At 42.4% G+C, this 72,089-nt stretch overlaps 2 protein-coding genes across 3 annotated transcripts; one reads left to right on the top strand and one right to left on the bottom strand.

Annotated features, from left to right (window-relative positions):
• The first annotated feature begins 41,430 nt into the window (after positions 1 to 41,430).
• On the top strand, positions 41,431 to 45,027 carry LOC125537751 (stearoyl-[acyl-carrier-protein] 9-desaturase 5, chloroplastic). The gene is made up of 3 exons (XM_048701069.2): positions 41,431 to 41,739; positions 43,385 to 43,886; positions 44,189 to 45,027. The coding sequence occupies exons 1-3, from the start codon at positions 41,624 to 41,626 to the stop codon at positions 44,747 to 44,749; spliced, it is 1,179 nt and encodes a 392-aa protein (XP_048557026.1). The 5' UTR covers positions 41,431 to 41,623; the 3' UTR covers positions 44,750 to 45,027.
• Positions 45,028 to 45,304: 277 nt separating this feature from the next.
• On the bottom strand, positions 45,305 to 51,172 carry LOC125537750 (reverse transcriptase-like protein). Of its 2 annotated transcripts, none has more exons than XM_087544084.1 (12): positions 50,944 to 51,172; positions 50,773 to 50,866; positions 50,597 to 50,660; positions 50,388 to 50,489; positions 50,209 to 50,273; positions 49,861 to 49,944; positions 49,340 to 49,467; positions 48,114 to 48,330; positions 47,131 to 47,186; positions 46,727 to 46,834; positions 45,969 to 46,152; positions 45,305 to 45,764 (listed from the first exon to the last, which is right to left on the bottom strand). In XM_087544084.1, exons 1-12 carry the CDS (start codon positions 51,024 to 51,026, stop codon positions 45,642 to 45,644), a joined length of 1,308 nt encoding a protein of 435 aa, XP_087400210.1. In that variant the 5' UTR covers positions 51,027 to 51,172; the 3' UTR covers positions 45,305 to 45,641. The 2 variants fall into 2 exon arrangements, with proteins under 2 accessions (XP_087400210.1, XP_048557025.1); XM_048701068.2 differs by having other exon boundaries at positions 49,340 to 49,419; positions 50,944 to 51,171.
• Between the last annotated feature and the right edge of the window lie 20,917 nt (positions 51,173 to 72,089).

Below are 72,089 nucleotides of genomic sequence, written 5' to 3'. Positions count from 1 at the left end.
CACCGGCGTCGCCCCGTCGCCGGCGTCGCCCGTCACCCCCCCCCCCCCTCGCGGGACGCCTCCTCACCTCACCCCGAGTCGCCCCGTCGCCCGTCCACGCGTCGCCCTCGATCTGGAGCTGGGACATGGCCCCGACGCCACAACCGCTTGGAGTCCTCCTCGCCGGAGCCACGACGCCGCCGGACCCCGTCCTCGTCTCCCCCTCGACGGCTCCACCAAGCCACGCCGTTCCCCTGCCCGCCAACGCCGGTGAGGGCCATGCCCTCCCCTCTCTCCCCTATCCCGCACGCGCATCGGCGTCGTCCTTGCCACGCCAACCCATGCTCACCGCGTCATTCGCGGCGCCCGGTGACCCCCTCCCCCCAGCGACTCTCTGCACCCGCGCGCACCCCTCCCCTTCTCCTCCCTGTCGTTGCTTGCCTCTGTTGCCGTCGTCGTAGCCTGCAGTCTGCCCGCGCGTTCCGCCATGCCCAGCGTCCTGTGCCCCGCGGGCACCGGCCGAGCCCGCGTCGCCAGCGCTCCCCCCCCCCCCCGAGACGAGCTCGACCGCCGCCGACCCGGCCTGCGGTCGCCCGCTGCACCACCCACGCATGCGCTCGCGGCCACGCAGCTCTGCCCGCGTCGTGGCCTCGCTGCCCCTACGCCATAGCCGCCCCATGCCGCTTCTCCACCTGCTCGCCGGCCTTGCATCTAGCTGCTGTCGCCGCCTCCGCAGCTGCTTGCCGCGTCCGCCGCTGCGGCGCACGTCTCCGGCTGCCTCCGCTCAGGGCCGTGCCCCCTCGCTCCTCGCATCCACCTCGCCGGTCGTCGCCGCTACCCCCTCCCGCAGCCGCGCCGTAGCTTGCCCTCCCCTGGCCGGTGCCGTGCCCACCGACGCCTCGCCGTGGCCTCGGGTGCTCGCCGGGCGCCGGCCCCGTTCGTTGCGCCCACTACACGCCCGCCCCGCTATGCCCCTTGGGCCTATGGCAAGCGGGGCCCAGGCCTCAGGAAATGTAAAAAAAAGAGAATTAAAATTTTAAAAAATAAGTAAAAAATAATAAAATAAATAAATAATAAAATTTTAAAGAATTAATTAATTAATTAATTAAAGAATTAATTAACTTAAATAAACCGGATTTGATTAACCTAATAATTTAGTTAAAGCTAATTAACCCTGTTTAATTACTATGAGTCAATGACATACGGGACCCACCGTCAGATTGACCCAGTCAACACCTGTTGACTGCTGACGTCAGCATGACATCATGCTGATGTCATGAATCCTATTTCGAATTAAAATAATTAGATAAATGCTAAAAATGATTTAATTCTTTTAGAATTAATATAAAATAAACCGTAGTTCGGATGGAAAAACTTTGTACATGAAAGTTGCTCAAAACAACGAGACGAATCCGGTTACGCAACTCGTTCGTCCGCCACGCATCCCTAGCATAGCGAACACATAACTTTCCACCTCCGGTTCATTTGTCCGAAAACGCGAAACACCGGGGATATTTTCCCGGATGTTCCCCCTTCACCGGTACCACCTCATACCGCGTTAGGGCGCCCCTAGCACCACGTATTGTCCTGTTATGCCTTGTGATGCTTTGATTGCACTGTTATTTATTGTGTTCCCCTTTGTTACTTCTTTCCGGTAGACCCAGAGACCACTGCCGGAATCTCTGTTGTCGACTACGGTGTTGACGACCCTTCTTGCCAGAGCAACCAGGCAAGCCCCCCCCCCTTGATCACCAGATATCGCCTACTCTCCTCTATACTACTTGCATTAGAGTAGTGTAGCATGTTACTGCTTTTCGTTAATCCTATTCTGTTGCATAGCCTGTCATTGTTGCTACAACTGTTGATACCTTACATGCAATCCTAAATGCTTAGTATAGGATGCTAGTTTACCATCAGTGGACCTACATTCTTGTCTGTCTGCCATGCTATACTACTGGGACGTGATCACTTCGGGAGGTGATCACGGGCATATGATATATACTTATATTGTTACATTACTTATGATACTGTTCGGAGATGGGGGGCTGAAGGGGCAGGTGGCTCCATCCCGGTAGAGGTGGGCCTGGGTTCCCGACGGCCCTCGACTTTTACTTTGTGGCGGAGCGACAGGGCAGGTTGAGACCACCTAGGAGAGAGGTGGGCCTGGCCCTGGTCGGTGTTCGCGGATACATAACACGCTTAACAAGATCTTGGTATTTGATCTGAGTCTGGCTACTGGCCTATACGCACTAACCATCTACGTGGGGACAGTTATGGGCACTCGACGTCGTGGTATCAGCCGAAGCCTTCGTGACGTCAGCGACTGAGCGGGGCGCGCCGGATTGGACTGGAATGCCTGCTAGGCTAAGTCTGCTTCCGGCCGCCCTCGCAACGTGCAGGTGTGCAATGGGCGATGGGCCCAGACCCCTGCGCCATAGGATTTAGACCGGCGTGCTGACCTCTCTGTTGTGCCTAGGTAGGGCTGCGACGTGTTGATCTTCCGAGGCCGGGCATGACCCAGGAAAGTGTGTCCGGCCAAATGGGATCGAGCGTGTTGGGAAATGTGGTGCACCCATGCAGCGAAGTTAATCTATTTGAATAGCCGTGATCTTCGGTAACAGGACGACTTGGAGTTGTACCTTGACCTTATGACAACTAGAACCAGATACTTAATAAAACACACCCTTCCAAGTGCCAGATACAACCGGTGGTCGCTCTCTCACAGGGCGACGAGGGGAGGATCATCGGTTAGGATTATGCTACACGATGCTACTTGGTGAACTTACCATCTACTCTCTTCTCCTGCTGCAAGATGGAGGTTACCAGAAGCGTAGTCTTCGATAGGACTAGCTATCCCCCCCTTATTCCGGCATTCTGCAGTTCAGTCCACACATGATACCCTTATTCCATTTGATACCAATGCATACATATGTAGTGTAGCTCCTTGCTTGCGAGTACTTTGGATGAGTACTCACGGTTGCTTTGCTCCCTCTTTTCCCCTTTCTATACTCGATTGCTGCGACCAGGTGTTGGAGCCCAGGAGCCAGACGCCACCGTCGACGATGACTTCTACTACTCGGGAGGTGCCTACTACTACGTGAAGCCCGCTGACGACGACCAGGAGTAGTTTAGGAGGATCCCAGGCAGGAGGCCTGCACCTCTTTCGATCTGTATCCCAGTTTGTGCTAGCCATCTTATGGCATCTTGTTTAACTTATGTCTATACTCAGATATTGTTGCTTCCGCTGACTCGTCTATGATCGAGTTCTTGTATTCGAGCCCTCGAGGCCCCTGGCTTGTAATATGATGCTTGTAAGACTTATTTTATTTGTAGAGTTGTGTTGTGATATCTTCCCGTGAGTCCCTGATCTTGATCGTACACGTTTGCGTGTATGGTTAGTGTACGGTCGAATCGGGGGCGTCACACAAGACTAAGGAAATATTTCTCGGTTATGGAGGTGATAAAAGAGTTCGTCGTAAAGAGTTACGTCGATGCAAGCTTTTGACACCGATCTAGATGACTCTAAGTCTCGATCTAGATACATATTGAAAGTGGGAGCAATTATCTAGAGTAGCTCTGTGCAGAGTATTGTAGACATAGAAATTTGCAAAATACATACGGATATGAATGTTGCAGACCCGTAGACTAAACTTCTCTCACAAGCAAAACATGATCACTCTTTGGGTGTTAATCACATAGCGATGTGAACTAGATTATTGACTCTAGTAAACCCTTTGGGTATTAGTCACATGAATATGTGAACTAATCACGTAAAGATGTGAACTATTGGTGTGAAATCACATGATGATGTGAACTAGATTATTGACTCTAGTGCAAGTGGGAGACTGAAGGAAATATGCCCTAGAGGCAATAATAAAGTTGTTATTTATATTTCCTTATATCAGGATAAATGTTTGTTATTCATGCTAGAATTGTATTAACCGGAAACTTAGTACAGGTGTGAATACATAGACAAACAAAGTGTCCCTAGTATGCCTCTACTTGACTAGCTCGTTAATCAACGATGGTTAAGTTTCCTAGCCATAGACATGTGTTGTCATTTTATGAATGGGATCACATCATTAGAGAATGATGTGATGGACTAGAACCATCCGTTAGCTTAGCACTATGATCGTTTAGTTTATTGTTATTGCTTTCTTCATGACTTATACATGTTCCTATGACTATGAGATTATGCAACTCCCGAATACCGAAGGAACACTTAGTGTGCTATCAAATGTCACAACGTAACTGGGTGATTATAAAATGCTCTACAGGTGTCTCCATTGGTGTTTGTTGAGTTGGCATAGATCGAGATTAGGATTTGTCACTCCATGTATCGGAGAGGTATCTCTGGGCCCTCTCGGTAATGCACATCACTATAAGCCTTGCAAGCAATGTGACTAATGAGTTAGTTGAGGGATGATGCATTACGAACGAGTAAAGAGACTTGCCGGTGACGAGATTGAACTAGGTATGATGATACTGACAATCTAATCTCGGGCAAGTAACATACCGATGACAAAGGGAACAACATATGTTGTTATGCGGTTTGACCGATAAAGATCTTCGTAGAATGTGTAGGAACCAATATGAGCACCTAGGTTCCGCTATTGGTTATTGATCGGAGATGTGTCTCGGTCATGTCTACATAGTTCTCAAACCCGTAGGGTCCGCACGCTTAACGTTCGATGACGATATGTATTATGAGTTATGTGATTTGATGTACCGAAGGTTGTTCGGAGTACCAGATGTGATCATGGACATGAAGAGGAGTCTCGAAATGGTCGAGACATAAAGATTCATATATTGGAAGGCTACATTCGGACACCGGAATGGTTCGGGTCGTTTCGGATAAGTTTCGGAGTACCTGGGGTTACCTGAACCTCCTCCGAGAAGTTATTGGGCCTCATGGGCCTAATGGTGGAAGAGAGGAGGCGGGCGAAGGTGTGGCGCCCCCCTAGCCCAAACCGAATTGGACTAGGGCTAGCCCCCCCCCCCCGCCCCTTTCTTTCTCTTCTTCCTCTCCTTCCTTCTTCTCCTACTAGGACTAGGAAAGGGGGGAACCTACTCCTACTAGGAGTAGGATTCTCCCCCTTGGGCGCGCTCCTTGTGGCCGGCCCTCCTCCCCTACTTTATATACGGGGGAGGGGGCACCTCATAGACACACAAGTTGATCTTTAGCCGTGTGCGGTGCCCCCTTCCACAGTTTTACACCTTGGTCATATTATCCTAGTGCTTAGGCGAAGCCCTGTGTCAGTAACTTCATCATCACTGTCAACACACCGTCGTGCTGACGAAACTCACCCTCGGCCTCAGCTGGATCAAGAGTACGAGGGACGTCATCGAGCTGACCGTGTGCAGATCACGGAGGTGCCATGCATTCGGTACTTGATCGGTTGGATCGCGAAGACGTTTGACTACATCAACCACGTTATTTAACGCTTCCGCTTTCGGTCTACGAGGGTACGTAGACACACTCTCCCCTCTCGTTGCTATGCATCTCCTAGATAGATCTTGCGTGATCGTAGGAATTTTTTTGAAATACTGCGTTCCCCAACAGTATCAAATGTGGACTCGGCAGAGATCAACGCCATTCGCAATGGACTGATCCTAGCGGCTAACATCGGTTGCACTCAAGTTGCCATCGAATTGGACAGTAATAGTGCCTTGGATGCAATTTCGAATCTGGAGGGATATACAGATACGGACACGCCGATCATTGGAGATGCTTATCTGAGTTCATTGTTGTAGGGAAGAAAATCTAGTTGTCGATGGTCTAGCAAAACATTGTTTTAGAGTTAGCTTATCTGAGTCTTGGGACTCTAATACCCCCGACTTTATTTTGCCTCAAATTTTAAACGATATGGCCATTGTTTGAGAAATAAAATTTTGATGATAAAAAAACTACATGTTACTAGTACTTCTGATTTTGCAGTGAACAAGTGTTTTTTACATATGACGTCGACATTTTATTAATCACTTAGACAACACAAGGATAATGCCCGTCCGTTGCTACAGGCAGAAGATGAAAAATGTTTCCAACATGTTACCACAACCACTAAAGTTTCTCATCTAGAATCTCAATTTTTCATCGACCATTGTGATTCCCTAGCAGGCTTAAGTTTTAAAGATCAAATAGGAAGGTCAAATTGAAACATCTAAAAAATAGAAGTGAATGATATGATCCAAGAGTTAGCTATATTTTATGTTTATTATAAAAATTCATTATAATTGGGTCGATGAATCCCTAGCTTTCTGTGATATAATTTGATAAAGAATGTAATTATTATTTGATATCAATAAACAAAGCCATGATGGGCTTCCCTACAAAAAAAAGTACAACACTATGCACATCCCACTCCAATGCATACCACAACATCGTATGATGGAAATTGACCTTAATCATCCTAACTAAAAAGTGTAGGACAAAAATAGATCCTAATCAGCCTTAAAACGTGCACATATCTCAACAGTATTATAAATTTCATCTCGCCACTCAAGGAAGCACATGGTGTGATAAAAACAACAGAAAAGGACATTGCAGTAAATGAATATGAGCTGGGAGAAAGGAGATGTAGAGAATTATTTTATTTTACACACTATGAACATTTGAATATCTCGTGACAAAAATGGCATATCCAACTGTTCCCCGGCTCACATTATGAGAATAATATTCTTTTAATGTGCATCAATCAAGATTTAGTATAGCTTCTTCTCAATAAACATGGGCTCTATTTCCAGTGACCCTCTACACTTCTTAATGAAACCACTTGGCCTTGTTTGAACTTCACAGTATTTGAAGTGTGATTTCTTTTAATATGTTCACAAAAACATGAAGTGATAATTGTCTCTCAAGTTAGCTAATGGACATCCAATAAATATATGATAAATATGCATACTCCTAATTTTTGAAGGATTGGAACATAAACATATTATTCTCTACACGGTGACATACAAACAACATTGTGTATAATTAGAAGAATAGATGCTTTTCAAGAGTCATTTCATAAGAGTAAATACGAACAAAGATTAAGCATTAAACAATTCCCCTAACAATAATCAAGCCATTCCACCTTTTCAAAAGAAATCGCACCTCAATATTTTTGCACACTTTTGTTCTTTGGATCAAAGTATCATAAACTGCATCTGGTGATAGTCATGGAAAAAATCTTAGTTAATGCTGCAAAGAGAGTCTTGTTGCTAAAGCATAAAAAGGGATTTTAATATGCCGTGAACATTGGATTTTTAGTGGTGGAAAATTAAACATTTTTAGGGTAAATTATGTTGTCGCAAGGATGGTAATTCCCTTTAGCAAGCACAACAAAATCCACATTTATTAAGTCTTTTGTCATGATTTGCCGTGATTGCCAAAAGAAATTGCCATCCTCGTTACAACATAAATTGCCATAAAAATGTTCAATTTGACACTCCATAGAAAATTGATGTTGGATTTTTAATATTACCGATAAAAAATCTTGAATGATCATCGTAATGTGTTGAGCGTCTAACTGGTCCCAGCCCCTGCAGAATCAACAACTACACCAGACATACAAAACTCGTAAAATGCAAACTAACAAATTTCTGTGGCACCAAAAAGCTTGGTTCTGTCGGGTCTCTTGGACTACGATTCGAGTTACAACCTCTACAACATATCAGTGGCTTGCAAACCAAATCAAAATCATTGAATTAAGTTGTCACATGGTGTCAAACTCTGCACTAATTTAAAGTTTTATTTCTGGACTGCAGCCATTCACAAACAACACATGAAGCTTTACTACGGTAGAAATCATTAGCTGAACAACATGTGCAATCACAGCCTGAAGGAGGGACAAACATGCAGCACATGTGTGGCTGGTTGGCCTCCCGTTGCTGTAGCACTGCCACCACAAACGCTTAGCGAAGCGAACCCAACCCAACCCAGCAAAGAAATTATAAGAACCACGACAAGGGCAAGGGTAGCAACATAAGAAGCAGTGGCCTCCGGCATGGCGTCCGGGGCGGGAGTTGGCCCTACGGCGACAACGAGTCAAGATCCTAGCGGAGTAACATGGAGGAAATATCGGACGAAACCAACCCAAGAGTCCAACCCTTCTTTGTGACCAGTGTGCGGGGCCAAACGGAAGGGGGCAAAGCTCGTACGGGCGATAGTGGAACTCACACCGCCGGTGGCAAACATCGGGCACGAACAACCCGCCAAAGCTCTAGCATTGATGGGACATCAAAGGTCAGGTGTAGATGAGTTTACAAGGTGTAGCTGATAGGAGGCGGTGGAGCTTCTGTGGGTGATGCCCGAGAGAGGATGGCCAGTGGTGGTCGAAGATGCATTGTGGCTATGATCCAGGATTCTTTTGCTCGCTATGTTCGCTGGTACGGGCCCGATAGAACAGGAGAAATGTAATCGTGGTTATGTAAATTTAGTCATGGGCAATTTATTGTATTACCAAATAATTATCGATTGTGATTGATTATTTTCAGCAAATTTATTGTGTCACCAACTATTTCTTGCCAAAAAGAGATTTGGTACATAATGTGAATTTATTATGTTGCCAAAAATCATCTCAATAATAGATCAATGTGGGAACATAGTGGGATTGTGGCACCGGTCGACAAGCATTCTGCCAACAAGAAAAGGAACAAGACTTATATTTTATGTTGTATAGAGAAAAAACATCCGAGGGAGGCATACTGGCGGAAGAAACTAAGGCAGAGTGGGTAGGAACAGGAACGCTACGTCTTTTTTAAGCAGTAGAGATTCCTTTAGATAAATATTGCATTGTGTTACCATATAATTGTAGAATGATATGCCTGATTTGAGTAGATTTGGTCTTTAGGGATTGATTGTGATTGATTCCTTCGCATAAAGGCATTACCAAATATACTGAAGATTGATCTGATTTGGCAGATAAAAAATGGTTTAAATAGATCAGTTAGCTAAAACCTGGTGAAATAAATTGGTGAGATTAAAATGATGGGGAGGGTGGAGGTGACAATGTCGCAAATTTTTACCATAGTGATGACCCATAAGTATAGGGGATCAATCATAGTACTTTTGATAAGAGTATCAAATCCAATGAGGATCAGAAGGAATTAATAAGTGGTTTTCAACAAGGTATTCTGTGCCAGTGTTGTAGAACAATTGTGATAGATAGTTTGATAGCAAGATATTCATAATAAGTAACAAGTAACCAAACTAGCAAGGTGCGGCAAAGTGTTCCGTTCCTTTTTTATTGCAAAGGATAAGCTGAAAGTACTTCTTATAGTGATTAAAATGTTCTCGAGAACACGTGGAATTTCATCTAGTTACATTCATCACGATTCATTGACTCGTGTTCAATGCTTTGATAAGTTGTTATGTGGGTGGAGTGAAGCTAATGTGTTGTTCTTAATTGAACAAACAACCTACTTATGATTACCCCCTCTCGCAAGCATTCACAAATACAAGAGAAGAATTAAGATAAATCTAACCATAGCATGAAACATATGGATCCAAAATTGCCCCTTACAGAACAACTCATAAATTGGGGTTTAGGTTTCTCTCACTCCCGCAGCCCACCATCTACAAACTAATTTCACAATGTATTCCCCTAGGCCTAAACATGGTGAAGTGTCGTGCATTCGACGTTCACACAACACCACTAGAGGAATAACAACATAAACACATCATCAAAACATTGAATGAGAACCAACTTCACATGATTACTTATAACAATACTTCTACGATGTTCTCAAGAACAAACGAAACTACTCACAAATAATATTCATGCTCATGATGAGAGGAGATAAATAAGTGATTAACAATCTGAACATATAATCTTCCACCAACTAGCATCAACTACAATATGTTATCAACACTATTAGCAACCCATAGGTACCAATTTGAGACAAAGATTGGATACAAGAGATGAACTAAGGTTTTGGAGATGAGATGGTGCTAGTGAAGATATAGATAGATATGAGTACTCCCATGATGAGAGGAGTGTTGGTGATGAAGATTGCTTCGATTTCCCCCACCTGGAGGGAAGTATCCCTAGCGGAATTGCTCCGCTGGAGAGCAAAAGTGCTTCCACCTAGGTTCCGCCTCAAGATGGCGGTGCTTCATCTCGAAAGTCTTCTTGTAGTTGTTTCTAGGGTAAATGGCTTCATATAGCAGGAGATGGGCATCGGTGGACCTCCGTGGGCCCCACAAGCTTAAATGGCATGCCATAGGGGGTGGGCGCGCCCCCTGAGCCTGTGGGCCCATGGAGGGTCCTCTCTGGTATCTTTTTCTTCCAGTATTCTTATATAGTCCAAAATAAATCTTCGTAAATTTTTAGGTTATTTGGAGCTCCGGAGAATAGCTATATCTGTTGTAGCTCTTTTTAGGCTCAGAATTCCAAATACCGACAATTTCCCTCTTGTGATGTAACTTGCAATTTAAGATAGAAAAGGCATTAGAATTGCATCAAAAAGTTAGACATAACTTTGAAACAATAAAAATAATAGTAGGAAAACATGATGCAAAATGGACGTAGCAACTCTCAAGCTTAGACTCCGCTTGTCCTCAAGCCAATACTGACCTCGATAATCATGGCCACAGGTTTAGAGAGAGGTGTTGATAAAAGAAATTATGGACATAGTAGCATCATGATCGTTATTAGAACAACAATTATCAATCATAAAACTTCTCATGATCGAGCAACAATCCATTCACAAGCTAAAGTACAGATAATAAACTTTCTTGAAAACAAACAAACTAAGTTGTCAGTCATCTAGGCAGTTGCAATTCTTCATCCGGGAAGGGTCTATGTAAGAGCTTTTGATTTAGCAAACTTCACATACTCAAAAAACATATAGTATTCCATGATTGCTAGCACTCAAAGCATATTTTTAGAACAAATTGTTTCAATCAGACACAAAGGAAGATGGGGGTTTAATGTTTCACCTCCCAACTTACTTATCTCGGGTATAATGTCAACAATAATAACTCATGATTACATATATTTAGCTGGATATATATGTCTGGATCATTCCCTACCACATGATGCTTGCCAAGTGGAGAATAATTGAGATTGGAATAGGGGCAAATATTTTTTTACTCTTGCATGAAAGTAAAGATTAAACATTGAAATATAGGCCCTTCTTAGAGGGAAGCAGATATTGTCACGTTCTTTTAATTTAGATGTACAAACTCTTATTACAAAGGAATGCCACTTTATATTGCCCCTTATCTCATGAGATTAAACATTCAAATATAGGCCCTTCTTAGAGGGAAGCAGAGATTGTCACATTCTTTTAATTTAGATGTACAAACTCTTATTACAAAGGAATGCCACTTTATATTGCCCCTTATCTCATGAGATTAAACATTTAAATATAGGCCCTTCTTAGAGGGAAGCAGGGATTGTCACGTTCTTTTAATTTAGATGTACAAACTCTTATTACAAAGGAATGCCACTTTATATTGCCCCTTATCTCATGTAATCTAGATTATTGACTCTAGTGCAAGTGGGAGACTGAAGGAAATATGCCCTAGAGGCAATAATAAAGTTGTTATTTATATTTCCTTATATCATGATAAATGTTTATTATTCATGCTAGAATTGTATTAACCGGAAACTTAGGACATGTGTGAATACATAGACAAACAAAGTGTCCCTAGTATGCCTCTACTAGACTAGCTCGTTAATCAAAGATGGTTAAGTTTCCTAGCCATAGACATGTGTTGTCATTTGATGAATGGGGTCACAACATTAGAGAATGATGTGATGGACTAGACCATCTGTTTGCTTAGCACTATGATCGTTTAGTTTATTATTATTGCTTCCTTCAAGACTTATACATGTTCCTATGACTATGATATTATGCAACTCACGAATACCGGAGGAACCCCTTGTGTGCTATCAAACATCACAACGTAACTGGGTGATTATAAAGATGCTCTACATGTCTCTCCAATGGTGTTTGTTGAGTTGGCATAGATCGAGATTAGGATTTGTCACTCTGTGTATCGGAGAGGTATCTCTGGGCCCTCTCGGTAATGCACATCACTATGAGCCTTGCAAGCAATGTGACTAAAGAGTAAGTTGCGGGATGATGCATTATAGAACGAGTAAAGAGACTTGTCGGTAACGAGATTGAACTAGGTATGATAATACCAACGATCGAATCTCGGGCAAGTAACATACCGATGACAAAGGGAACAACATATGTTGTTATGCGGTTTGACCGATAAAGATCTTTGTAGAATATGTAGGAGCCAATATCAGCATCCAGGTTCCGCTATTGGTTATTGACCGGAGATGAGTCTCGGTCATGTCTACATAGTTCTCGAACCCGTAGGGTCCGCATGCTTAACGTTCGATGACGATCGGTATTATGAGTTTATGTGTTTTGATAACCGAAGGTAGTTCAGAGTCCCGGATGAGATCACAGACATGATGAGCAGTCTCAAAATGGTCGAGACATAAAGATTGATATATTGGAAGACTATATTCAGACACCGGAACAGTTCCGAGGTGTATCGTGTATTTTTCGGAGTACCGGGGGGTTACCGGAACCCCGCGGGGGGTTATTGGGCCTCATGGGCCTATTGGTGAAAGAGAGGAGCCAGGCCAAGGCATGGCGCGCACCCCCCCTAGTCCAAACCGAATTGGACTAGGGGGGACAGCCCCCCTTTCCTTCTCTCCTCCCTCACCTTCCCCCTTCTCCTTGTTGGAATAGGAAAGGGGGGGCGAATCCAACTTGGAGTAGGATTGCCCCCCATGGCATGCCTCCTCCCCTTGGCCGGACTCCTCCTCCCTCCCCCCTTTATGTACGTGGGAGGGGGCCACCCCGAAGGCACACAAAAGTTTATCTTTGTCGTGTGTGGTGCCCCCCTCCACAGAAACACACCTCGGTCATATCATTGCAGTGCTTAGGCGAAGCCCTGCGCCGGTAACTTCAGCATCACCGTCACCAGGCCGTGGTGCTGACAAAACTCTCTACTCCGTGCGGACCATACCAAACCTACAACCCACTACCTGCTGATCCACCTCTTCAAGAGCTTCACGTAACTTACTCAACTATGCTAGAGCCCATAATAGCTTGTGGCTGCACACGAAAGTTTCTAGCATGAATCATCTCAGTTCCCTTTGAGCCTGGGTGGCGGTCCATAGGAAGATCACACGGGTACTCCGGGATTTCCAAAAATACAGGCAACACTGGGTACTCTAGGTGCCTCAATCCACCCAGATGTGTATTCAAGTTGCCACCTTAAGTTGAACCATTAATTAACAATCTCATATCTGTCATGGATTTTACTCACCCAAACCACGTCTACGAGCATAGCATAGCAATATAAGCAACGCGTAGAAGTAACTCCCAAGGGTTTGAATGTAACAGTGCAATAGGTTCTACCTCATCAACTACTTCCCAACCCACATGTTAATGACATCCTAACCATGCAATGTTTGAGGATTGGAACTAATGCATAAAAACTGGGTGATAAAGGGGTATGATCAAAGTGTTACTTGCCTTGCTGACGATCCGCGAAACCTAGGGACTCCAAATAACATGCTTCACACTCCGGGAATTTTGTCGCAAACAAACAATAGCATACATAAGCAATCAAGCAAAGAAACATGGGTAAAACTCAAATAAGAAGATCTAACCAGAAAGTTCAACTTAAGAACTCCGGTTTGCAAAAAGAATCAAATCGAACGGAGCAACGAAACTCAAACGGCAAAGAAAACAAGATCCATTTACTAATCTGGACCTAGGTCAAATTTTACAGTAGCAAAAGGTTGTTTAACTTGGTTAAGCGGAAAGAGGGTCTTGAGACGAAGATCTAGGCGCTTGAATCGTCTGATTCCGACAAAAGAGCGAAAAGATAAACTAGAAGGAATATCGGATCAGAAATCGTGATCAGAAATAACCGCGAAAAAATCTGATAAAAGAAAACTGACGAACAGGCTAACGAACGAGCGTTCGTTGTCTGTAACTAACGAGCGAAAACCGTTCGTTAAAACGAACGTACGGACGAACGTCCGCTAAAAAGAAAAACCGGGAAAAAACCGGCGAACCGAAAAAAACGAACTAGGGTTTTCTAAAAAACGGATCGGTTTCTTTTAAAAAAACCGGTGGCTACCTCGTCGGTCCGGCGAGACGCGGTGGCGGCGGCGGGGCGAGGCGTGGTGGCGCGGCGAGGCAGCGGCAGCGGGCGGCGGCGGCTGCGGCTGCAGGACGAGGCGGCGGTGGTGGGTGGTGGTGGCGGTGGGGGGCGGGTATATAAAGGGGAGGGGGTGCCTTGGGGAGGGGGCAAAGGGGCGGCAGGGCGGAGTCCTAGCCGGACTCCGGTCTGGGGCGGCATGGCGGCGTCGGTCTCCTGAGGGAGACGGCGTCGCGGGGGAGGTGGGCCGAGGTGGGCCGGCGGCTGGGCTTCGGCCCAGTTAGCCTCTGCGCACTTTTTTTAAAATAATTCCGCCGAAACTAAAAAAAACCTAGAAAATAAAATAAAATTCTAAAAATGCCAAAACAAATTTTTACCATCTAAATAAAATATTTAGAACGAGATGAACATTTTCTTGGCTGTAAAATGCAATTTTGAAAACGTGCAGTTTTTATAATGCAAACAAAATTGCAATAAAACCCTAATAAAAACAAATATTTGATTTTAATATTTTTTCATCCAATATTTCAATTATCTTAGAGAAGTCATATTATCTCCTCTCGTATATGTTAATATGAAATATTTTCAGAGAGAAAAATAATTAAAACCAAAATCCTCGTTTCAAAATTTGATAAAATCAAATTTGAAAACCAGGGAAATCCCCAACTCTCTTCGAGGGTCCTTGAGTTGCTTAGGAGTTTCAAGGATCGCGAGATGAAATGCAATAAAATATGATATGCAAGAATGATCTATGTATAACATTCCAAATTGAAAATTTGGGATGTTACAAACCTACCCCCCTTAAGATGAATCTCGCCCTCGAGATTCGGGTTGGCTAGAAAATAGGTGTCGGTGGTCTTTGCGAAGATCATCCTCTCGTTCCCATGTGGCTTCGTCCTCGGTATGGTGGCTCCACTGAACTTTGCAAAACTTGATAACCTTGTTGCAGGTGACTCGACTGGCAAACTCCAAAATCTTGACAGGCTTTTCCTCATAAGTCAAATCATTGTCCAACTGAATCGCCTCCAAGGGTACGGTATCTCTTAGCGGTATGTCAGCCATCTCAGCATGGCACTTCTTCAACTGGGAAACGTGAAACACATCGTGAACCCCTGACAGTCCTTCAGGTAACTCCAACATGTAGGCAACTTCTCCCATGCGTTCCAAAACACGATACGGTCCTACAAATCTCGGGGCTAACTTTCCCTCAACTCCAAAACGTTTCACTCCTCGCAAAGGTGATACTCGCAGATATGCTCTATCTCCAATTTCATAGGTTACCTCCTTGCGTTTCGAATCTGCATAACTCTTCTGTCTGGACTGAGCTATCTTCAGTCTATCTCGAATCAGTTTAACTTTCTCATCAGACTCTATGATCAAGTCTGGTCCGGACAATTGTCGGTCTCCAACTTCATCCCACATCAACGGTGTTCTGCACCTTTGTCCATACAGGGCTTCGAACGGTGCCATCTTCAAACTAGCTTGGTAACTATTGTTGTATGAGAACTCTGCATAAGGCAAATTATCATCCCAACTAGATCCATAATCTAGCGCACAGGCTCTCAACATATCCTCCAGAATCTGGTTGACTCTCTCGGTCTATCCATCCGTCTGCGGGTGAAATGCTGTACTGAACTCCAATCTCGTTCCCAAAGTCTGGTGCAGCTGATGCCAAAACTTTGAGGTAAAGTGTGTCTCTCTATCTGATACGATGGTCCTCGGAACTCCATGTAGACATACGATCCTGGTCATATATATCTTGGCCAACTTCGCACTGGTATAAGTTGTTTTCACTGGGATAAAGTGTGCCACTTTGGTCAAGCGGTCAACTACTACCCATATAGGATCGTAACCTAATTTGGTCCTGGGCAGTCCGGTGATAAAATCCATGCCAAGTTTATCCCACTTCCATTCGGGTATTGGCATAGGCTGTAGAAATCTTGCTTGCTTTTGATGCTCTATCTTCACTCTCCAACATACATCACATACGGCTACATACTCGGCGATATCCTTCTTCATCCCTGTCCACCAGAAATGTTCCTTCAAATCCAAATACATCTTGGTGTTTCCGGTGTGTATCGAGTATGGTGAGTCATGAGCCTCCTAAAGTATTAACTTCCTGATCTCTGTGTTATTGGGCACATAAATACGGTCCTTAAACCATAAGGTGTCATGCTCATCCTCACGAAAACCTTTGGCCTTTCCTTCGCTCATTTTCTCTTTTATCTCCGCAATCTCTTTGTCATCCTTCTGGGCTTCTTGAATCTTTCCCAACAATGTACATTGAACCTCCATTGTTGCAACAAAACCTCTAGGAACAATCTCCAATCGAAGTTCCCGGAGATCCTCTGCTAACTCCTTCGGCAATCCCGTGCTCTCTAGGGTATTAACATAACTCTTCCGGCTCAAAGCGTCTGCTACGACACTGGCCTTTCCTGGGTGATAGTGAAGCTTCATGTCATAATCCTTTATGAGCTCCAACCATCTCCTCTGCCTAAGGTTCAGTTCCGTCTGGGTGAAAATGTACTTCAAACTCTAATGATCCGTGTACACATCACAATGGTTTCCAATAAGGTAATGCCTCCAAGTCTTCAACGCATGCACTACGTCTACTAGTTCCAAATCATGCGTGGCATAATTTAACTCTTGTGGTTTTAGTTGTCGTGAGGCATATGAAACAAATCTTCCATCCCGCATAAGCACACTTCCAAGTCCTAAGCGAGAGGCATCGCAATACACTTGGAAATCCTTACGTATATCATCATCTTGGGGCCTGTTCTGGAGCTCCGCCAGAGAGGGCCGTCATCACGGAGGGCTTCTACATCATCATAGCCTCTCCGATGAAGTGTGAGTAGTTTACCTCAGACCTTCGGGTCCATAGTTAGTAGCTAGATGGCTTCTTCTCTCTTTTTGGATCTCAATACAAAGTTCTCCCCCTCTCTTGTGGAGATCTATTCGATGTAATCTTCTTTTTGCGGTGTGTTTGTTGAGATCGATGAATTGTGGGTTTATGATCAAGTCTACCTATGAATAATATTTGAATCTTCTCTGAATTCTTTTATGTATGATTGGTTATCTTTGCAAGTCTCTTCGAATTATCTGTTTGGTTTGGCCAACTAGATTGGTAGTTCTTGCCATGGGAGAAGTGCTTAGCTTTGGGTTCGATCTTGCGGTGTCCTTTCCCAGTGACAGAAGGGGCAGCATGGCACGTATTGTATCGTTGCCGTCGAGGATAACAAGATGGGGTTTATTTCATATTGCATGAATTTATCTCTCTACAACATGTCATCTTGCTTAAGGTGTTACTCTGTTTTTAACTTAATACTCTAGATGCATGCTGGATAGCGGTCGACGAGTGGAGTAATAGTAGTAGATGCAGAATCGTTTAGGTTTACTTGTCACGGACGTGATGCCTATATACATGATCATGCCTAGATATTCTCATAACTATGCTCAATTCTGTCAATTGCTCAACAGTAATTTGTTCACCCACCGTAGAATACTTATGCTCTTGAGAGAAGCCACTAGTGAAACCTATGGCCCCGGGTCTATTCTCATCATATTAAATCTTGTTTTGCTTTTTACTTTGCCTTTACTTTTCACTTTGCATCTTTATACCAAAAATACCAAAAATATTATATCTATCAGATCTCACTCTCGTAAGTGACCGTGAAGGGATTGACAACCCCTAATCGCGTTGGTTGCGAGTAGCTATCGTTTTGTGCAAGTACGAGGGACTTGAGCGTGGCCTCCTACTGGATTGATACCTTGGTTCTCAAAAACTGAGGGAAATACTTACGCTACTCTGCTACATCATCCCTTCCTCTTCGGGGAAAACCAACGCAAGCTCAAGACGTAGCACATAATTCAACTCATGCGGTCGAAGTTGTCGTGAGGCATATGAAACAACTCTTCCGTCTTGCATAAGCACACTTCCAAGTCCTAAGCGAGAGGCATCGCAATACACTTGGAAATCCTTACGTGTATCTGGCGGTGTCAGCATTGGGGCTGTAGTCAAACGTTTCTTCAACTCCTGGAAACTTGCCTCGCAATCTTCCGTCCATTTAAACTTGGTATCCTTCTTCAATAACTCTGTCATTGGCTTCGCAATCTTGGAAAAATTCTCAATGAATCTCCGATAGTATCCTGCAAGTCCAAGAAAACTACGGATCTCGCTAACTGAAGTGGGTGCCAACCATTCAGTGACTGACTGAACCTTGGTGGGGTCTACTGCTATACCTTCTCCTGATATAACATGTCCAAGGAATCCGACTTCCTTCAACCAAAACTCGCATTTGCTGAACTTGGCATACAACTGATGCTCCCGGAGTTTATCGAGAACGAAACACAAATGCTCCTTGTGTTCCTCTTCATTCTTCGAATATAACATTATATCATCAATGAACACCACAACAAACTTATCCAAATATTCCATGAACACCTTGTTCATCATGCTCATGAAATAGGCAGGGGCGTTAGTCAGTCCAAACGACATGACCGTATATTCCTATAACCCGTACCGTGTGGTGAAGGCTGTCTTTGGTATATCCTTCTTGTGAATCTTCAGCTGATGGTATCCTGATCGTAGATCGATCTTCGAAAACACCTTAGCTCCTTGCAGCTAGTCAAACAGATCATTGATCATCGGCAATGGGTACTTGTTCTTGATCGTCACTTCATTCAAGGCTCAATAATCAATAACCATTCTTAGGGACTTATCCTTCTTCTCGACCAAAAGCACTAGGGCTCCCCACGGTGATGAACTCCGTCGAATGTAACCTTTCTCCAATAACTCCTTGATCTGTTTCTTAATCTCCTCCAGATCATTCGCGGGCATCCGATAGGGTCTCTTGGATATTGGCCCTGTGCCTGGCAATAGCTCTATGAAAAACTCGATGTCTTGATCCGGTGGCATGCCTGGTAACTCTTCTGGAAAAACATCCGGGTAATCCTTTACTACAGGCACTTCCTCCTGAACAACTCCCATGAGGGTATTTACTTGGCTACTTCTAGGTGCATGCCTAGATATATACTTGATCCTTTTTCCCTCTGGGGTGGTGAGACAAATTGACTTACTAACACAGTCAATGCTTCCTCCATACTTTGACATCCAGTCCATTCCTAATATCACATCCAATCCTTGTGACTCCAAGATTATTAGGTCAGACGGAAAAACATGGTTGCCAATGGTTAAGGGTATTTGGTCGCACCATCGATTAGCCATATACTCTGCTCTAGGTGAACTTACTAACAGAGGGGTCCTAAGGGTTTGGGTCGGTAGTTTAAACTTATCCACGAATTCCCTTGATATGTATGAATGCGATGCACCAGTATCAAAAAGAACAAGAGCGGTAAATGAATTAACCAAAAACTTACCTATAACCGCGTCTGGCTGCTCTTCAACCTCCTCCACGTTAACGTGGTTCACTTGTCCTTTGTTGAATGGATTGGGCTTCTTCCCAGCGCTCCCATTTCCGTTTCCATTCTTCCCTTCAGGGCACTCCATGGCATAGTGTCCAGTCTTCCCGCACTTGAAACAAGTAACGTGGCTTAGGTCTCTCTTGGTGGGTGTGGCTGGATTGGGGCGGTTCTGATTGTTGCTTGCTCCATTCCCATTCCCATTCCTTGGGCCAGTATGATTATGGTTACTTCCTCCATTATGGTTGTGGCCTCCATGGTTATGAACAAGTCCTCCCGAGTTCGGGGTTAGGCGAGGCTTCTGCTGAGCTCCTGAGTTATACCTCCCTTGTCCATACTTCCTCTTACGGCTCTCAATCTGCTGCTGCTTCCCTTCAATCATAAGAGCCTTATCTACCAACTCCTGGTAGTTGTTGAAGGTTGCTACCATCAACTGCATGCTCATCTCATCATTCAGCCCTTCCATAAACTTCTCCTGCTTTGCGGCATCTGTGGCCACATCATCAGGGGCATAGCGAGATAACTTGCTAAACTCATCCGTGTACTGAGCCACAGTACGGTTCCCCTGGCGTAAGTTGCGAAACTCACGCTTCTTCATACTCATAGCTCCAGTCGAGACATGGGTTGTACGGAAGGCTTGCTGAAACTGGTCCCATGTCACCGTGGCCATAGGGTAGGTGACAGTGTAATTCTCCCACCATGAGGCTGCTGGTCCATCCAACTGATGTGCGGCAAAACGCACCTTCTCAGCATCAGTACATCCTGCAGTGGTTAACTCCCTTCCAGTCCTGCGGAGCCAATCATCTGCTACTATAGGCTCGGTGCTATTGGAAAACACCGGCGGCTGCAACCTCAGAAAATGGGCTAAGTTGTCAGCTGGTGGTGGTGGTGGATTGTTGTTGTTGTTGCCTTGGTTCTGAACTAACAACTGCATCAGGGTATTCTGTTGCTGGATCAACTGAGTGAGCTCCGATGGGAAAGCAAATCTGGGGTCATGTATCGGACGAATCTGATGGGTTTAGAGGGGAGAGATTAGAATAGAATGAGGTCTAATGAGAAAGCACTACCCATATGCACATGAGAAAAACACAATCATTTCACTCAATCAATCAAGCAAGGCATACAATCGATCTAGAACTATCGCAATAGTGCTCGGACTACTCTATTTACATGGTGGAGTACTACTACTGATGTGGTGGTCTACTAAAAATATTCCTCGGTTGAAGACTCCATGATATCTGCTCCAGCTTCGTCTTCAAAGTCATCATCACTAAGGTCGGAGTCGGTGTCGTCGATGATGATGTAGTCCTCCGGACTAATCTCCTTGGGTTCTTCGTCTTCTTCTACTGGTGTGGGGTCTCCCATGAATATTCCGATCTTCTTAATCAGGTCGTCATTCTTCTCCACTAGTACGACGATTTCCTCCTCATAATCTTCACGTGTAGCCTTGAGTTCTTCCTCCAGTTCCGTGATCCTAGTCATTGCCTTCTTCAGATCTATCATGCCTGCGCACATCTGATTCTCCTGGCGTTGAATGTGCTGGTTTAGTTCCTGGATGAAAGCTGCAATTGATCTATCCTTCCTGGTGCTGATCATCTCCCATTGCTCGTCTCAGCGTCCACAAATCTGGTTGATAGTATCCTTAAGTTCATTTTGGTAAACTTCTCCAATGCGTCCCATGGTGATGTGAGCCGCCATACTCTTTCCTAGACTCCAGGTTGGTGCATCGAATGAAAACTCTATGGGTTTAGTGACTGGCGTGAAGGTTCTTCCTGGAACATGAACTTGAATCATCCATCGCTCCTCTTCTGGTAAAGTGGCGTTGTAAGTCCCGGTGAAGCTTGGTATTCCTATGTTCAGGTACCTAGTGACTTCCTTCAAGTGTCGTCCAAAAGGTGCTTCTTCATCCGGTTGTGCAAACTTGTTCCTTGCATCCGCCATCCTAAAGAGTGGAAAAGGGAGAGGAGTCAGAAATGAGAAGAGAACAGTGATCTATGGCTTTAGCTTGCTGTTCGTGTCCTACACTCAGCCTGTGCTCTGATACCATCTTGTAGCGACCCGACCTCAAACGGTCAAGTCTCTGTGCTTCAGTGTCATCCCTGGATCGGTAATGCTGACACACACAGTACTCGAGGATTTATAACAGAGTAGCAATCACACACTTATTACATCGAATGTCTCCAAAGAGAACTTATTACAATAAATATGGCTTAAGGCCATCTAACACGATAACAACGGAAGGCTTGGAAGATAAGATAAACTGAGTCCATCAACTCCAACGGCATAGCTGAGCTGCACGGCAATGACCTAATGAACCTTACTCCTCGTCTGAAAAGTCTGCAACATAATATGTTGTAGCTCAAAAATGGGTCAGCACATGGAATATGCTGGCAAAGTAACACACTAGAGCAAGAATAGAATAATGCTATCACTACATGCATATTTGGCTGGTGGAAAGCTCTATGGTTATAGTTTTTGCGAAAAGCCAATTTTTCCCTAGAACAAAGGAATAGATTTTATTTAACTATCATGGTAGTTGAAACATCATTGAGAAGGTTCCTCCAACTCAATCCCAATTAAGGTAATTAACAACCCAACAATATTAAGTTAAAAGTGATGAGATACTTAAGATACTCCAAGTACTAGATACTCAAGATGTCCATAACCGGGGACACGGCTAACCATGATTAGTTTGTACACTCTGCAGAGGTTTGCGCACTTTTCCCCACAAGACTCGATCGCCTCCGTTGAATTTCTCGCACTACATGATGTTTGAGAAACGGATGACCGACACCGTCTTTCAGAAACATTAACTCTCTACTCCGTGCGGACCATACCAAACCTACAACCCACTACCTGCTGATCCACCTCTTCAAGAGCTTCACGTAACTTACTCAACTATGCTAGAGCCCATAATAGCTTGTGGCTGCACACGAAAGTTTCTAGCATGAATCATCTCAGTTCCCTTTGAGCCTGGGTGGCGGTCCATAGGAAGATCACACGGGTACTCCGGGATTTCCAAAAATACAGGCAACACTGGGTACTCTAGGTGCCTCAATCCACCCAGATGTGTATTCAAGTTGCCACCTTAAGTTGAACCATTAATTAACAATCTCATATCTGTCATGGATTTTACTCACCCAAACCACGTCTACGAGCATAGCATAGCAATATAAGCAACGCGTAGAAGTAACTCCCAAGGGTTTGAATGTAACAGTGCAATAGGTTCTACCTCATCAACTACTTCCCAACCCACATGTTAATGACATCCTAACCATGCAATGTTTGAGGATTGGAACTAATGCATAAAAACTGGGTGATAAAGGGGTATGATCAAAGTGTTACTTGCCTTGCTGACGATCCGCGAAACCTAGGGACTCCAAATAACATGCTTCACACTCCGGGAATTTTGTCGCAAACAAACAATAGCATACATAAGCAATCAAGCAAAGAAACATGGGTAAAACTCAAATAAGAAGATCTAACCAGAAAGTTCAACTTAAGAACTCCGGTTTGCAAAAAGAATCAAATCGAACGGAGCAACGAAACTCAAACGGCAAAGAAAACAAGATCCGTTTACTAATCTGGACCTAGGTCAAATTTTACAGTAGCAAAAGGTTGTTTAACTTGGTTAAGCAGAAAGAGGGTCTTGAGACGAAGATCTAGGCGCTTGAATCGCCTGATTCCAACAAACGAGCAAAAAGATAAACTAGAACGATATTGGATCAGAAATCGCGATCAGAAATAACCGCGGAAAAATCCGATAAAAGAAAGCTGACGAACAGGCTAACGAACGAGCGTTCATTGTCTGTAACTAACGAGTGAAAACCGTTCATTAAAACGAACGTACGGACGAATGTCCGCTAAAAAGAAAAACCGGGAAAAAAAACCGGCGAATCGAAAAAAACGAACTAGGGTTTTCTAAAAAACCCGGATCGATTTCTTTTAAAAAAATCAACGGCTACCTCGTCGGTCCAGCGAGACACGGCGGCGACGGTGGGGCGAGGCGCGGTGGCGCGGCGAGGCGGCGGCGGCGGCGGCGCGGCAGCGGGCGGCGGGAGCGGCTGCGGCTGCGGGGCGAGGCGGCGGTGGCGGGTGGTGGTGGCGGTGGGGGTACGGGTATATAAAGGGGAGGGGTGCCTTGGGGAGGGGGCAAAGGGGCGGCGGGGCGGAGTCTTAGCCGGACTCCGGTCTGGGGCGGCGTGGCAGCCTCGGTCTCCTGAGGGAGACGGCGTCGCGAGGGAGGTGGACCGGTGGCTGGGCTTCGGCCCAGTTAGCCTCTGCGCACTTTTTTTTAAAATAATTCCGCCGAAACTAAAAAAAATCCTAGGAAATAAAATAAAATTCTAAAAATGCCAAAACATATTTTCACCGTCTAAATAAAATATTTAGAACGAGATGAACATTTTCTTGGCCCTAAAATGCAATTTTTCTAATGCAAACAAAATTGCAATAGAACCCAAATAAAAACAAATATTTGATTTTAATATTTTTCCTCCAATATTTCAATTATCTTGGAGAAGTCATATTATCTCCTCTCATATATGTTAATATCAAAAATTTTCGGAGAGAAAAATAATTAAAACCAAAATCCTCGTTTCAAAATTTGATAAAATCAAATTTGAAAACCGGGGAAATCCTCAACTCTCTCCGAGGGTCCTTGAGTTGCTTAGGATTTTCGAGGATCGCGAGACGAAATGCAATAAAATATGATATGCAAGAATGATCTATGTATAACATTCCAAATTGGAAATTTGGGATGTTACAGAAGCGGATGGCCGCCATCTCTCAAGTTAATATTTCGCATGAAAATAACCTTATGCAGGAAAATGAAGAAAATATCATCGAGCCACAAGAAGAAGAATGCTTGGAAAATGAGCCGGAGGAACATGGGGATGAAGGATGGAATGCACACTATCCAGAAACCCCCATCGATGGTAAAATTTTAGTCATAATTAATGTACAACTTGATGAAAATGATGAAGATTGTGACTTACCTACAGCTCATCATCCTCTTGAATTTTATATTACCATGAAGTTGCAGCCACTAACCTTTCAGGCATCTCCACTTATCCTAGTGCATCGTTGCCCAAGAGCGAGTACGAATTTACATATATGATGCTGATGCATCGTAAGCGAGTGCGACTTTGACCGAGCCCTGCTATGAGGTGCTCCAAACCCCGGTCGGAGTCCTGTCTAACACTCAGGATTGAATTCCATTGGGATCCGGGTGGATGACCTTATGGAGCACCAAGACTAACTACATGACTATAAAGAAAGCACTGTCAGGGAGGTAACCCAGAAGTCCGTATGTGTCTTTCTTAGCTTTGTGTCTTGAGTCTAGTTGCATTTCATGTTGCATTGGCACTTTTGTTTTATTTTGAGTAGTAGCTATATGAGTTGGTTTTGTGTTGTTTTCATTGGTAAAATTTATAGCATGTCAGTAGGCTGTTTTTGTTGCAATATTGCTATGCGCCTAATGTGGGGAGCAAGCACAATTTTTTCATGAAGTCATGTAGCTCCAGGAGAAAAGACGGTGTTCCATACCACCGCCCGGTTGTTTGAGCGCCCGTATGAGCTCGTGGCGGCAAGAGAGAAGAAGACCAGAGCAAAAGACGGTCTTCCATACGATCACTCGCGCATGTACGAGCGGTCGTTTCACCTGGCGTCCACAACGAGCATCTCCCGGAGCGAATGATGACGTTTTGTACGACCGCAGCCGGTTGTTTGAGCACCCGTATGAAGGCAATAACACCTCCATCTGATTTATTTTTGACATCTGAGGTCGACGAGGTGTCTAACTAATCATTTGCTTTGTAATTATTGCTAATTATCTCTCAAACTCTGTAGCCAATAATTCTCTACAGCAACCATGTTTTCATTTATTTCTTTTTGCCGGTTGGTCGATGATTTTATTTTGTGTGTTATTTTCGTAGGGGCTTGGACCTCATGTGGTGACATGTATGGTATGGTGCCAACCGTATAAAAGACTCACACAAGCCATTTTGGTTGCTTCATCATGATGAACTTTAACCACAAGTGCCCGGTAAAGTTTTATGATACGAACCTTGCTCAAATAAAAGTTGCTTAGTATTGAGTTTCTCACCTTAAGTGAGATCTCATTTCTTAATTAGGCACGTAGGAGCTGCACACTTGTGTTTTATATTTTGCCTCACATATACTTCATTCAAACCTAGGAGGGGTCTAACTCCTAGACTTAGTTCGTTGACTTAAGCGAGGTCCTTAGGTTGATAAACTGGTCTTGTTGAGACTATAATAGCATGGAACAATCAAAACTTATAGATACGTTGGAGACATATCAGTTGCTCATTGTTATTTTCATGTTTCACTTTTAATGAATGATATATTGATAATGTTTGAATTCTCATATTGTAGTGATTTAGAATTTGAATCTATTTTTAATGAATTTTTTAATTTAAATTCAAATTTGCCAGGAAAATGTAACAATATATGAATTGTCTTTGTGTTCAACCTAGGACGGTAATTGAGATGGAAATGCATGTTGTCACCCACGTATGGACCCACATGTAAGCAGCCACATCAGCATCTTTGGGGCCCATATGAGGCCCTAGTTATTACTAACAGCCACCGTCGATGATAAAACCTTAGTCGGCCCACATGGAATCAACCACGTCGGCATCTGTTGGGCCCATTTGGCATAATCATTGACTAGTCAAACTGATGAACCAATTACTAGTGAAGGATTATCGTTACCAAACGATCTTAGCTGACAAATCAGCTTATCATAGGTGACAGTATTGGCCCTCACTAAAAATGGACATTCATGACAAAACTGGGTTCGTCACCTAAGATATGATCTTAGGTAACCTCAAGATTTTATTTTTAATGGAGAGGCTTCAATGACGGTGGGAGTGACAGCCAAAATTTGTCACCAACACATTTTTGGTGACGAAAATCAGTTTTACGGGGCATAAGTGAACCATTGCTAAAAGTTCTCCTTTTTGTAGTGACTAGTAACCCTAATTAGTGTCATGAGGGAAAACTACACTTAACAAACTAAAGTTGGAATAGATTACTCGGAAATAGTTGTAGAATAAAAACAAAGGAGGTTGCTACAATTATGTTTGTGGAAAACCTAGGACACCCATGCCATTTATTAACCAACGAACTCTATTTTGCATATTTCATTCTCACATTGTGAAATCCCTCCCGATCTGTTGATCAGTAGAGTCGGGTGGAATTCTTCCTCACTCCCGTTAGGAAAACCTACGACACAAAAAAAGTCCGAAGAGTGAGAGCGAATGGAAGACTTCGAATGAGCTGAGAGAGTTGTGTAGCCGGTGCTTGGGTGCTGTCCTTACTTGGACAAGCATCACACTTATGATTAACCTCTATTGCAAGCATCCGCAACTACAACAAAAGTATTAAGGTAAACCTAACCATAGCATGAGACATATGGATCCAAATCAGCCCCTTACGAAGCAACGCATAAACTAGGGTTTAAGCTTCTGTCACTCTAGCAACCCATCATCTACTTATTACTTCCCAATGCCTTCCTCTAGGCCAAAATAATGGTGAAGTGTCATGTAGTCGATGTTCACATAACACCACTAGAGGAGAGACAACATACATCTCATCAAAATATCAAACAAATACCAAATTCACATGACTACTAATAGCAAGACTTCTCCCATGTCCTCAGGAACAAACGTAACTACTCACAAAGCATATTCATGTTCATAATCAGAGGGGTATTAATATGCATAAAGGATCTGAACATATGATCTTCCACCAAATAAACCAACTAGCATCAACTACAAGGAGTAATTAACACTACTAGCAACCCATAGGTACCAACCCCGGACTTAGAAACAAGAATTGGATACAAGAGATGAACTAGGGTTTGAGAGGAGATGGTGCTGGTGAAGATGTTGATGGAGATTGACCCCCTCCCGATGAGAGGATCATTGGCGAAGACGATGGCGATGATTTCTCCCTCCCGGAGGGAAGTTTCCCCGGCAGAACAGCTCCACCAGAGCCCTAGATTGGTTCCGCCAAGGTTCCGCCTCGTGGCGGCGGAGTCTCGTCCGGAAAGATGGCTTATGATTTTTTTTTCTCATCGAAAGACTCCATATAGCAGAAGATAGGCATCGGAGGGCCACCAGGGGGCCCACAAGGCAGGGGGGCGCGCCCCCCACCCTCGTGGGCAGGGTGTGGCCCCCCTCCGGAACTTCTTGCACTCAGTATTTTTTTATATTCTGAAAATGACTTCCGTGAAGTTTCAGGACTTTTGGAGCTGTGCAGAATAGGTCTCTAATATTGGCTCCTTTTCCAGCCCAGAATCCCAGCTCCCGGCATTCTCCCTCTTTATGTAAACCTTGTAAAATAAGAGAGAATAGGCATAAGTATCGTGACATAATGTGTAATAATAGCCCATAATGCAATAAATATCGATATAAAAGCATGATGCAAAATGGACGTATCAACTCCCCCAAGCTTAGACCTCGCTTGTCCTCAAGAGAAAGCCGAAATCGAAAAATATGTCCACATGTTTAGAGATAGAGGTGTCGATAAAAATAAAATACGGACATGAGGGCATCATGATCATTCTTAGAATAGCAACTTATATAATTCTTGTCATATGATCTCTTATGCTAGAGTAACAATTCAATCACAATTTCAAGTATGAATCATAAACTTCATTGAAAACTAACAAACTATAATCTCAGTCATTGGAGCAATTGCAATTTATCATAACATAGGAAAGAGTCAATATATAAGAGCTTTTCAGCAAGTCCACATACTCAACCATCATATAGTCTTTCACAATTGCTAACACTCACGCAATACTTATGGGTCTGGAGTTTTAATTGGACACAGAGAAAGATAGGGGCGTATAGTTTTGCCTCCCAACGTTTTACCTCAAGGGTAATGTCAACAATAATAGTTCATGAAAACTCACATCCAATTAGCCATATACCAGGATCTTTCCAACATGTTGTGCTTGCCAAAAGATAAAATGTAAAAAGGAAGGGTGAAGATCACCATGACTCTTATGTATGGTAAGAGATAAAAGTAAAAGATAGGCCCTTTATAGAGGGAAACAAAGGTTGTCATGCGCTTTTATGGTTGGATGCACAAAATCTTAATGCGAAAGAACGTCACTTTGTATTGCTACTTGTGATATGGACCTTTATTATGCAGCTTGTCGCTTTTATTTCTTCCATATCACACAATCGTATAAAGCTTATTTTCTCCCACACTAATAAGTCATACATATTTAGAGAGCAATTTTTTTATTGCTTGCACCGATGACAACTTACTTGAGGGATCTTACTCAATCCATAGGTAGATATATGGACTCTCATGGCAAAACTGGGTTTAGGGATATTTGGAAGCACAAGTAGTATCTCTACTTGGTGCAAGGAGTTTGGCTAGCATGAGGGGGAAAGGCAAACTCAATCATGTTGGATGATCCAAGACAATATAATTTATCTCAGATGCAAGAAAACATAACCCATTACGTTGTCTTCCTTGTTCAACGTCAACTCTTTAGCATGTCATATTTTAATGAGTGCTCACAATCATAAAAGATGTCCAAGATAGTATATTTATATATGAAGACCTCTCTTTCTTTATTACTTCCTATTAATTGCAACGATGACCAAAACTATGTTTGTCAACTCTCAACAACTTTTATTCATCATACTTTTTATATGTGAGCTCATTACTCGGATCTCTATTATTTCCTTTTTATTCTTCTCTTTTCTTTTATTCACTCAAGATCATGGCAAAATAATCAAGCCCTTGACTCAACACTAATATTTACTATATATAGCTCACGGACTCGATTACATAGAAGGATCATAAAGCAAAACTCACAACTAGATCATACTAAAACTTTATTCTACTAGATCAAGATATTACCAAAAGGATCGAACTAAGAAAAACGGTAAAGATAGAAGTGATGGTGATACGATACCGGGGCACTCCCCCAAGCTTGGCAGTTGCCAAGGGGAGTGCCCATACCCATGTGATTATATCTCTTTTGTCGGTGAAGGAGTTGTTGGTGATGATGGGTAGTCGCACATCGAGCGTAGGAGGTCTTCCAACTTGCGGATAATGCCCTTGAGTGCAATGATATGCTCCTTCAACAAAATATTTTCATGTGTGAGATATTTGTTTTGTATACAAGCTAACTCAATCATCTTGAAAGCTTCGATCTCAGTTGGGGTAAGAAGATTGTGATCAAGTTGAAGGATGTCTTCTGTTGCCGGAACTTGGTCCTCCGTGGCCTTCTTGATCCCTTCATCCTTGTTGATCTCCATGGGTTCTTCTCTCTTCAGCTCTATCTTCATTAGCCAAGCATCGTTGCCCTCATTGTTGGAGGAGGAGGGGGACGACATGATGCCTGGTGTTGACAACCCTGGCAGAAAACAGCTCGAAACAAGAACAGAGGATTTTTGCGTGATACGGTGGTCAAAACCTTCGGGAGGTTATATAATGAATTTTTACCGACAAAAATACATAACGTGCAAGAAAACGGAGTCCAGAGAGCACACGAGGTGCCCATGAGGTAGGGGGCGCGCCCAGGGGGGTAGGGTGCGCCCTCCACCCTCGTGGAGCCCTCGTGTCCTTCCCGGACTGCTTCTTATTTTTTCTATTTTTCCAAATATTCCAAAACGGAAGAAAATTGCTATTAGAACTGTTTTGGAGTCGGTTTACTTACCGTACCACATACCTATTCCTTTTCGGAGTCTGAAACGTTCCGGAAGGTGTCCCTTATGTATTCCTCCGGGGTTATGGTTTCAATAACATTGGTTTCAACATTTATAGGATTACCTGAGATATAATGTTTAATTCTTTGACCGTTCACCACCTTCGGATTTGTGCCTTCGAAGTTGTTGATTTTTATGGCACCGGAACGATAGACCTCCTCGATAACGTAAGGACCTTCTCATTTAGAGAGAAGTTTGTCTGCAAAAAATCTTAAACGAGAGTTGTATAGTAATACATAATCACCTACATTAAACTCACGCTTTTGTATCCTTTTGTCATGCCATCTTTTAACTTTTTCTTTAAATAATTTGGCATTCTCATAGGCTTGGGTTCTCCATTCATCAAGTGAGCTAATGTCAAATAACCTCTTCTCACCGGCAAGTTTGAAATCATAGTTTAGCTCTTTAATGGCCCAATAAGCCTTATGTTCTAGTTCGAGAGGTAAGTGACATGCTTTTCCATAAACCATTTTATACGGAGACATGCCCATAGGATTTTTATATGCAGTTCTATAGGCCCATAATGCATCATCAAGTTTCTTGGACCAATTTTTTTCTAGATCTATTGACAATCTTCTGCAAAATCAATTTGAGCTCTCTGTTACTCAATTCTACTTGATCACTAGACTTTGGGTGATAAGGAGATGCAATTCTATGATTAACATCATATTTAGCAAGCATTTTACGGAAAGCACCATGAATAAAATGTGAACCACCATCAGTCATTAAATATCTAGGGACTCCAAACCTTGGAAAAATAACTTCTTTAAGCATCTTAATAGAGGTGTTATGATCAACACTGCTAGTTGGAATAGCTTCTACCCACTTAGTAACGTAATCAACAGCAACTAAAATATGTGTGTATCCATTGGAGGCAGGAAAAGGTCCCATATAATCAAAGCGCCAAACATCAAATGGTTCAATGACAAGTGAATAATTCATAGACATTTCCTGACGTCTACTAATATTACCAATTCTTTGACATTCATCACAAGATACAACAAACTTACGGGCATCCTTGAAGAGAGTATGCCAATAAAAACTGGATTGCAATACCTTATGTGCAGTTCTATCTCCAGTGTGGTGTCCTCCATAAGCTTCGGAGTGACACTTGCGTAGGATCTGTTCCTGTTCATGCTCAGGTACACAACATCTAATAACACCATCTACTCCTTCTTTATAAAGATGTGGGTCATCCCAAAAGTAATGTCTCAAATCATAGAAAAACCTTTTCTTTTGCTGGTATGTGAAACTAGGTGGTATAAATTTAGCAACAATATAATTAGCATAATCATCATACCATGGAGCAGTGTGAGAGGCATTTATGACATTTAATTGTTCATCAGGAAAGCTATCATCAATAGGTAGTGGGTCATCAAGCACATTTTCTAACCTAGACAAGTTGTCTGCAACGGGGTTCTCAGCTCCCTTTCTATCAACAATATGCAAATCAAATTCTTGTAGCAGGAGAACCCATCTAATAAGTCTAGGTTTAGCATCTTTCTTTTCCATAAGGTATTTAATAGCAGCATGATCCGTGTGAATAGTTACTTTAGAATCAACAATATATGGTCTAAACTTATCACAAGCAAATACAACTGCTAGGAATTCCTTTTCAGTAGTAGCATAATTTCTCTGAGCATTGTCTAGAGTTTTACTAGTATATTGAATAACATTTAATTTCTTCTCAACTCTTTGCCCTAGAACATCACCTACAGCATAATCACTAGCATCACACATAATTTCAAAGGGTAAATTCCAATCAGGTGGCTGAACAATCGGTGCAGAGATCAATGCTTTCTTAAGTATTTCAAATGCTTCTACACAATCATCATCAAATACAAATGGTATATCTTTTTGTAATAAATTAGTCAGAGGCTGAGAAATTTTTGAGAAGTCCTTAGTGAACCTCCTATAAAAACCGGCATGACCAAGGAAACTTCTTATACCTTTGATGTCCTTGGGACATGGCATCTTTTCAATAGCATCAACCTTGGCTTTATCAACTTTAATACTTCTTTCAGAAACTTTATGCCCCAAGACAATACCTTCATTAACCATAAAGAGGCACTTTTCCCAATTCAAGACAAGATTATTTCTTCACATCTCTGCAAAACTCGATCAAGGTTGCTCAAGAAATCATCAAAAGAGGATCCATGGACGGAGAAATCGTCCATGAAAACCTCACAAATCTTTTCACGAAAGTCAGAGAATATAGCCATCATGCATCTTTGGAAGGTAGCAGGTGCATTACATAAACCAAAAGGCATACGTCTATAAGCAAAAGTACCGAACGGGCAAGTAAAAGTGGTCTTAGATTGATCATCAGTTGACACAGGTATTTGAGAGAAACCAGAATAACCATCTAGAAAGCAAAAATGTGTATGTTTGGATAATCTTTCTAGCATTTGATCAATAAAAGGTAAGGGGTAATGATCTTTTTTAGTAGCCTTATTTAATTTGCGGAAATCAATTACCATCCTATAACCTGTAATAATTCTTTACGGAATTAATTCATCTTTATCGTTAGGAACGACAGTAATACCTTCCTTTTTAGGGACACAATGGACGGGACTTACCCACTGACTATCAGCAACGGGATAAATTATACTTGCCTCAAGGAGCTTTAGTATTTCCTTTCTTACCACTTCTTTCATCTTAGGATTCAGCCGTCGTTGGTGATCACGAACTGGGTTGGCATCTTTCTCCAAATTTATTTTGTGTTGACATAGTGTGGGATTAATGCCCTTAAGATCATCAAGATTATATCCAATAGCAGCGTGGTGCTTCCTCAGAGTTTTCAATAATCTCTCTTCTTCATGCTCTGAAAGGTTAGCACTAATAATAACAGTATATATCTTCTTTTCACCAAGATAAGCATATTTAAGAGTATCAGGTAACAGTTTAAGCTCAAACACGGGATCACCCTTGGGTGGAGGAGGATCCCCTAGGATTTCAACCGGCAAATTGTGTCTCAGGATGGGTTCCTGTTTAAAGAATACTTCATCTATTTCCCTTCTTTCATTCATAAACATATCATTTTCATGGTCTAGCAAATATTGTTCTAAAGGATCACTAGGAGGTACGACAATAGAAGCAAGACCAATAATTTCATCTTTACTAGGCAATTCCTCTTCACGGTGTTGTCTACGAAATTTAGAGAAATTAAATTCATGAGACATATCACCTAAACCAATAGTAACAACATCCTTTTCACAATCTATCTTAGCATTAACTGTGTTCAAGAAGGGTCTACCAAATATAATGGGACAAAAGCTATCTTGTGGGGAACCAAGAACAAGAAAATCAGCAGGATATTTAGTTTTCCCACACAAGACTTCAACATCTCCAACAATTTCCATTGGTGAAATAGTATCTCTATTGGCAAGTTTAATTGTGACATCAATATCTTCTAACTCAACAGGTGCAATATCATGCATAATTTCTCTGTATAAGTAAATAGGTATTGCACTAGCACTAGCACCCATATCACACAAGCCATGATAACAATGATCTCATATTTTAACAGAAATAACAGGCATGCCTACCAAAGATCTAGGTTTATCTTTAGCACAAGGTTTAGCAATTCTAGCAGTCTCATCACGGAAATGAATAACATGCCCATCAATATTATCAGACAAGAGATCTTTAACAATAGCAATATTAGGTTCAACTTTAATTTGCTCAGGAGGTGTATAGGTTCTAATATTGCTTTTACGAACCACAGATGAAGCTTTAGCATGATCCTTTATCCTAACAGGGAAAGGTGGTTTCTCAACATAAGCAGTAGGAATAATAGGATCATTATAAGTGACAGTCTTTTCTTCAACTTTAATAGATGCAGCTACTTTTACTTCTATGGGAGGATGATATTTAAACCACTTCTCCTTAGGGAGATCGATATGAGCAGCAAAAGATTCACAGAAAGAGGCTACTATCTCAGAGTCAAGTCCATATTTAGTGCTAAATTTACGAAAAACATCGGTATCCATAAAAGATTTAACACAATCATACTTAGGCGTCATACCTGACTCCTTACCTTTGTCGAGGTCCCAATCTTTAGAGTTGCGTTTAATTCTTTCCAATAAATCCCATTTGAATTCAATAGTCTTCATCATAAAAGAGCCAGCACAAGAAGTATCGAGCATGGTGCGATTGTTATCAGAAAGCCGAGCATAAAATTTTTGAATAATCATTTCTCTTGAGAGCTCATGATTGGGGCATGAATATAACATTGATTTAAGCCTCCCCCAAGCTTGAGCGATGCTTTCTCCTTCGCGAGGCCAAAAATTATATATATAATTGCGATCACGATGAACAAGATGCATAGGATAAAACTTCTGATGAAATTCCAATTTCAATCGTTTGTAGTTCCATGACCCCGTATCATCACATAGCCTATACCATGTCAATGCATCTCCCTTCAAAGATAAAGGGAAGACCTTCTTCTCAATAACATCTCCGGGCACACCTGCAAGCTTAAATATTCCACAAACTTCATCCACATATATTAGGTGCTCATCAGGATGCTTTGTTCCATCTCCTGCAAAAGGATTAGCTAGCTGTTTTTCTAACATACCCGAAGGAATTTCAAAGCAGACATTTTCATTTTCAGTAGGTTTGGTAGGTTGAGGAGTAACTCTTTGCTCTACTGGTCGGGGTGAAGATACCCCAAACAAGCCCCTCAGAGGATTACTTTCCATAGTAACAAGTGACAGTAAATTTCAGCACACTACATAAATTTTTCCTTACCAAATTCCACCTACCAAAGGCGCTTCACTCCCCGGCAACGGCGCCAAAGAAGAGTCTTGATGACCCACAAGTATAGGGGATCTATCATAGTCCTTTCGATAAGTAAGAGTGTCGAACCCAACGAGGAGCAGAAGGAAATGATAAGCGGTTTTCAGTAAGGTATTCTCTGCAAGCACTGAAATTATAGGTAACAGATAGTTTTGTGATAAGATAATTGGTAATGAGCAACAAGTAACAAAAGTAAATAAAGTGCAGCAAGGTGGCCCAATCCTTTTTGTAGCAAAGGACAAGCCTGGACAAACTCTTATATGATGTAAAGCGCTCCCGAGGACACATGGGAATTATCGTCAAGCTAGTTTTCATCATGTTCATATGATTTGCGTTCGGTACTTTGATAATTTGGTATGTGGGTGGACCAGTGCTTGGGTGCTGTCCTTACTTGGACAAGCATCCCACTTATGATTAACCTCTATTGCAAGCATCCGCAACTACAACAAAAGTATTAATGTAAACCTAACCATAACATGAGACATATGGATCCAAATCAGCCCCTTACGAAGCAACGCATAAACTAGGGTTTAAGATTTTGTCACTCTAGCAACCCATCATCTACTTATTACTTCCCAATGCCTTCCTCTAGGCCCAAATAATGGTGAAGTGTCATGTAGTCGACGTTCACATAACACCACTAGAGGAGAGACAACATACATCTCATCAAAATATCGAACGAATACCAAATTTACATGACTACTAATAGCAAGACTTCTCCCATGTCCTCAGGAACAAACGTAACTACTCACAAAGCATATTCATGTTCATAATCAGAGGGGTATTAATATGCATAAAGGATCTGAACATATGATCTTCCACCAAATAAACCAACTAGCATCAACTACAAGGAGTAATTAACACTACTAGCAACCCACAGGTACCAATCCCGGATTTAGAAACAAGAATTGGATACAAGAGATGAACTAGGGTTTGAGAGGATATGGTGCTGGTGAAGATGTTGATGGAGATTGACCCCCTCCTGATGAGAGGATCATTGGCGATGACGATGGCGATGATTTCCCCCTCCCGGAGGGAAGTTTCCCCGGCATAACAGCTCCGCTAGAGCCCTAGATTGGTTCCGCCAAGGTTCCGCCTCGTGGCGGCGGAGTCTCGTCCGGAAAGATGGCTTATGATTTTTTTCTCATCGAAAGACTCCATATAGCAGAAGATGGGCATCGGAGGGCCACCAGGGGGCCCACGAGGTAGGGGGGCGCGCCCCCACCCTCGTGGGCAGGGTGTGGCCCCCTCCGGAACTTCTTGCGCTCAGTATTTTTTATATATTCTGAAAATTACTTCCGTGAAGTTTCAGGACTTTTGGAGCTGTGCAGAATAGGTCTCTAATATTTGCTCCTTTTCCAGCCCAGAATCCCAGCTGCCGGCATTCTCCCTCTTTATGTAAACCTTGTAAAATAAGAGAGAATAGGCATAAGTATTGTGACATAATGTGTAATAACAACCCATAATGCAATAAATATTGATATAAAAGCATGATGCAAAATGGACGTATTAGTACTATTTGGGGACAATTTGCATGAGGAAGAATGATGATATGGTGCCAATGGTGCTAGAAGTACAACTTCCAGGATTGTGTGTCACAAGAAGTGTAATAGACAAGAACACAAAAGAGGCGAAAGGAAATCTCTGCTTCCCTTGTTATGTTAGAAGCAAAACTAGCGAATACCGGACTCGGTACTCCTACTTCCATCAAAGGGAAATAAATATATGGCGGATGAATTGTTACAGCAAGGCTTCACTCCTCAACTAACCCCTATGCATCACCCATCCTATTGGTCAAGAAGAAGGGTGGGACCTGGGGGCTCTGTGTCTACTATAAAGCTCTCAATACACAAACTTGAAGAACCGGTATCCCATTCTACTAATAGACAATCTCCTTGACCAATTGTGTGGTGCCACCATTATCTAAAAATGGACCTTTGGATACCACCAAATCAGTATGGAAGAGAAGGATGTGTATAAGACTACATTCAAGACCCACCAAGTCCATTCCAAATTCAAGGTCATGCCATTTGGTCTGACCAACGCACTGGCCATGTTCAACAATTTAATGAACATGGTATTTAGTCCACTGTTGAGAAGGTTTGTACTCATATTCTTCGATGATTTACTGGTGTACAGTGAAGGCTTAGAATCACATGGTGACCACCTCATGCTAACGCTCCCCCTTCTACTTTATATTTGAGTTAGGCAAAGATTGACATATGTGGTTTACCATTTCAACCAGAGATTGACATCTCCATCGTAACCTTGGCTATACGAAAGAAATGCAGTCCATGATGGGTTTGAATACCTATTCTTTTGAGAAAGAAAGAGTTAAGGTGATCCTTGGTCCATTGATAATAGGAGACACATCCAAATCGGTTCTTGCGAAGAATAACAATTTCCTTAAAAAGATCCAAATTCACAAAGCCTTAGAATAGTTTCAGGTAGTCTTTGCCATATTGGCAAAAGAGACCGCCACTCAAAACGGAGACCGCGATGTCCCCGTAGAGCTGCAACCTCTCACTGAAGAATTCCGAGACATCATTCTAGGTGATTCACATAAGCGACCTGAATGGAAGACTAACCAATGAATGAATTGTTCTCCTTGACAAGAATGAGGGGAATTGCTTTCAAGGATCAGATGAAGAGAAGATTTGGAAATAAGAGTTACGAAACAACTAGTCGAACGGTAGCATGAGTTAAGTGGTGTTGCTAACTTCCTTACTCATTGTAGCTGCTTTAATGGGTGCATTGGACATGGAAGGATTGAAATAACAAGAGGTAATGTGAATTGGCCAAGGTTGCCTTTTTCAAGCAAGTAAACTAGTGGCTTTGCCTACCTTATTGTGTTGTAGGCATCTTGAATTGTAACTAAGGATCCACTTAGGCTTAAGTTAGAGCTGCTCCTTCTATCACATCGGATTCTAGTAAGGAAAGGGACGTTCTCGTCTGATCTCTACGTCAATATTATGCTTTGTGTGTATGTTTGTGGTTGTGCTCAATGTTTTCTAAAGACATAAAACCTATATTATTATTCCTATAAAATATAGTATACCAATTTTCTCTCTCTTATCCATCTAGTGCATAGACTTGAGACTCTGAGAATGCCAAAAACAAAAATTGACCTAGATTTTAGTCTTTTTTTAATTAACACATTAAGAGTTTTGAAATTTTTATTTTTTTTCTCTCTGGTGCATATAGAAGCACACAAGAAATGCATTTATTTATACTAGCACAATTGCCTGTGCGTTGCAACGGGGAAACATACCAGTTCCTATGGAGCATGGTTGATGAGGTCGAGGAACTATGTCAAGTGACAACGGTTGCTGATGACAAAATAAAAAGACTCATGATTTGAGGATCAAAACATGAAATTTAGAACATGCATGGGTTATGATCTGGAGTAAAAAAATTATAGAAACTTTCAAGCCTGTGTGTGACAATGGTAGAGAAAAATTGGCCCGTACTAAGATTTACTGAGAATTATTTACATCCACAATTCATGAAAAATTTAGCCTCACCAAGATATGTAGAACACATGAATGAAATGTTTTCAACAATCATTTTGTTATTTGATTTTGAGGGATTTTATTTTGTAAAAACAGATCGAAAAAATTAGACATATATTATGAGAACTTTAAATATTTAAATATTTAAATTAATGTTCTCATATTTGTAGTTCAATCCTTAATTTTAATCTAGCTGGTGTCTATGTTTTTAGAAATAAAAATATGAATTAAATACTAATGAAATATATATAGATTTATTGTAGGCTTTCTTTCAATTTGCTGTCTGTCTACCATACCGGTAAGTATTCATATCACCGCATGTCATGTATTTGTATTGATAGAAATATTTCACGTGTGTGATCATTTCTCCTTTTTCTTTCTTGCGGTTTTTTTGTCAATTTTGTCACCTAAGGTTCATATTGTTCGAGTCTTGCTTAGTCGTGTGAAAATGATTGAGCGTCTATGTGCTAGACAGAAATCAAGTGAGGTGATCCTAAAAATAGTCAATTTGAGGCAATAGAAATCAATTAGGAAACTCATAGTGCGTGTGTTGTGCTTCTCTGCTATTGGTTTTTCGCAATTCTTTGTATTTGTTTTTCTCTTTTGGATGTTTGTCTACTGATTATGTAAGAAATCATATTGTATTTGGTACACATGCATGTGGCAGAGTTGTATATACATATTTTCTTAGTGAAGTATATACATCTATTAATGGTGTGTGTCTCCGGAGGTCAACTTATATGTTGTTTGCTTTTTCAACTAATCTGTTATCTGTATGTGTTATTTTCAAAACAAAACGAAAATCAATAGTTTTCTAGACTAACTTCATGTCAGGTTTGATCCACTAATCTCGGCAGGGCCCTCACAAAGAAAAATGTAGGCTCATGCATGCACTACACTACTTGCATGCAACCGGAAAAACTGTTAATGAACAATTGCAGGTTCATGGCTAACATAGGCGCGGCTCATCGCACTTCAAACAACACGGTGCCCACCTGGCCCGCCAGCGCTCGCGCATGTCGCCCACCTTGCCACAACACCCGTGCACGTCACCTACATTGCCGCTGCATCCGTGCACGTCGCCACCGGTGGTGATTGGCCGGTTCGCTCGGTCCATCCCGGGCTTCGCCGTTGCCCGTCAATCCCTAAAAACATGACCGGGTGGTCGGTCCCATCCTGTCTGGACCACCGGAAGCCAGTCCAAAAGGTGGCTCGGTGAGGGACCGGAACAGTCTGGACGGTGTCCACCCTACACCGGCTTAATAAAGTGGAGAGCGTGTGTCTTGACTCCAAGCTCCTTGTCTCCATCTTCATTGGCATCCGGCATGATGAAGTGGATGGCAAGCGGCGACGCGACGTCATGGTGCCGTGCTCCTCATCCTTCTCTTCAGCGGCTTCCGCGTGGTGAAGTGTTTCGCTCGACGTGCAAGTTGGTGAAGCAACTCCAGCGTAACCATGCATGGGCCGGGCATCGTCATCCCAAGTCATGGCATGTGGACGTAACAGGTAGTGGGTAGCGTCATCGGCATCCGGCATGATGAAGTGGATGGCAAGCGGCGACGCGACGTCATGGTGCCGTGCTCCTCATCCTTCTCTTCAGCGGCTTTCGCATGGTGAAGTGTTTCGCTTGATGTGCAAGTTGGTGAAGCAACTCCAGCGTAACCATGCATGGGTCGGGCTTCGTCATCCGAAGTCATGGCATGTGGACGTAACAGGTAGTGGGTAGCGTCATTGGCGCACTTTGGACGGCTATGTTGGAGAGCTTCACGTGGACACGACGACCCTACGACGATGGCGCCGATAATTTGCTGCATCTTTACGATTTACGGGGTCTTGTGTGACAGCTCCATCCATCATCATCGTGTTGTGCTTGCATGCATAATCTCACCGTTCACAAGGATTAGCCACGCCATCATCGTCAGGTGAGTGGTCCGTTGGGTACATGTGCGCCTCTAACGAGCCCGACGGCCCACACTTCGGCCTTTACGTTTATGTGCTGCTCGCTCCTGGCCGACCCCTTGAAGCACTCGCCCGTGCTCTTTTGTCTCCAAGTGCTCACGCCAGATGCAATCGCCTCTGGTTGTTTTTACCTTAGTGCATTTTGTATCCTTTCTCTTAACCTCCCCTTGTTGCATACTTGAATTGTGTGTTTTGTGTGTGTGCGCGCTTGTGTGCAGGTCGAACTCCCATAAACTGTTAAAAAAAGAAATCTTCATAGACGAGTACGTGTTGGGTTGTGTATGTGTCTTATATTTGAAGTAACGTTATATAGCTTTACTTTTAAATCTCAACCGTCTATCTTTAGCACTAACACAAAATCAATGGATATAAAAAAATGATCTATGGGGAACTATGAAATTTTCCGTCCTTTAATATTAGGTATAGATATAGAAGTACATGAAGAAGACAAATATGTGGCTCTATAATGCATACAGTCCGTGTAAAAAGAAATACGAAACATTACATACACATAATAAGTCCATTCTTTTACAAAAATATAGTATGTCCAGGTGTGTATATGTGAGGTTGCTTTTGAAATGTTCTGGAACTTTAAAATACTATGAACCTTATTATTAAGTTTGATGCTGATTTCAAAAAAAAAAAAAGTTTGATGCTTGTAGGCGTCGGGATCCAAAACACCTCACTATCTATCGACAACGTCAAGTTTATTTTTGGCCATGGGGGCCAGCGAGGTCAAAAATTTCAATGCAGGCCAGCAAAAGAGGTTGGAATAACTCGACGCCGTAAACAAAAATAATGGCGGATCCCTCTTTCTCTCCCCGATCGACAAGAAATTCTCTCTCTTCCCTCTTTTAATAGCGGATCCCTCTCACAAACCCCTTCCCTTGTATAACCCCCCACAGCCAGCCCACCCAGGTACAGGTAGAGACAGACAACCAGGAGCGCCCAAGAAGCGGTGCAGGAGGAATCCCGGCCTCTGTAGCAAACAAGAATCCATCCACCTGTCCTCCTCATCGAGATCTCGCACGGGGCGGCTCGTGGTGAGGTGAGTGAGTCGACCGTCCATGGCGTTCAGGGCCTGCCTCCCGTCCCACAAGGCCTCGCCGTCGCCTTCCGTCGCGCAGAGGAGGGCCGGCAATGGGGCACCGCCGGTGGTGGTCATGGCCTCCACCATGAACGAGTAAGCAGATCCTCCCGCCCACGCCTGCGAATCCTGCTCCTTGATTATGGCGGAAATGGTTTCGTGTACAGTGTGATCTGGGTTGGTGGGAGGGTTTCCATCGACCCGGGAGTTATTTTTGTGATCTGGGGTGGCGAGATTTGTGATCTAGAATTGGCTGCCTGGAAAATAGGGCAAACACTTATTCCAATGGATCGGATCAAATCACGACAAGAAAAAAAATGCACTCCATCTTTTTTTCTCGTTGCGGTTTGGCTTCCGTGTTCTCCTTCTTTTCTTGTTGAGATCCAGGGCTTTGCTCCGTGTGTCTTTAAATTCATTTGCTGATCCATTTGATGCCGAGCTTCTGCTTACGGTCTGGATGGATCGATTTGGCGATCTAGCCCGTTTGCAGATGCGCAAAATCCGGTTCCCCTTTTCTGCCTATCTCAGTTTTTTTGTAACGACGATATATCTACTGGTTCTCAAATTGACTGTGCATGAATTCTTGTAGTATCAATTTCACATTAACTAGTTATTTGTCATAACAAAAATCCTATATTGTTGATTAGAAGGAATTGCTTGTGCAGAAACAATAGATGGTCAATGTAAGCAGGCTGTACAAATCCAGAATTCTTTGGATGGTCAATTTAATCAGGCCGCCGAAATTCAGAGTCATTTCGATGGTCAATTTATGCAGGCCGTAAAATTTCAGAGTTGTTTGGATGGTCAATTTAAATTTATGCAGGCTGTACTTGTTCAAAGTTGTTTTCCAGTGGTCTTCGGGGGGTTTATGTCATGCATGAAGCCATAAACTTGTTAGCTGCTGAGATCTGAACTTGTTCAAACATGTTGATGGGGATAGACTGATAGTGAACATTAAAAGGCTTGATCTGCGATTATGATTTGTGCATTTTAGTTTTTGGGAGCTCACACAAACACTACTCTTGTGTTCTTGTAGTATCAGTTTAAATAAGTCGTAGTCTAAGAACAGAAATTTACACTCTCCAGTGAACAGAAATTTACCAATGACGTTTTAGGGTATTGTAATCAATAATACAATGAACTTTGAGTGGTCAGACTGTTCGCTGGATTCATAAAGATGAATATAGAAATTATGCGAGTACAAAAAAAAGGGCACCGACTCTTTGTTTGTCATCCAGTTTAATGTATAAGATAATTTGGGCGGATTTTGCGTTGATTGTGTTTTCCTTAGTCAAGTTTTGCATCGAGTTACTCTGTTTAGTCAAATTATCCATCAAGTTATTCCGGATAATAGCTTGTAAAACCTTAAAACATTGTTGGTTCTGCCCTGTTTATGTATGTAGATGCAGTTGTGGCACCTCAAACTACTTAATCTAACTTCACCGGAACCTTATATGTTTTTGATATATGGTAGTAGCATGTTTGGTAAACACTGTTTTGTGTTAAAAGTTTCTATGCAAACATCAGGAGCCTTTCTTCACCATGGTCTAAAGGGATAGGCTCATTGTGTTTCCTTTGCCACTCTAATTTGACAGAAGCCTGGAAATTTCCGGAATAGAGATATTATGGTAGATAGATTAATATGAGTTGCATCCATTCACCTTAACAAGTACTGTACATCCATATGTACTGTGCAGTGCTCCTTCTGGATTGTACTAAGTCATTATGTTACCTTTCCTAGGGTCAAAACTGCCAAAAAGCCCTATGCTCCCCCACGTGAGGTGCATCTCCAAGTCATGCATTCGCTACCAGCACAAAAGCAGGAGATCTTTGATTCACTTCAATCTTGGGCTAGGGACAACCTATTGAACCTTCTGAAGCCAGTTGAGAAGTCATGGCAGCCACAGGACTTCCTACCAGACCCTTCTTCCGAGGGATTTTATGATGAAGTAAAAGAACTGAGGGAGCGGGCAAAGGAAATCCCTGATGACTACTTTGTTTGCCTAGTTGGTGACATGGTTACTGAGGAAGCCCTTCCTACGTACCAAACAATGCTCAACACCCTTGATGGTGTCCGAGATGAAACTGGCGCAAGCCCAACTGCCTGGGCTGTTTGGACAAGAGCATGGACTGCTGAAGAAAACAGGCACGGTGATCTTCTGAACAAGTACATGTACCTTTCCGGACGGGTTGACATGAGACAAATTGAGAAGACTATACAGTACCTTATTGGTTCTGGAATGGTAAGAACTATTATCTATCTTTTAAGCTTCAGTGTATGATCATTAACTTTGCTAATCTCAAAGCAAAATCACCAATATTCTCAAAACCAACATGTAACAAAAGTGTATGGTGTTCAATCGACAAACTACCATTTACTTTGTGCTGTCTGTAGATAGTACTTCATTGTAGCAGGGTTGGATTGTAACATGCAACTATATTCTGTTTTAACCTATATTCTTGTGCTGCTACTTGTAAATTGTAACATGCAATTGTTTTTGGATTGAACGTTGCCATTAATTCTTTGTATCCCATGTCAATACAGGATCCAGGAACTGAGAACAATCCCTACATGGGTTTCCTTTACACATCATTCCAAGAGAGAGCTACTTTCATATCCCATGGCAATACTGCTAGGCATGCCAAGCAATTTGGGGACCTTAAACTGGCCCAGATATGTGGTACAATAGCAGCTGATGAGAAGCGCCATGAGACGGCTTACACCAAGATAGTTGAAAAGCTTTTTGAAATAGATCCTGACTACACGGTGCTTGCATTTGCTGACATGATGAGGAAGAAAATCTCAATGCCTGCTCATCTCATGTACGATGGTGAGGACGACAACCTATTCGAGCACTTCAGCTCGGTGGCGCAGCGGCTTGGGGTCTACACGGCGAAAGACTACGCCGACATCCTCGAGTTCTTGGTCCAGAGGTGGAAAGTTGCAGATCTCACTGGACTGTCCGGTGAAGGAAGACGGTCGCAGGACTATGTTTGCACTTTGGCAACGAGATTCAGGCGGCTGGACGAAAGAGCGCAGGCAAGGGCGAAACAGGGGCCTGTGGTTCCATTCAGCTGGGTCTACGACCGCAAAGTGCAGCTCTAATAAAGAGGAAGGAACACAAGGTTAATGAGACTGCATCCATCCTATTATTTCGTGTTTCGGGTCAGTGTAGGTTTTCCTAATAGCAGGGTAGAATGTTTTATGTGCTGTCCTGTAAGTTGTTGGATGACAGTGAGGAAGAGGCTAGTGAAAGTGGTGTGAGATGCTGGCTGGCCATGAAGGGCTCCGTTGCAACCTTTTGTTGTGTTGAATATTTTATGTGACCGTTGAAGTTTACAGGGCTTGTATAAGTTTCAAAGTAATAAATGGATATTTGTATACAGACAGACCTATATGTTGGTGCATCATGAGATTCCAAACTTTAAAGCCATTTTTTCTGATCGAAATGCAATGAGTTCAACAAGCCTGATCATGTTCTGCTCTTCTCTGCTTTCCATCTTGTTGTGTTTCTGCCTCGAGTTCATTATTACAGATCTATTTCGAACTTGGAATTATTTTGCCTAGACGGAGATCATGTTTCATGTGTTTTCTCTCAGTTTGAATTGAATTCGCACAAGCCACACGTCGGTCAATTGAACTGGAGGACACAGTTTCAAGTCTGGCTAATTGCATTTTTCTTCTTTCCTTTTTTTTCACAGCGTCAGTCAATTGAACAGTACACTGGAGGACACAGTTTAACAGTCTGGTATAAAGAACCAATACAACCACAATTCCGCCTGATCTTTCGACGGTTCAAGCTTTGCGCACACCTTTTTTTTTACTACAATACAAGAAAGGACTAAATCTATGCTGTTATACCTAGCAGCAACAGCACTCGATTCCACATGCGTAGAAGGTCAAGTGGCACCAAATCTGTACGAAAAGTATAAGGGTAATCTGAAATGAGCTCCTGTCTGCCATCAACTTGATGAGAAGCCTAGCCCAGACCTCGATTCTAAGCAGAAACCCTGCTGGAGTGGAGCTCTGACTGCATCTCCCGAACAAGAATCTCCTCAACGGCGTCTACAAATCTTACCAGATGCCGACGAGTCTCAAGCTCCAAGCCATTGGCAAGTTCCTGGCAACCATAGGACCAAGACCGCGAATTAGGTTGCTACTCAACAGCTGGTACCCATGCTATTATGTTTGTTTTGGTAGCCATGGCCTTGGTCTAGAAGCTGGTACCCATGCTTATTGACTACAAAAAGGAAACTAGGCGTCTATGCAAAACAGATCATTATTTTCATACTTCTTCTGCTAATATTGGCTTAGCCATTTTTACCTTGGTCTTGCAGAGCAAATGTAAAGTTATATTCGTTGGCTGAGTCCCTGAATTGCGGATTGAGATTAACTTCAGACCATAGGACGACAGTGGCCAGTCTGCAGATATCTTGAAGAAGGCATCAATTGCACCAACCAAATGAGCTACGATTGTTTCATCTTTGTCAAAGTACTCAAAAGAATGCCTGCAAGAAAACAGAAGAGTTTGTCACATTATCGAAATGCTGAACACAAAGGGACAAAATTATGAGCATATATAATATTCATGCTGAGCCAATTAGTTTTTGTTGCCTATGTGCATCACATGAGCCTGGCTTCAATTGTCAGATAAAATGTAGATCACTACCTCTTTTGAGAAATATTTATCATTACTCAATTAAGGGGGTCATCAAATCCAAATAGTAAGGACATTCATGATTAAATTGTGCTTCTTGTTTAATGTGAAATTGCAATGTTTGTTGTTGTTTTTTTCCTCTAACAAGCGGCCAGCTGCATATCATTTTCTATTAGAAAGGAACGTGTCTCTCATAGTAAAATCTGTTTGATACAAAACCAAGTAAATGGCTCCAGTAATGTTGGCAGAACATACAGTGCTATAACATACAAAGAGTGCTATGAATCATTGCAGTGTAAGCTCTAAATTCAATGAAGAAGCTTAGAAATTATAGATTCCTTGCAATTATTCTTACAAAAGGGAATAACAGTAAAAAAAATTACAGAATTATTAGCGCAATACTAGCAGATGCAAAATAATGTCACCTGGAATTATTGGCATCATTCACCAACGATCGTCTTAGAGTGTTGATTACAATCTGTTGTTGACATTGCCGAATGAGCCATCCCAAAGATGGAGCGGAAATGACCTCTCTTCAAAAGCAGATAGCGTTTTTTTGCATAAGCAGTTAAGCACACAAAAATGATTGAAAGTAATACAGAGTACAGTTCGCACAACTGTGAGTCGTGAATTGTATGCTAAAATAACACAAAAGAAATGACAAAGACAAGTGAAGTTTCTTGGTGTTCTATATGTTGTTCAATAGTGGTGGCACTTCTGAACCTTAATGAAGATTCGGAGTTGTTTAAATGTTTAAACAAGCGACCCCTTTTTTGGAAGAACAATAAGCCAGCTCTGTAAGTCAGATAGCAAAGTATCTCTAACATACCTGGAGGACTTGAGCTTCTCAATCAGTATATCTACACAAACATCAGCAGGAAAGATCTGAAAAGACAAATATGATTGGTAAAACATGAAACAACATAGTTCTCCTGAATGGACTTTAAAAGGTTAAAAGTATGGCAATTGGCAATTTGTTATCAAGCACCATAACATTGCCAGCAAAGAACTGAATGAAGTACAAAAAGCAGGAATAAGAAGAAAAGTTTGACACGGCTTGAGGTGTTTAGCAGGAATTCAAATGCTGGAACCACTGAATGAGCATAAGCACAAAATTGTATTGTGAATGTTACTGAAAGAATATGAAATAACAGCATAATACAAAATGAGTATCTAAATCCACTCATAGGTTACATCTAATAAAAGATGGTGGATACTGGTGTGTCTCCTTCCTAATTCATATGCATACAAAATCGATTCTAAGACAACATCAGTTTTTGCCTTGATTGTCAGGTAACTATGCAAGCATAAGCACAAAAAAACTTTTGCAATGATCAGGGGTATGGAAGAGTAGTTCACTGCTTTACCATTATTATTATTTTCAGTAAGTTTAGGAATGTCTGATAAAAATACTTTAAGCCTACAAAAATGTTACAGCTTGCCCGAGCCTTTATGTACCGTTGAACACTTGTACATGAGAATATTTTATAATCATCTCAGTTGATTACTTTACATGAAATTGGGAGTGTCAAATAGGATTGATCACTGTATAGGAAAATCAAGGTGGAAAACAGCTAACATCGCACAGGTTACTGTAGCCACACCCAGCCATGCAGTTTTATGATCCTTGGTTATGTCATTATTCACTACTTGTACCGTGAGATTTTTAATCGTGAAATGCAACAATATCCTGAAATGCATCAGGTATTACACCAAGTATCTACCATAGGTAAAAATAAAAAATGATGATCAATTAGTTCACCAGAGGTAAAGAGTTTCTACAAAATGAGAAAAATATGGTTAAGAGAGCACCTGGACTTTATTCAGTTCCATGCTTCCTTCATCAACTTCTATCAGTAACTCATGATCTGAAACAGAAGAATCAACAACACAATCCAACTTTTGTCCAAGAATTACACATTCCGAGGTCAGTATAGGTGCCTTCAGGAGCACCCTGAGACAATTGTCTTTACACTCTAAGACCTTTGGTCCTGAAACCAGAGATTGAAGCTGCCACATTTCTTCATCCCTGGATAGAGAGAGGGAGATGTCATGAAGAAGTAGGAAGTTTTTAAGCAGAACAAGCTTAAAATCTAAACATGAGACAGCCCCAGTTAAAAGCTCAGAGTGGTACAATTTTAACAAGCTGGGATGATGAAGGAAGCCAACAGGTAAGGACAACGGAATCAGTAAAAAAGTCAACAAAGAAAAATTGATTCAATGGTAAGAAACATATGTAGGTTTCAAAAAATAAGGAACATATGCTTGTGATTATAACTTCTAAATGTGAAGATGGGAAAACAGAAAGCCAGTTACAAATTGATAACCGATTGAGAGTTCACAGATAATCTCAAGGACTGGACATGAAAAGAAGAGCACAACAATCAGGAGATTGGTCAAGAGTTCATGGCGGAACCGGTAAACATGTGTATAGCAGTGTGATCCTCAGAACGCGAGGAAGGCATGCATATCTAATCCAAATGCCACGTTCAACAAAGATAGAAAATTAATCATGTGTTGGAATGAGAAGGTTTTGCCAAAGATAGATGCTGAAACTGAGAAGGTTGAAAATAATATAAACAGAGACTACAAATGAAGAGAACAATGGTGGTGGTGGTGTGCTGTGCACATTACATGGGTTCATCTCAATGCATTAACAGATGATAGCTAACCAAGCATATTTACATTTTGTCCTTAATGAACACAAACAGGGAGTAAAAACTAATGGTGGCAGAATTGTTAGCAAATTCTAAAGCAGATAAAATGGTGAAATTCCTTGTTGAGCAAACTATTTTAAATGCAAAGTCAAGTTGAGAAACCTCATTCATATGATAAATTAAAGTATTCTTATCATCAAGAACAATCAGGGACATTTATTGAGTTCTGAATAACATGAATAACAATCAGGATTTATGTTGAGTTCTGAATAACCATATCATTGCCATCATGGCAAACAAGTAGCATTGCCATTGTTGATGTTAAGATGCTTTAAACAGATTTACAATCAGTAGAGAGATTAAGGCGCATTAGCTTGATACCTTTGCATTGAAATACTTTGTATTTGTAGCAGCTTCAAGTCCATCTCACTTTTTCCTATTTGATGATCTAGTTTCAGTTCCTGGAAATTTGTTAAAGGTGTGTGTTCAACAACACAGAGCATTGTAAGCTGAAGAAAAAGGAAAAAATATACTCAGATGAAAATCCGTTTGCATGTGTATTAGCTCCATATGTGTCTGTGATTATCGTTGTTACTACTTTCTGTGTGAGGTTTTGTTTGTGGAAGATGCTCTATAACATAAATAGGCAGAATAGGTTGACTGTATTACAATGTAACTGTCCAAGAGGACACCACCAACACACCCATGAAGTAACTATCTAGCTTTCACAAAATAATTTCAACAAGGAATATAAGTTACATTTACGAATTTGCATTACTATTATCCTAAACTTTCCATTGATTTGTCTCCACTTAGACCATTGAAATTGTTAAGCAATAAGCAATTCAGCATAGATAGCACAATATTTGGAATATGCCAATTATATACAACATCTAACACACCTCATATTTGCAGTCCTTCTCAATATCTATTTGGTTGAAGCCTGAATCAGTTGAGATAGGACTTGCTTCCGAATGTTTCAAACCCTACATCAAAGGAGGGTGAAATATTGTAAATATGTTAAGAAAAGAAAGTTGAAGGGAATGTAAAAGATTACTTAATGTAGATGACATGTCAAATATTACATAAACATGATGGCGGACATTTAAGATTGTCACGACTCGCAAGAAAAGAAAAACACTACTGATTTTGAATCGACAAATTTAACTTCCTTGGAATATTTGTTTTGCAAACAGTCTTATTTTGACGAGGAATTGGATGCAGTAAAGGATCCAGAATTTGAGAACAACCTCTGAACCAAGTGTATTCAGTGAAGACTCCAGTGATTCAATCTCAGCATCCAGCGGAATCGTGTCTAAACAACAAAAGTCGTTTTTGTTATTTGAAAGAACACGGTGCTATGACTTGGCTAGCAAAGTGTTGGCAACTAGCATGGGCTTATAAACAAGAAAAACCCAAGATAAATAACCTTTGAACACTGTCTCTCCAATGACACTAATCTCGGCAGATAACTTGCAGTTCTCCTCCTCTGTCAAGCTCACCTCCTTTCTCAACCACTCAATGTACAAGTCTACATACAACAATCGCACCGTCACATTGAAACCAAAAGAGCCATTGTGCACCACACTCTATGAACCGTCAAGATAGCAGTAAAATCAAATGGAATCGGACGCATACCCAAACAGCGACTCTCTAGCTCAGCAGCGCTGGAGTCCCACGCATCCTCCGCCTGCATATCCGCCTGGAAACAACACAGCAGAAACGAAGATGTTAACCTGTCTCGTGGGCTGAAGTAAGAAACCTAGCAGGGCACGGGAACCCCTGGCTGTTGACACGAAGCCGCCGACACCCACCTCGCACCCGGAGCGCAGCCCATCCTCCGCCGCCGCAGCATCCACCGGCTCCTCCTCGTCCCCTCCCCACAGCGTGGAGAGCTGCTTGAACCGGCTGAACGAACGAAGGGAGTTGGGAGGTGAATCGATGGAGCGGAGGAGAGGGCGGAGGGGACAGCAAGTAGGTAGTACCTTCGGATGGCGGCCGCGTCGAGGGGCGCCTCGGGGTCCTCCACCGGGGCCAGCGCTAGGGTTTCCGCCATGGCCGCAGCCATCTCCGCCTCTCTGTCCCGCCTAGAAATTTGCTTTCGAAATGGGGGAAGAGATCAAAAGGAGACGAGAGCCGCGACGGGCGGCATCCCGCCCCTCCCTACTCCAGCAAACTACAGTTCAGCCCCGACCCTGTCAGATCCTCTACACCCACAATTGTCGCTCCAGCGAGAACACCTCCGGCCATCCAACGGTCGTCATCCACTTCTCTGGATGGTCAGGATTGACGGGGATATTTGAATTACACTTCATTTCATCATTGTTTGTCGTTGTTCATTGCACTGTTTTTTTTTTGCGAGTGAAATTTGTATTACTCAACCACCAAGAAGATACAATCAGCCGCTGCTAGTTCTACCGCAACAGAGGGACCAGATCCTAGCCAAGTCATTGTTCTTCCCTCTATGCGTGCAAAATTTGCCAAGCTATCACTAACCTTACTAACATGACGGCTAACATGAGTAATACAACATTCACAAAGTGACATGAGATATCTAATCTCCTTAACTAAGGAAGCATAAATCGACCTATCTTGTTCTCGTCCTTTGATCATCTTGACTGCCACAAGTGAGTCCATCTCAATGATGACCCGAAGTTCGCTTCTCTGGATCGCTAGGGATAAGCCTTCCATGCACGCGCCCAGCTCTGCCTCGAGAGCTTCTCGGCACGAGAAGAAGGTCCTGCAAGCAGAAAATATAATGACTCCCTGAGAGTCACTGTTGTTGTGGGCTTAGTTGATCCTTCCCTAGAAAGGACGGCATGGCCCAACGGGTAGCTTCAATCGGCTGCCCTGCGTGCCAACTAGGCTTGGGTGTCAGACCAAGACTCGAACGACCTTCTGAGGGCATGACCAACGGGCTGCCTCAAACCTAATGTCCCATGGTCTATGTCGGTTCAGATGCCACACTGGAGCTAAAGTAGGTGTCTCATAGGGCAAACGGGTTCTTACAGAGGAGCCAACCGCTCCATGAAAAAAGTAAGGGAAAAGGAGGAAAGAGAGAAAAGGGAAAGAGAAAGAGATACGTCGTGGGAGAAAGACGGAGATGGGGCTCACTGAGATGGGGTCTACATAGTGATGCCTTCTTTGGGTGAAATCAAATAAAAATGACAGCCCTAGAATTTTAGATCCGATGTGGAGCATGGGGCATCACCATTGTAGTGCTTCCGTTGCTCGTGCCCTCAGGAGCTGGCTACTTCATGAGAAAAAGAAGAAGAAAGAAAGAGAAGGGGAAAAGGTAGAGGAAAGGAGGAAGTAGATGACCACAACAATGGGAAGGAAAGAGAAGAAGGAACCACGATGGAGCATTGCTTTACGTTTTGTTCGTGGATGAAAATAAGTCAATACAATTAATCTCATCTTTGATTGTCTAGGTGGAGGGCTGGGGGCAGCACCCTCCATAGCTCATGCCCTGATGAATTCTCGTGCTTGGCTTGGGCATGGGACGCTACTGCTTTTGTGCCTGGCCATGCAGCTTTTGCTCATTTTCACGACCATGCAAGATACCTATGTTACGGACGTCATATCAGGCTATTGTTTGTCTTTTTCTTCTCCTAGGGCGATCTAAAAGTGCTCTGTTTCGGCTTCCTGGACAAGGCTAATGGTGGTCTCGGGTCTTAGCCCGCGTTAATGATACTCCCAACTTACCGAGTCGGGCTAGCGTTAGATTTTCAAGGACACAAACCAAACATGGCACATGCAAATCTCATGGAGGTGCCAGGCCAGACAAGTTTGCCCCAGGAAGTAACCAAATGGCCTGTGTAACCTAGTGAGTTGAGTATAAAAGGGACTATATTATATCTCTAGGGTTGTAGAAAGGATAGAGAGGGAGATTGGTGGAATTGTTGGATGTATTATTAAGCCTCGAGGGTGAGTATATATTGAGTACAAAACTTGGAGGGCAAGACGCCTCCTAGCGATAAGATAGAAATAATTCTATCTAATCCCGGGCAATCTCTACTACCAAATATGTCTCTAACAAGGGTTATCGATCATTCACAATTATCATATCACTTATAAATACATATTGAGGTATTTATCAGTATGGGCAAACCCTGAACCCTATGCCAGATATATTCTTGAATTGTTATTGGTTTTAGTTCTCGAGTCAGTCTATCAAATGTGATCTGACAATTAGTACCAGAGCGGTCTGTTCCTAGAGTGGTTGGGCGACGAGGTGGTTTGGATCTCCTCCGAAATCCCGCCCTCCTTCCTCTTCGCATGACGGTGGTGTTAATCTGCCGACCAACAAAGCTACCACCTCCCAGAGATTGTGATCATAGAATTGCTCTAGTGCCTGGCTTGGTTTCTCCTTACGCTAGACTACATAAGGTTCTGCACAAGCAAAATGATGAGATGGAGTAACAACTACATGATTTGCTTTCTCATGATATCAATAGACCAAGCCACATTCCATATGCATGTCCTACTTTTTTGCTGAAGAAGGAAGATTCCAACTAGAGACTTTGTGTTGATTGCAAGAAGTTAAGTGCTCAAACAGATAAGATTGTTTTTTCTATTCCTATAATAGAGGATTTCATAGATGTGTTACATGGAGCCAAAGTTTTCTCTAAACTAGATTTGAGGTATGGCTATCATCATGTGAGAATGTTTCCACCAGTCTACCTCATATTTGGAAAAGAATTGTTGTTAGGACGTATTTTTGGCACTTTGTATACATGGTCATGCATTTTGGACAACCTCGAGAAAATTCATGATGGTTTTCCTTGATGATGTGTTAATTTACGGTAAAGACACAACCTCTCATATCAAACACTTGCAATTAGTCCCAAATCCTTTTCAGACAACATTTATCTGCTAAAAACCGAGTAAATGTGTTTTTGTTGTTGAAAAAGTGGAGTATCTGGATCATGTTATAACCAAAGATGGATTCACTATCAACCCTAGCAAAATTGATTCTGTTGCTAATGGGAAAAGTCCAACTTCTTATACTCGGCTTAGAAATTTCTTGGTGTTGATACGTTATGTTACTACATAAGTTTTATCCAAATATATGGTGTCATTTTGTAGGCCTTTGCATGATATCCTCAAACTTGGCAATTTTTCATCGGTCAACTCAACATGAGCAAGCTTTCGAGAAACTGGAAATTTATGATTATTGCACATGTACTAGATTTACCTAACTTCAAATAGCCATTTGTCCTCTAGGGCATCTCCAAGGAGGACCCGTAAATCTCCAGCAATCGTTTGTATCAGGCTGTCCAGACAGCGGAAGCCATCCAACGCCGACCTGTATTGATTCACGGAGCGATCCGGACGCGATTTCTCCTGCAAACCGGAGACAAACGTGGAAAGGTTTGCTGGAGTCCGAACCGATCCCAAGGCCGTTTTATGACCATCCTGGCCCACCAAATACCCCTCCCCATCGCACGTGTGTTCCCGCCCGGTGCCAGCTGGCCGCATTTGTTGAAAATATGCCCTAGAGGCAATAATAAAGTGGTTATTATTATATTTCCTTATTCATTATAAAGGTTTATTATTCATGCTAGAATTGTATTGACCGGAAACTTAAATACATGTGTGGATAGATAAACAAATATCGTGTCCCTAGTGAGCCTCTACTAGACTAGCTCGTTGATCAAAAGATGGTTAAGGTCTCCTAACCATAGACATGTGTTGTCACTTGATAACGGGATCACATCATTAGGAGAATGATGTGATGGACAAGACCCATCCGTTAGCATAGTATATGATCGTTCATTTTATTGCTACTGCTTTCTTAATGTCAAATACATACTCCTTCGACCATGAGATCATGCAACTCTAGGATACCGGAGGAATACCTTGTGTGCTATCAAACGTCACAACATAACTGGGTGATCATAAAGATTCTCTATAGGTATCTCCGAAGGTGTCTGTTGAGTTGGCATGGATCAAGATTGGGATTTGTCCCTCCGTGTACCAGAGAGGTATCTCTGGGCCCTCTCGGTAATATAGCATCGCAAGAAGCTTGCAAGAAAAGTGGCTAAGGAGCTAGTACGAGATGATGTATTACAAAACGAGTAAAGATATTGGGAAACATAGCATGCAATTTCAGAAAAAAAAATCCTACGCTCACGTAAAATCTATCTAGGAGATGCATAAGAACGAGAGAGGGAGAGTGTGTCCACGTACCCTCGTAGACCGAAAGTAGAAGAATTTGATAAAGCGGTTGATGTAGTCGAACTTCTTCTTGTTCCGACTGATCAAGCACCGAATGTATGGCGCCTCCGAGTTCTGCACACGTTCAGCTCGATGACGTCCCTCGAACTCTTGATGCAGCAAAGTGTCGAGGGAGAGTGATACGTCCATTTTGCATCATGTTTTCTTACTGTTATTTATAATGTTTTTATCCATAATAACGCCTTTTGGAGTAATTCTAATGCCTTTTCTCTCATAATTTGCAAGGAACACACCAAGAGGGAGAATTCCGGCAGCTGGAAATCTGGACCTGGAAAAGTTACGTCAGGACACCTATTCTGCACAACTCCAAATGAGGTGAAACTTTACGAAGATTTTTTATGAATTATTTGAGAAATACCGTAGCCAATAAACACCAGAGGGGCCCCACCAGGTGGGCACAACCTACCCGGGCGCGCCAAGGAGCCCAGGCGTGCCCTCCTCGGCCCACCTCTGGTGCCCATATTTTGGTATATAAGTCATTTTGACCTAGAAAAAAATAAGAGGAGGACTTTCGGGATGAAGCGTCGCCGCCTCGAGGCGGAACTTGGGCAGGAGCACTTTTGCCCTCCGGCGGAGCGATTCCGCCGGGGGAACTTTCCTCCCGGAGGGGGAAATCATCGTCATCATCATCACCAACAACTCTCCCATCTTGGGGAGGTCAATATCCATCAACATCTTCACCAACACCATCTCCTCTCAAACCCTAGTTCATCTCTTGTGTTCAATCTTATTACTGGAACTACAGATTGGTACTTGTGGGTGACTAGTAGTGTTGATTACATCTTGTAGTTGATTACTATATAGTTTATTTGGTGGAAGATTATATGTTCACATCCATTATGCTATTTAATACTCCTCTGATCATGAGCATGTTTATCATTTGTGAGTAGTTACCTTTGTTCTTGAGGTCATGGGAGAAATCATGTTGCAAGTAATCATGTGAATTTGATATGTGTTTGATATTTTGATAGTACGTATGTTGTGATTCCCTTTGTGGTGTCATGTGTACGTCGACTACATGACACTTCACCATATTTGGGCCTAAGGGAATGCATTGTGGAGTAGCAATTAGATGATGGGTTGCAAGAGTGACAGAAGCTTAAACCCCAGTTTATGCGCTATTCCGTAAGAGCCCGATTGGATCCAAAAGTTTAATGCTATGATTAGAATTTATTCTTAATACTTTTCTCGTAGTTGCGGATGCTTGCGGGAGGATTAATCATAAGTAGGAGGTTTGTTCAAGTAAGAACAACACCTAAGCACTAGTCCACCCACATATCAAATTATCAAAGTAGCGAACACAAATCGAACCAACATGATGAAAGTGACTAGATGAAATTCCCGTGTACCCTCAAGAACGCTTTGCTTATCATAAGAGACCATTTTGGCCTGTCCTTTGCCTCAAAAGGACTGGGCTACCTTGCTGCACTTTTGTTACTACTACCGTTACTTGCTCGTTACAAATTATCTTGCTATCAAACTACTCTGCTACTTACAATTCAGCACTTGCAGACACTACCTTACTGAAAACTACTTGTCGTTTCCTTCTGCTCCTCGTTGGGTTCGACACTCTTACTTATCGAAAAGAGCTAGAACTGATCCCCTATACTTGTGGGTCATCAAGGCTATTTTCTGGCGCCGTTGCCGGGGAGTGAAGCGCCTTTGGTAAGGAAACATTTATATAGTGTGCTGAAATTTATTGTCACTTGTTACTATGAGAAAAAAATCCTTTGAGGGGTTTGTTCGGGGTATCTTCACCTCGTCCGGAACCACAATTAGCAACCCCTCAACCCACTGCACCTACTGAAAATATTGAATATGAAATTCTTTTGTGTATGATAGAACAACTGCTAGCTAATCCTTATGTAGAAGATGGAACCGAACATCCTGATATGCACTTGATATATGTAGAACAAATTTGTGGATTGTTTAAGCTTGCAGGTTTACCCAGAGACAAAGTTATGAAGAAGGTTTTCCCTTTATCTTTGAAGGGAAAAGCATTGGCATGGTATAGGCTATGCGATGATATTGGATCATGGAATTGGAATCATTTGAAATTGGAGATCCACCAAAAAATTTATCCTATGCATCTAGTTCATCGTGATCGGAATTATATATATAATTTTTGGCCTCGTGAAGGAGAAAGTATCGCTCTATCTTGGGGGAGGCTTAAGTCAATGTTATATTCATGCTCCAATCATGAGCTCTCAAGAGAAATTATTATCTAGAATTTTTATGCTCGGCTTTCTCGTAATGATCAAACCATGCTTGATACTTCTTGTGCTGGTTCATTTATGTAGAAGACTATTGAGTTCCGGTGGGATCTTTTGGAAAGAATTAAACGCAACTCTGAAGATTGGGAACTCGACAAAGGTAAAGAGTCAGGTATCAAACTTAAGTATGATTGTGTTAAATCTTTTATGGATACCGATGCTTTTCAAAAGTTTAGCACTAAATATGGACTTGACTCTGAGATAGTAGCCTCCTTTTGTGAATCATTTGCTACTCATGTTGAACTCCCTAAGGAGAAGTGGTTTAAATATCACCCACCTATTAAAGAAGAAATTAAAGAACCAGTACCAGTTAAAGAAGAGACCATACTTTATGTTGTGATGCTAGTGATTATGTTGTTGGTGTTGTTCTAGGACAAAGAGTTGATAAGAAACTTAATGTTATTCATTATGCTATTAAAACTCTAGACAATGCTCAAAGAAATTATGCAACTACTGAAAAAGAGTTCTTAGCAGTGGTGTTTGCTTGTGATATATTTAGACCTTATATTGTTGATTCCAAAGTAATTGTTCACACAAACCATGTTGCTATTAAATATCTTATGGAAAAGAAAGACGCGAAACCTAGACTTATTTGATGGGTTCTCTTGTTACAAGAATTTGATTTACATATCATTGATAGAGAAAGGAGTTGAGAACCCAGTTGTTGATAATGAAAATGTGCTTGATGACCCACTACTTATTGATGATAGTTTTCCTGATGAGCAGTTAGCTGCAATAAATGTTTCTCATCGTACTCCTTGGTATGCTGATTATGCTAATTACATTGTTGCTAAATATTTACCACCTAGCTTTACATACCAGTAAAAGAAAAAATTCTTCTATGATTTAAGACATTACTTTAGGGATGACCCACATCTTTATAAAGAAGGAGTAGATGGTATTATTAGACGCTGTGTACCTGAGCATGAACAGGGACAAATCCTACGGAAATGTCACTCCGAGGCTTATGGAGGGCATCATGCTGGAGATAGAACTGCTCACAAGGTATTGCAATCTGGATTTTATTGGCCTACTCTATTCAAGGATGCCCGTAAGTTTGTCTCTTCTTGTGATGAATGTCAAAGAATAGGTAATATCAGTAAGCGTCAAGAAATGCCTATGAATTATTCACTTGCTGTTGAACCATTTGATGTTTGGAGATTTGATTACATGGGGCCTTTTCCTTCCTCTAATGGGTATACACATATTTTGGTTCTTGTTGATTATGTTACTAAATGGGTAGAAGCCATCCCAACCAGTAGTGCTGATCAAAACACCTCTATTAAAATGCTTAAGGAAGTTATTTTCCCAAGGTTTGGAGTCCCTAGATATTTAATGACTGATGGTGGTTCACACTTTATTCATGGTGCTTTCCGTAAAATGCTTGCTAAGTATGATGTTAACCATAGAATTGCATCACCCTATCATCCTCAGTCTAGTGGTCAAGTTGAACTTAGAAATAGAGAAATAAAATTAATTTTGCAAAAGACTGTTAATAGGTCTAGGAAGAATTGGTCTAAGAAATTAGATGATGCACTTTGGCCTTATAGAACAGCATATAAAAATCCTATGGGTATGTCTCCCTATAAAATGGTTTATGGAAAAGCTTGTCATTTGCCTCTTGAGTTAGAACATAAAGCATATTGGGCAGTTAAAGAAATCAACTATAATTTCAAACTTGCTGGTGAAAAGAGGTTATTTGATATAAGCTCCTTAGATGAATGGAGAACCCAAGCTTATGAAAATGCAAAGTTATTCAAAGAAAAGGTTAAAAGATGGCATGACAAAAGAATTCAAAAGTGTGAGTTTAAAGTTGGAGAATACATTCTTTTGTACAACTCTCGTTTTAGATTTTTTGCAGGAAAGATCCTCTCGAAATGGGAAGGCCCATACATCATTGAGGAGGTTTACCGGTCTGGAGCCATCAAAATAAATAACTCTGAAGGTACTAACCCGAAGGTTGTCAATGGGCAACGAATAAAGCATTATATCTCAGGTACGCCTATCAATGTTGAAAGTAATATTATCTAAACCATGACACCGGAAGAACACATAAAAGAGTCCTTCCGGAACACTCTAGAATCGTGAAAATAAAGAGGTACGTGATACGGTAAGTAAACGGACTCCGAAAAATCCGCAAAAATATTTTTTATCAGTTTTGGAATATTTTAAAATTTTGGAAATAAAGAAACTTCCGGGAAGCGTCCCCTGGTGGGCACAAGACACCAGGGTGCGCCGGGCTTGCCTGGCGCGCCCAGGTGGGTTGTGCCCACCTGGGACACCTTCTGTACTCTGTTTTCCTACCATATACTTGTCCTCCAAGATAAAAAAATCTATATATATTCCTGAACCTGTTGATCACCGTATCACGGAGAAATCCTCTGTTCTCTTTCCTTGCTGTTTCTGGTCAGATTTATCAAGCCAGGCATCATGTCTTCTTGCTCCTCTAACAACATGGAAGAAGATGCTTGGCTGCTGAAGATCGAGACGAAGCAGGAGGAGCCTACGTACGCCCTCAAGGGAGACAAGGGCAAGAAAGCTACCTTGGATCCGCCCCCGGTGGCAGCACGAGAGCTGCTGGCCGAGGAGGAGGAAGAGGATATCCTTAAACCCCACCTTCCGCATCTTACTCCCACTGAGATTGAGGCTTTTCGCGTCATTGAAATAGTTCACATACAGAATAAATATCTTACTCGCGAAAATATTCTGCATCAAGAGCATATCATCCATCTCTGGAGCGTCATCCGACGGCTGGAGAACCTCTTGATCCTCTAGGATAGGATCGCTTCATCACCACCATCATCTTCTTGATGTCTACTACACAACCTTCTTCTTGTAGACGTTGTTGGGCCTCCAAGTGCAGAGGTTTGTAGGATAGTAGCAAATTTCCCTCAAGTGAATGACCTAAGGTTTATCAATCCGTGGGAGGCGCAGGATGAAGATGGTCTCTCTCAAACAACCCTGCAACCAAATATCAAAGAGTCTCTTGTGTCCCCAACACACCCAATACAATGGTAAATTGTATAGGTGCACTAGTTCGACGAAGAGATGGTGATACAAGTGCAATATGGATGGTAGATATAGGTTTTTGTAATATGAAAATATAAAAACAGCAAGGTAACTAATGATAAAAGTGAGCACAAACGGTATTGCAATGCTTCGAAACAAGGCCTAGGGTTCATACTTTTAGTAGTGCAAGTTCTCTCAACAAGGATAACATAATTAGATCATATAACTATCCCTCAACATGCAACAAAGAGTCACTCCAAAGTCACTAATAGCGGAGAACAAACGAAGAGATTACTGTAGGGTACGAAACCACCTCAAAGTTATTCTTTCCGACCAATCCATTGGGCTATTCCTATAAGTGTCACAAACAACCCTAGAGTTCATAGTAAAATAACACCTTAAGACACAAATCAACCAAAACCCTAATGTCACCTAGATACTCCAATGTCACCTCAAGTATCCGCGGGTATGATTATACGATATGCATCACACAATCTTAGATTCATCTATTCAACCAACACAAAGAACTTCAAAGAGTGCCCCAAAGTTTCTATCGGAGAATCAAGACAAAAACGTGTGCCAACCCCTATGCATAGATTCCCAAGGTCACGGAACCCGCAAGTTGATCACCAAAACATACATCAAGTGAATCAATAGAATACCCCATTGTCACCACGGGTATCCCACGCAAGACATACATCAAGTGTTCTCAAATCCTTAAAGACTCAATCCGATAAGATAACTTCAAAGGGAAAACTCAATCCATTACAAGGGATAGAGGGGGAGAAACATCATAAGATCCAACTATAATAGCAAAGCTCGCGATACATCAAGATCATGCCAAATCAAGAACACGAGAGAGAGATCAAACACATAGCTACTGGTACATACCCTCGGCCCCGAGGGTGAACTACTCCCTCCTCGTCATGGAGAGCGTCGGGATGATGAAGATGGCCACCAGTGATGATTCCCCCTCCGACAGGGTGCCGGAACAGGGCCCCAATTGGTTTTTGGTGGCTACAGAGGCTTGCGGCGGCGGAACTCCCAGTCTAGGTTTCTTTTCGGGGGTTTCTGTATTTATAGGAATTTTTGGCATCGGTCTCACGTCAGGGGGGGGGTCTCTGAGTCATCCACGAGGCAGGGGGCGCGCCCTCCACCCTCGTGGATGGCTCGGGACTCTTATGTCCCAACTATTTTACTCCGGGGTTTCTTTTGGTCCATAAAAAATCATCAAAAAATGGCACGTCAATTGGACTCCGTTTGGTATTCCTTTTCTGTAAAACTCAAAAACAAGGAAAAAACAGAAACTGGCACTAGGCTCTAGGTTAATATGTTAGTCCCAAAAATCATGTAAAATAGCATATAAATGCATATAAAACATCCAAGATGGATAATATAATAGCATGGAACAATCAAAAATTATAGATACGTTGGAGACGTATCACTTCTTCACCACCAAAAGAAAATTGAGCATCGGGTATGGGCACTCCCCTTGGCTTTCGCCAAGCTTGGGAGAGGTGCCCCGGTATCGTATCATCCCACTATATTTTTGCTTTTACTTATTTTAGTTCGATCATTTGCTTTTAGATGAAATAAAGTTTAGTTCGATCCTTTCTTCTTTAAGAGTTTGCTTAGTGATCTATCCTAGTAATCATGTGCAAGTTATATAATAAAGTTAGTTTGAGTTTTTGCTTTCTTTACTTTCATGTTGCGAATAAAGAAAAGAAATAAAGAAAGAAAAAGAGGAAGGAAATAAATGAAGAAAGGAAATAAATCAATAAAATTATATACTAATTCTATGGTAGGTTATGGCACCACATAAGGAAAAGTATAAGTATAAAATTTTATTAGAGATTGACAAACATAGCATTAGTCAACGATGCAACTCATGAAAGAATTAATAAGGGAAGAGAAGATTCACATATAGATATACTATCCTTGAAATCTTTTGTGATTGTGAGCCCTCATCAAAATATTATATGCCAAAATTGTTGACGCTGGACAAGGAAGACAACTTAATGGTTTATGTTTGTTTATATTCGCATAGAAGTCATATTGTCATAGATCCTTTAACATGTGATGCTTGCCCCCTATCTTTGCTAGCCAAAAATTCCGTACTAAGTAGAGATACTACTTGTGCATCCAAAAACCCTTAAACCCAAATCTTTCTCAAGTGTCCACCATACCTACCTAGTGATTGAGCAAGATCCCTCAAGTAAGTTTTCATCGGTGCAAAAAGGCAATAAAAATTGCTTTTAAAAGTGTGAGATCATTTAGTGTAAGAGAAAATTGAGCGTTGTATGAACTTGGATGGCAAAGAATAAAAGTGACAAACTGCATAATAAAGGTTGTCATCTTAAGGGGCAATACAACGTGACGTTCTCTTGCACTAAGGGATTGAGCATACAAACAAATAAGCGCATGGCAACCTCTACTTCCCTCTGCGAAGGGCCTATCTTTTACTTTTATGCAAAGAGTCAAAGTTTTTCTCTCTATTCCTTTTATTTTTCTCTTTTGGCAAGCATCATGTGGTGAGGAAAGATCTAGGCACATATGTCCAGTTGAATATAGATAGCATGAGTCATTATTGTTGACATCACCCTTGAGGTGAGTATGTTGGGAGGCGAAACTATAAGCCCCTATCTTTCTATGTGTCCAGTTGAAACATTTTGCTCATGGGTACGAGGTGAGTGTTAGCAATCATATAAGACTATATGATGGTTGAGTATGTGGACTTGCCTAAAGGCTCCGACACGTGACCCTTCCTGAAAAGATGATGAATTGTAGTTGCAAAGTTGACTGAGAACATAGATTGTTGGTTTCTAATAGAGTTTTTGCTTTATACTTCGATTGTGTGACGAACTACTACTTATTCATGATAAGTATATAATAAAAGTTCTATGAAAAAAGTCCTATGTTTAATTTTGTTGCTGTTATAATAATCAACGCGATGCTTCTATGTCCGTATTTTGTTTTTATCGACACCACTCTCTCAAAGCATGTGAACATGTTTTTCGATTTCGGTTTTCACATGAGGACAAGCAAGGTCTAAGCTTGGGGGAGTTGATACGTCCATTTTGCATCATGTTTTCTTACTGTTATTTATAATGTTTTTATCCATAATAGTGCTTTTTAGAGTAATTCTAATGCCTTTTCTCTCATAATTTTCAAGGTACACACCAAGGGGGAGAATTCTGGCAGCTGGAAATCTGGACCTGAAAAAGCTACGTTAGGACACCTATTCTGCAAAACTCCAAACAAGCTAAAACTTCACGGAAATTTTTTATGGATTATTTAAGAATTATTGGAGCAAATAACTACCAGAGGGGCCCCACCAGGTGGGCACAACCCACCTGGGCGCACCAAGGAGCCCAGGCGTGCCCTGGTGGGTTGTGCCCTCCTCGACCCACCTCTGGTGCCCATCTTTTGGTATATAAGTCATTTTGACCTAGAAAAAAATAAGAGGACTTCCGGGATGAAGCGTCGTCGCCTCGAGGCGGAACTTGGGCAGGAGCACTTTTGCCCTCCAGCAGAGCGATTCCGCCGGGGGAACTTCCCTCCCAGAGAGGGAAATCATTGTTATCATCATCACCAACAACTCTCCCATCTTGGGGAGGACAATCTCCATCAACATCTTCAACAGCACCATCTCCTTTCAAACCCTAGTTCATCTCTTGTGTTCAATCTTGTTACCGGAACTACAGATTGGTACTTGTCGGTGGCTAGTAGTGTTGATTACATCTTGTAGTTGATTACTATATAGTTTATTTGGTGGAAGATTATATGTTCAGATCCATTATGCTATTTAATACTCCTCTGATCATGAGCATGTTTATCATTTGTGAGTAGTTACCTTTGTTCTTGAGGTCACGGGAGAAATCATGTTGCAAGTAATCATGTGAATTTTATATGTGTTTGATATTTTGATAGTACGTATGTTGTGATTCCCTTAGTGGTGTCATGTGAACGTTGACTACATGACACTTCACCATATTTGGGCCTAAGGGAATGCATTATGGAGTAACAATTAGATAATGGGTTGCGAGAGTGACAGAAGCTTAAACCCCAGTTTATGCACTATTCCGTAAGAGACCGATTGGATCCAAAAGTTTAATGCTATGATTAGAATTTATTCTTAATACTTTTCTCATAGTTGCGGATGCTTGCGGGAGGGTTAATCATAAGTAGGAGGTTTGTTCAAGTAAGAACAACACTTAAGCACTAGTCCATCCACATATCAAATTATCAAAGTAGCGAACACAAATCGAACCAACATGATGAAAGTGACTAGATGAAATTCCCGTGTACCCTCAAGAACGCTTTGCTTATCATAAGAGACTGTTTTGGCTTGTCATTTGCCTCAAAAGGATTGGGCTACCTTGCTGCACTTTTGTTACTACTACCGTTACTTGCTCGTTACAAATTATCTTGCTATCAAACTACTCTGCTACTTACAATTTCAACACTTGCATACACTACCTTACTGAAAACGACTTGTCATTTCCTTCTGCTCCTTGTTGGGTTAGAAACTCTTACTTATCGAAAAGAGCTACAATTAACCCCCTATACTTGTGGGTCATCACGCACATCGTCACCTCGTCCTTAGCCAATCTTCGTTTAATCCGTAGCCCCTGTTTCGAGTTGCAAATATGAGCAACGGAACCAATATCAAATACCCAGGCGCTACTACGGGCATTAATAAGGTACACATCAATAACATGTATATCAAATATACCTTTCACTTTGCCATCCTTCTTATCCGCCAAATACTTGGGGCAGTTCCGTTTGGAGTGACTAGTCCCTTTGCAGTAGAAGCACTCAGTTTCAGGCTTAGGTCCAGACTTGGGCTTCTTCCCTTGAGCAGCAACGTGCTTGCTATTCTTCTTGAAGTTCCCCTTCTTCCCTTTGCCCTTTTTATTGAAACTAGTGGTCTTGTTAACCATCAACACTTGATGCTCCTTCTTGATTTCTACTTACGTAGCCTTTAGCATCACGAAGAGTTCGGGAATTGTCTTTTCCATCCCTTGCATATTATAGTTCATCACGAAGCCTTTATAGCTTGGTGGCAGTGATTGAAGAACTCTGTCAATGACACTATCAACAGGAAGATTAACTCCCAGCTGAGTCTAGTGGTTATGGTACCCAGACATTCTGAGTATGTGTTCACTGATGGAACTATTCTCCTCCATCTTGAAGCTATAGAACTTGTTGGAGACTTCATATCTCTCAACTTGGGCATTTGCTTGAAATATTAACTTCAACTCCTGGGACATCTCATATGCTCCATGACATTCAAAACATCTTTGAAGTCCCGATTCTAAGCCGCAAAGCATGGCACATTGAACTATCGAGTAGTCATCAACTTTGCTCTGCCAGACATTCATAACGTTCGGAGTTGCTCCTGCAGCGGGTCTTGCACCTAGCGGTGCTTTCAGCACGTAATTCTTCTGTGCAGCAATGAGGATAATCCTCAAGTTACGGACCCGGTCCGTGTAGTTGCTACCATCATCTTTCAACTTAGCTTTCACTAGGAACGCATTAAAATTCAAGGGCACGGTAGCACGGGCCATTGATCTACAACAACATAGATATACAAAAACTATCAGGACTAAGTTCATGATAAATTAAAGTTCAATTAATCATATTACTTAAGAACTCCCATTTAGACAGACATCCCTCTAGTCATCTAAATGATCACGTGATCCATATCAACTAAACCATGTCCGGTCATCACGTGAGATGGAGTAGTTTTCAATGGTGAACATCTTTATGTTGATCATATCTACTATATGATTCACGTTTGACCTTTCGGTCTCAGTATCCCGAGGCCATATCTGCATATGCTAGGCTCGTCAAGTTTAACCTGAGTATTCTGCACGTGCAAAACTGTCTTACACCCGTTGTATGTGAACGTAGAGCTTATCACACCTGATCATTACGTGGTGTCTCGGCATGACGAACTATAGCAACGGTGCATACTTAGGGAGAACACTTAAACCTTGAAATCTAGTGAGGGATCATCTTATAATGCTACCGCTGTACTAAGCAAAATAAGATGCATAAAAGATAAACATCACATGCAATCAAAATATGTGACATGATATGGCCATCATCATCTTGTGCCTTTGATCTCCATCTCCAAAGCACCGTCATGATCTCCATCGTCACCGGCTTGACACCTTGATCTCCATCGTAGCATCGTTGTCATCTCACCAACTATTGCTTCTACGACTATCGCGGCCGCTTAGTGATAAAGTAAAGCAATTACATGGCGATTGCATTTCATACAATAAAGCGACAACCATATGGCTCCTGCCAGATGTCAATAACCGTTACAAAACATGATCATCTCATACAACAATTTATATCTCATCATGTCTTGACCATATCACATCACAACATGCCCTGCAAAAACAAGTTAGACGTCCTCTACTTTGTTGTTGCAAATTTTACGTGGCTGCTACGAGCTTCTAGCAAGATCCGTTCTTACCTACGCATCAAAACCACAACGATTTTCCGTCAAGTGTGCTGTTTTAGCCTTCAACAAGGACCGGCTGTAGTCAAACTTGATTCAACTAAAGTTGGAGAAACAGGCACCCGCTAGCCACCTATGTGCGAAGCACGTCGGTAGAACCAGTCTTATGAATGCGGTCATGTAATGTCGGTCTGGGCCGCTTCATCCAACAATACTGCCGAATCAAAGTAAGATGTTGGTGGTAAGCAGTATGACTATTATCGCCCACAACTCTTTGTGTTCTACTCATGCATATCATCTACGCATAAACCTGGCTCTGATACCACTGTTGGAGAACGTAGCATGCAATTTCAAAAAAAAATCCTACAATCACGCAAGATCTATCTAGGAGATGCATAGCAATGAGACGGGGAGAGTGTGTCCACGTACCCTCATAGATCGAAAGCGGAAGCGTTAGATTAACGCGGTTGATGTAGTCGAACGTCTTCATGACCCAACCGGTCCAAGTACTGAACGTACGACACCTCCGTGTTCAACACATGTTCAGCTCGATGACGTCCCTCGAACTCTTGATCCAGTAGAGGGTCGAGGGAGAGTTCCGTCAGCACGACGGCGTGGCAACAGTGATGGTGATGTGATCCGTGCAGGGCTTCGCCTAAGCACTACGACGCTTTGACCGGAGAAATAAACTGTGGAGGAGGGCGCCGCACACGGCTAAGAGAACAATTGTTGTGTCTTTGGGGTGCCCCCGCCCCCGTATGTAAAGGGGGGAGGAGGAGGCCGGCGGTCTAGGAGAGGCACGCCAAGGGGGAGTCCAACTTGGACTCCTAGTCCAAGTAGGATTCGGCCCCCACATTTTCCTTCAAACGGAGGGGGAAAGAGGGAAGGAGAGGAGAGGAAGAGGGAAAGGGGGCAGTGCCCACTCCCCTTCCTATTCCGACTCCCCTTGGGGGGGGATCCCCCTTGTGGGCTGTCCCCCCTTCTCTCCCATGGCCCATGAGGCCCATGATTTCCCCCGGGGGGTTCCGGTAACCCATCGGTACTCCGATAAAATACCCGAATCACTCGGAACCATTTCGATGTCTGAATATAACCTTCTAATATATGAATCTTTACCTCTCAACCATTTCGAGACTCCTTGTCATGTCAGTGATCTCATACGGGACTCCAAACAAACTTCGGTCACCAAAACACATAACTCATAATACAAATCGTCATCGAACGTTAAGCGTGCGGACCCTACGGGTTCGAGAACTATGTATGTTAGAATAAATCCGAGGCATACCGTTGATCATCCGAGGAACAAGCAATCACACGAGGCGCGACACTGAGATTTGTTAACGAGGTTCACCGATATGGCTACATCCCCGGGGCCTGACTATGGACGCTCCTCCCCATGATACCGCGACAATACCGCACCCGGCCACCCGGGCGCCGGCACACGCCGCCGGCTCCCCCTTGCGCGCATGTGCTATTATGTTGGCATAGGTTACATCATGCTCTGATACCACTTGTTAGAATAAATTTGAGGCATACCGTTGATCATCCGAGGACCAAGCAATTACACGAGGCACGACACCGAGATTTGTTAACGAGGTTCACCGATATGGATACATCCCCAGGGCCTGACTATGGGCGCTCCTCCCCATGACACCTCTACAATATCGCACCCGGTCGCCTCGGGCGCCGGCACGCGCCGCCGGCTTCCCTGCGTTCCAGTGCTATTATGTTGGCATAGGTTACATCATGTGTCTACCCCTGCTATATATGGGAGGCCTAGGATACAAGTGTCCTACTAGGACACGACTCCACATCCTATGTAAACACAATACAACTTATAGTCCAACTATAACCTACCTTGTACACAATATTCGACACAACTCCAACAAACTCCACCTTGGCGAATATTTTCCACCACCTTGGATTCGTCCATGTGTCAAACTTCCATACATTGAACTTGAGTTTATCCCATGAGCACCACTGCTACTCCAAAGACTCCGTGTGACTCCACCTGCAACTTGTAGTCCCTCCTTTTCTTGACCACAGTCAACACTCGAGCAAATGAAGTTCCTTGTTACTCTAGTTTGTGCTCCCAACTTCCAGAGTATCCGTCCAATGCAATCACACATTGATCACTGACCTGCGTGAAAATGAACAACTCACATATTGCGTGTCACACATAAGAGTTACCTGAACTCAACATCACCGCTCCTTTCTTGACCGCCTGTCTGAAACTTGAAGGAATTTCACCATTGCATGTGTTGGGGAACGTAGTAATTTCAAAATTTTCCTACGCACACGCAAGATCATGGTGATGCATAGCAACAAGAGGGGAGAGTGTGATCTACGTACCCTTGTAGATCGACAACGGAAGCGTTTGGTTGATGTAGTCGTACGTCTCCACGGCCCGACCGATCAAGCACCAAAACTACGGCACCTCCGAGTTCTAGCACACGTTCAGCTCGATGACGATCCCCGGACTCCGATCCAGCAAAGTGTCGGGGAAGAGTTCCGTCAGCACGACGGCGTGGTGACGATCTTGATGCACTACCGTCGCAGGGCTTCGCCTAAGCACCGCTACAATATTATCGAGGACTATGGTGGAGGGGGGCACCGCACACGGCTAAGAATATGATCACACGGATCAACTTGTGTGTCTAGGGGTGCCCCCCTGCCCCCGTATATAAAGGAGCAAGGGGAGGAGGCCGGCCGGCCCCTATAGGCGCGCCAGGAGGAGTCCTCCTCCTAGTAGGAGTAGGACTCCTACTAGGAGGGGGAAGGAAGTGGGGAGGGAGAGGGAAAGGGGGGCGCCGCCCCCCCTCTCCTAGTCCAATTCAGACCAGGGGGGAGGAGGCGCGTGGCTCACCCTGGCTGCCCCTCTCTCTCTCCACTAAGGCCCATAAGGCCCATTACTTCTCCCGGTAGGGTTCCGGTAACCTCCGGCTCTCCGGTTTTCTCTGAAATCACCCAGAACACTTCCGGTGTCCGAATATAGCCGTCCAATATATCAATCTTTATGTCTCGACCATTTCGAGACTCCTCGTCATGTCTGTGATCACATCCGGGACTCCGAACTAACTTTGGTACATCAAAACTCATAAACTCATAATATAACTGTCATCGAAACCTTAAGCGTGCGGACCCTACGGGTTCGAGAACAATGTAGACATGACCGAGACACATCTCCGGTCAATAACCAATAGCGGAACCTGGATTCTCATATTGGCTCCTACATATTCTACGAAGATCTTTATCGGTCAGACCGCATAACAACATACGTTGTTCCCTTTGTCATCGGTATGTTACTTGCCCGAGATTCGATCGTCGGTATCTCAATACCTAGTTCAATCTCGTTACCGGCAAGTCTCTATACTTGTTCCGTAATACATCATCTCGCAACTAACTCATTAGTTGCAATGCTTGCAAGGCTTATGTGATGTGTATTACCGAGAGGGCCCAGAGATACCTCTCCGACAATCGGAGTGACAAATCCTAATCTCGAAATACGCCAACCCAACATGTACCTTTGGAGACACCTGTAGAGCACCTTTATAATCACCCATTTACGTTGTGATGTTTGGTAGCACACAAAGTGTTCCTCCGGCAAATGGGAGTTGCATAATCTCATAGTCATAGGAACATGTATAAGTCATGAAGAAAGCAATAGCAACATACTAAACGATCGGGTGCTAAGCTAATGGAATGGGTCATGTCAATCAGATCATTCACCTAATGATGTGATCCCGTTAATCAAATAACAACTCTTTGTTCATGGTTAGGAAACATAACCATCTTTGATTAACGAGCTAGTCAAGTAGAGGCATACTAGTGACACTCTGTTTGTCTATGTATTCACACATGTATTATGTTTCCAGTTAATACAATTCTAGCATGAATAATAAACATTTATCATGATATAAGGAAATAAATAATAACTTTATTATTGCCTCTAGGGCATATTTCCTTCAGTCTCCCACTTGCACTAGAGTCAATAATCTAGATTACACAGTAATGATTCTAACACCCATGGAGCCTTGGTGCTGATCATGTTTTGCTCGTGGAAGAGGCTTAGTCAACGGGTCTGCAACATTCAGATCTGTATGTATCTTGCAAATCTCTATGTATCCCACCTGGACTAGATCCCGGATGGAATTGAAGCGTCTCTTCATGTGCTTGGTTCTCTTGTGAAATCTGGATTCCTTTGCCAAGGCAATTGCACCAGTATTGTCACAAAAGATTTTCATTGGACCCGATGCACTAGGTATGACACCTAGATCAGATATGAACTCCTTCATCCAGACTCCTTCATTTGCTGCTTCCGAAGCAGCTATGTACTCCGCTTCACATGTAGATCCCGCTACAACGCTTTGTTTAGAACTGCACCAACTTACAGCTCCACCGTTTAATGTAAACACGTATCCGGTTTGCGATTTAGAATCGTCCGGGTCAGTTTCAAAGCTTGCATCAACGTAACCTTTTACGATGAGCTCTTTGTCACCTCCATATATGAGAAACATATCCTTAGTCCTTTTCAGGTATTTCAGGATGTTCTTGACCGCTCTCCAGTGATCCACTCCTGGATCACTTTGGTACCTCCCTGCTAGACTTATAGCAAGGCATACATCAGGTCTGGTACACAGCATTGCATACATGATAGAGCCTATGGCTGAAGCATAGGGAACATCTTTCATTTTCTCTCTATCTTCTGCAGTGGTCGGGCATTGAGTCTTACTCAACTTCACACCTTGTAATACAGGTAAGAACCCTTTCTTTGCTTGATCCATTTTGAACTTCTTCAAAACTTTGTCAAGGTATGTGCTTTGTGAAAGTCCAATTAAGCGTCTTGATCTATCTCTATAGATCTTAATGCCTAATATGTAAGCAGCTTCACCGAGGTCTTTCATTGAAAAACTCTTATTCAAGTATCCCTTTATGCTATCCAGAAATTCTATATCATTTCCAATTAGTAATATGTCATCCACATATAATATCAGAAATGCTACAGAGCTCCCACTCACTTTCTTCTAAATACAGGCTTCTCCAAAAGTCTGTATAAAACCAAATGCTTTGATCATACTATCAAAATGTTTATTCCAACTCCGAGAGGCTTGCACCAGTCCATAAATGGATCGCT

This window comes from Triticum urartu, chromosome 2A, assembly GCF_056163025.1.
Source record: "Triticum urartu cultivar PI428250 chromosome 2A, HENAU_Tu73, whole genome shotgun sequence".
In the NCBI taxonomy this organism is placed as follows: Eukaryota; Viridiplantae; Streptophyta; class Magnoliopsida; order Poales; family Poaceae; genus Triticum; species Triticum urartu.
This window is presented reverse-complemented; position numbering and strand designations above follow the sequence as displayed.

Bases quoted from the DNA above. Each gene is read 5' to 3' on its own strand.
- LOC125537751 (XM_048701069.2), top strand. From the start codon at position 41,624: ATGGCGTTCAGGGCCTGCCTCCCGTCCCACAAGGCCTCGCCGTCGCCT. The intron at 41,740-43,384 runs GTAAGCAGATCC...TACCTTTCCTAG, and splicing joins ATGGCCTCCACCATGAACGA to GGTCAAAACTGCCAAAAAGC. The intron at 43,887-44,188 runs GTAAGAACTATT...ATGTCAATACAG, and splicing joins ACCTTATTGGTTCTGGAATG to GATCCAGGAACTGAGAACAA.
- LOC125537750 (XM_087544084.1), bottom strand. From the start codon at position 51,026: ATGGCTGCGGCCATGGCGGAAACCCTAGCGCTGGCCCCGGTGGAGGAC. The intron at 50,867-50,943 runs GTACTACCTACT...TCGTTCGTTCAG, and splicing joins GACGCGGCCGCCATCCGAAG to CCGGTTCAAGCAGCTCTCCA. The intron at 49,468-49,860 runs GTGTGTTAGATG...CTTTTTCTTCAG, and splicing joins AGAAGGACTGCAAATATGAG to CTTACAATGCTCTGTGTTGT.